The sequence below is a fragment of the Etheostoma cragini genome, chromosome 6 (assembly GCF_013103735.1).
Source record: "Etheostoma cragini isolate CJK2018 chromosome 6, CSU_Ecrag_1.0, whole genome shotgun sequence".
Lineage (NCBI taxonomy): Eukaryota > Metazoa > Chordata > Actinopteri > Perciformes > Percidae > Etheostoma > Etheostoma cragini.
Genome location: NC_048412.1, coordinates 21,577,774 through 21,648,655, shown reverse-complemented (window position 1 = coordinate 21,648,655; position 70,882 = coordinate 21,577,774). Strand labels below are relative to the sequence as shown.

General features: G+C 39.4%; 4 protein-coding genes across 6 annotated transcripts; 3 read left to right on the top strand and 1 right to left on the bottom strand.

Annotated features, from left to right (window-relative positions):
- Positions 1–29,317: 29,317 nt before the first annotated feature.
- gnl2 (guanine nucleotide binding protein-like 2 (nucleolar)) lies at positions 29,318–39,915 on the top strand. Of its 2 annotated transcripts, none has more exons than XM_034873910.1 (16): positions 29,318–29,553; positions 29,981–30,065; positions 30,173–30,267; positions 30,708–30,847; positions 33,794–33,978; positions 34,106–34,172; positions 34,271–34,429; positions 34,554–34,667; positions 35,665–35,793; positions 36,707–36,811; positions 37,229–37,387; positions 37,854–37,961; positions 38,079–38,569; positions 38,915–39,000; positions 39,270–39,346; positions 39,486–39,915. In XM_034873910.1, exons 1-16 carry the CDS (start codon positions 29,490–29,492, stop codon positions 39,627–39,629), a joined length of 2,208 nt encoding a protein of 735 aa, XP_034729801.1. In that variant the 5' UTR covers positions 29,318–29,489; the 3' UTR covers positions 39,630–39,915. The 2 variants fall into 2 exon arrangements, with proteins under 2 accessions (XP_034729801.1, XP_034729800.1); XM_034873909.1 differs by having other exon boundaries at positions 38,070–38,569.
- dnali1 (dynein, axonemal, light intermediate chain 1) lies at positions 39,763–42,490 on the bottom strand. The gene is made up of 6 exons (XM_034873924.1): positions 42,230–42,490; positions 41,211–41,347; positions 40,962–41,131; positions 40,535–40,713; positions 40,120–40,284; positions 39,763–40,009 (listed from the first exon to the last, which is right to left on the bottom strand). The coding sequence occupies exons 1-6, from the start codon at positions 42,308–42,310 to the stop codon at positions 39,974–39,976; spliced, it is 768 nt and encodes a 255-aa protein (XP_034729815.1). The 5' UTR covers positions 42,311–42,490; the 3' UTR covers positions 39,763–39,973.
- Positions 42,491–42,819: 329 nt separating this feature from the next.
- snip1 (Smad nuclear interacting protein) lies at positions 42,820–45,755 on the top strand. The gene is made up of 4 exons (XM_034873919.1): positions 42,820–43,140; positions 43,372–43,504; positions 44,470–45,011; positions 45,164–45,755. The coding sequence occupies exons 1-4, from the start codon at positions 42,980–42,982 to the stop codon at positions 45,423–45,425; spliced, it is 1,098 nt and encodes a 365-aa protein (XP_034729810.1). The 5' UTR covers positions 42,820–42,979; the 3' UTR covers positions 45,426–45,755.
- Positions 45,756–46,604: 849 nt separating this feature from the next.
- Positions 46,605–64,964, top strand: si:ch211-1i11.3 (mitogen-activated protein kinase kinase kinase 5). 2 transcript variants are annotated; one of them, XR_004656960.1, is made up of 28 exons: positions 46,605–47,075; positions 47,181–47,320; positions 48,334–48,521; positions 48,707–48,875; positions 49,665–49,771; positions 50,327–50,497; positions 51,067–51,179; positions 51,570–51,729; positions 51,839–51,989; positions 52,215–52,319; positions 52,647–52,696; positions 53,301–53,396; positions 54,156–54,240; positions 54,605–54,738; positions 55,243–55,370; positions 56,326–56,462; positions 56,577–56,682; positions 56,812–56,969; positions 57,966–58,164; positions 58,370–58,538; positions 58,803–58,968; positions 59,754–59,939; positions 60,035–60,140; positions 60,245–60,491; positions 60,782–60,894; positions 63,080–63,157; positions 63,269–63,345; positions 63,545–63,650. XR_004656960.1 is itself a non-coding variant. In XM_034873894.1 (28 exons), the coding sequence occupies exons 1-28, from the start codon at positions 46,739–46,741 to the stop codon at positions 63,639–63,641; spliced, it is 3,993 nt and encodes a 1,330-aa protein (XP_034729785.1). In that variant the 5' UTR covers positions 46,605–46,738; the 3' UTR covers positions 63,642–64,964. The 2 variants fall into 2 exon arrangements, 1 of the variants encoding a protein (XP_034729785.1); XM_034873894.1 differs by having other exon boundaries at positions 63,060–63,157; positions 63,545–64,964.
- Positions 64,965–70,882: the final 5,918 nt, after the last annotated feature.

The following is a 70,882-nucleotide window of genomic DNA, read 5'->3' as shown; positions in this document are numbered from 1 at the left end:
GTATTATTATTATGATGCAAGCAGATCATAACGACCAACAATTATGTTTCTCATTAGGCTGCAGTACTTTCGTGGCTGTAGTAATTATCTGAAGAGCAAACGAGGAAGTGAGCTGACCAAATCGCGCGTAAGGGATGGAAGGGTCAAACAAACACAGGATTTTGACTAAAAGGACCAGGGTTTGTGTCCCATGTGGAAACAAAAAATTAGCTGAAGCGTTAGTAGTAGTTTTACGCGGCCCATTTTAAGCCAATCCTTGATGTTTTTCTAACATTAACTAAGTATTTTTTTTCCTAAACCTATCTAGTTTGCGCCTGTTATGTTAGGTAGAAAGGTCACATGTTCATGGTCACAGGTTTGAACCACCACCGTGCTGTAATACTGTAAATAGAACAGTCACACATGTTGTCTTTGGAAATTGATCTATAATGTTGTCTAGGTATGAGGATGTGTTGGAAAATTAGCACAGAGATTGATATGTGTACAATGCATGTATGTACTATGACAAATTAGTTTATTTGTAAGGGACAGTTGCAGAAGCATTGTCCAATACACTGTACACCAGATTGAAACCCTTAGGGACTTCTAGGACCTAAGAGAGAGTCCACATAGCAGCATTTTAAATGTTATATTTACCATATGTCACTTAAAGATAATTCTCTCTTTTAATTCTAATGTTAGCTTTTTCTATCAAATTAGTCTCCTAAAACCTCAAAAATAGAGTTATCCAATCAGATTTAGTAGTTGTTGTCTTCAAGCGGAAAAATGGTTACAGCTCAGTCACTCATTGGTTAGGACTGGTTGGGACAGAAGTCCGCAGTGTGTGTGTTAGTTTAGTAGAAGACAGGTGAATCGGCCAATTTTGCTATTGTTGTAGTCGGTATAAAAAAAACCATTTCCCTACATCTTACAGAAGTAGAACATTTTCAATGAGAGGCAAGCGTATTCCTATGTGATCATCGCAGAGTACAAATCATTACCTACACTTGCTCTCTGAAAAAACAGGACATAAACAGTGGGGATTTTCCTTGTCAGAGACTATAGGCACAATACTGGATGTATCGGTAACACTTTGTAACATTATTGAATTATGATTGTGCTAAGTTTTGCTATCAACAACAACAGTCTATGGTTTGAAAGACTTGGATTGCCACTATTTTTTTTAAATCGACATGCATATGATGCCACTTGTCCTAGAAGGAATATAGGTGTGTGTGTGTGTGTGTGTGTGTGCCTGCCCATGGTGTTGAAGGGCCAGTATAAGACCTCATGGTTTGCTACTGCTGTACACGTGTAGGCTATAGCTCAAGCTAATTTACAACACCAGTCCCCTTGATAATTCAGTAAGCATAGGTGTTATTTCTGGTTTTCTTAAGAACTCAAAGACATACCTACAAAAACTATCTACATAAAGCTATTTAATACCCAGTCTTTTTTATTTTACATAGACATGGCGTTCTATCCCAAATGGTCAGTCATTACTGGGAATTGTAGACAATACACATGTAAATACAGCATCAATATGGCATTAAAAGTCCAGGATTTGTTGCATAACCCATTACTTACATTATTGCTGTGCAATAATTAATGCTTTTGGGCATTTGTGGACAAGTGCATGAGCCTCCTGATGATTGCCCCTTCTTAAGAATGCAGAAATAGCCTCTGTCCTGCATTATCTATTGGAGAAATCGTTTTACTTACTTTTGAGAAATTTTAATGTAATTTCTTTCTCATACAATTTGACACCGCAGAGAAAGAGATGAAAACATCTAACTCATCAATGCAAAATCAATATTCACATACAAACAATTTTTCTCAGACATCATGGCTCACGGTTATGTTAAGGAGGAAAAAGATTAAAATAAATATACAAAAAAACTCCTAATGCAACTTCTAGTATTTTCAGAATTGGTGTGAGTGGTTATGGAGAAGTGGGGGTGTGGGGGCGTAATTGTTGTAAATTGTGATTGGCTCGATGGATGAAGGCATCATTTGTTTGGAGACAAAATGTTTAATCACTGTATCTTTAAACTAATGACTGCCCCAGTCAAACGTATAAATTACTGCGTAGTATTTGTTAATCGGAGTATTTTGTATATGGTTGGGGCTTTTGTTTCAAAAATAAAATTAAACTTCAATCATAACTGTAACTGTGCTAGTTCTGAAACCCAGCACACAGCCATGTTTACCAAAGAAGGGAACTCTTTCCTTTTTGGACCTGAAAGAAGCTCACAGCCATCTGAGTAGTCATAAACATCATGCACACTGCAATTTATCAAACCAATGTATTCAACATCAACATTATGATGGAGAATACTTAAATATATGCCATCCTGTCAAGTGTATAAAAGATGTATGTGTAGCTCAAGTGTTATGGGAAGCGTTTTCTTTGAAACTCGTCCCACTACTTGAAAATAAAGATTGATCACATTTGAAACAACGTGCCCAGAAAGTTAGCTGCTGCCAACATGTGTTTGCCATATTGGTGCTCAAATGAAAAACCGGAATATCACTTTATTTTTTATGCAGGGCATGTGGTTCCTTTTGTGTGGATGTGCAATGCCAATCACTCCATGCTCTTTACAAGATAGGCCACATAGTGCACATACCTAAATCAATCTTAAATGATGAAATTATCTCATCATCATTTGATTACCATTATCTCAGGGAAGAAATGTCACATTCATAGGGTGCAGTTCTAAATAGGAAGGATTTAGTTTCTATTACAGCTCTAAAATGTGTTAAAATTTAAACATACAGTAGAGTGGGCAGACGCGATGTTAGCATGCAAAGTGCAATAGATGCTTTTTTATTTAGGAAAGAAATTAGGAACAGCCCCTTTGATTTAGAAGAGAATAATTCATTTATTTTAAATTAGCTTTTGGACGTCTTCTTGAATAACACAAATGTTTAATATGTTATTCTCAGACAATTTGAACCAGGTGAGCTGCATGCTCTAAGATTTCAACTGAGAAAAAAAGTCCAAAACTAAACTAATTTAATTTACTCACTACAAAGGATTCTAAATAATCTGCGATTTGATCTTGGTCCGTATGATTTGTATTACGGTTAGGATAAGTTTTTATTTTCAGGGTATCTGCCAATGTTAACTCAGGTGAAAGAGTCTCATGTCATGAAGATTTGAGACATAACATCATTGGGCCAGAGAGCCAAAGAGGCCTGCGAGTGTACAAGGCAAATAGCTCGACTGCAACAGATGTTTGAACAATCCAGATGTGAAACTTAGAAATATTGTAGATACTCTCTTGAATTTTCAAACTTCAGAAATCTGGGATTGGAAACCCATAGGCACTAAGCTGTAAAATATTTTCATGATAACTGGCCTTATTTTGATCAGTAGCCAAATTCTTTATCTGCTTTTCTTTTCTTTTTTTATTGTTACTGGCGTAGTTTTTCCTGTTACGTCTTCCTTTTTAAAACAATGTGATGCGATGAATCCTCTCCGCCCACAATGTGAGTGGGTGCACTGTAAACAGAAATTCATCTTATGTGAAATTTTTGACAGAGTAGCTACGTAAAGAGTAACATCAGGCTGAAAAGCAATGTTTTACTGCCCTTTTTGAAAGTTCAAGTATCTTTCACCTCTGATGACATCATCATCACTAATGGAAATGGTTAAGTTTTGGTTTGAGGAGTACATGAACACATCAAACCGTGATTTCACAATGTACTGTACTGTGTACTGGTGAGGGAGGTTGAGGTACATACTGTTTGGTTTTAGTTTTGGAATGTTTTACATTGTATGTGTGTTAAGGAATAGGGGGGCTGAAAACAAGGAAAGAAAGAAAGGGCTGAATCTGTGAAGTGTAATGTTGTTAATCTTGTGTCTTTCTCAATAAAAAAAATCAATAACAATAGCTGTATTAACAAATAATCAAATGAGTAATGGAGATGTGTAAAGGGCTGCTCGTAGTGACAAACACAGTCATTATCTGCCGTTTCCCTCAGCTCTAGGAAGCTTTATAGCATCTTTCAGCTTTTTGTCTAGGTTTTATGGCCCACAACCTAGCAACTAATCGGTGAACAAGCACATTTGTTACCTAAGGAGCTAGATATTTGTCTCAGGAGTTGGTGTGAAGAGCAAAATAGAGCTAATAGAAAAATGTCAGGTGGTGAGGTGTACACCAAGCACGACTCTGCGTGCTGATATTGCTCTATGTCTGCTGCAATTGTAAATTGGAAAGTGTTTGCTAATACATTCAGCCAAAGCCATACGCTTTATAAGTTGATAATATGTCAGTGTTGTGTTTTGGCTTTCTTACCTCTAGTCCAATTTGCTGTATTTGACCTTTTTGCATTATCCACCCAGTAATATCTGCCTTGACGCAATCCTTTGCTCAAAAGAATTAACCAGTCATCTACTTGCATTTATATCAGAGGAGTAACAGAGTGAGGTAGTGTGAGAAAGAACTCCCGGGCTCCACTTAATTTAGAAACATCCAAAGCAATGGGAAAGGTATTTTAAGGTGAGCATGGTCATGGAGGTCAATGCCATAAACCTGCAGTTGGGCTCTGGCAGGTGCACAACACAATGATGTATATTAGCCAGTGGAACATAAAACAACAGCCCTCTTGGATATTATGCAAAATTGATGAAGGCACAGGAATTATACACATGTGATTAGGTTCTAAAAATAGTAGCATCAGTTTTAGCTGATGGTAAATTTGATACAGTCAAAATACATTTTGGGACAGCCTAAAATGGAAACAGTTGCCAACGTTTGGTCAAATTTAACAGTGCAATCCTACTTAACCATGAGCCTTTAATTGCCTGATTGGATGGGATTTTAATACAGGTGAAGTGTCAACAAGTGCTCTTGCAATCTCCTTCCATGTTTAGTTGTTGTGGATTTTTACAGAGGATCAAACTGTGAATTCTAACATCTGTTAGGTATGTCAGAAGAAAGTCTGATTTGATCCAATAATCTTAGATGTTGTTTCAATTTGTTTGCAGACAGGTCCAGAAATTGGTTTTCCCTTTTCAGTGCAATTTAAAAATAAATAAATTAATAAATAAATGTAAAAAAATTGCTACAGTTTATTATAAATATTAATGAAGGATCAAACTAGGGTGTAAATTCCAGTTGTCTGTATTGGATCTTACTTTAATGTTTTTTTGGAATCGGAGCAGTGAATGCAAAAAATAATCAGACAAGTATCATAGCTTCTGTCAGTGGTGATTGTGTTTTCCTAAGCCTCGAGAGCACTGTTCTTTAGTTAAATAGTTGTCTACATCAGTTTGCATGAGTTTTGCAAGTATATCTTTGAAGAACTGAAAATGTGCATAATAAATATGATCTGCCTAACCACAGTTTGTGGTTCTCCATTGTTATGACAAACTACCATACAGTATGTCGTTTCACATTTGATAATAATTCCTTGCGATGATGACACTTAAGCAGCACTGTGAATTATTACAATTAAAAACCTAACTAATACGCATGTCTCTAACTATACACTAAAACAACTGTAAACTATTGGAAACCGCCCACGTGATCTCAAGGTAATTATACCTGAACATCTTCCAGAATGGAGCTAAATATAGCAAAATGTAGCAAATAATTACATCAACATACACAACAGTTCAAACTAAATCATTTATTAGGTAATTTTACCTCAAATCATGATTATTTGTATGAATAACTAATCTCTAAAACTCACTAAATAAGAACTGTAATTTTTTTTCTTATAGAAAATGCTACAAATTATGTCTCTGCCAAGACACATTGGCATATCCAATAAGAATTGTTGGATACAGGTCGTGCCAAATACAGTGCACTTGGCTCAGCATTGCTGAATCTTTGAAATCCATGCGTTGTTCTTGTGATATAGCCTTCTTGCTTCTGTCTGTGTGTGTGTTTCTGGGTGTGTGTGTTTGGTCCCTTTTGTCGCATGCCGGTCTCTCTGTTAATGCCTCTTGTTTGTTTGTGTGTTTGTCTGTGTCTATTTCTGTGTCTTGTTTGTGAGCTGCAGACATCTTTCTTGCTGTTGTGTCTTCCTTCTTCCTGTATTCCCTCTCTTTGTTTTTGGTGTGGAAACATTTGATGGAAAGGATTGTGGAGAAGGTGCACTCTGCCTTCTTTGGTATGTGTAGTATACTTTTCTGTAAATTGCCATCTAGACCAGTGTCTTGCACTTTTGCTTAAATAAAAAAAAATTAAGTGCCATTGAGGTGGACTTTAGGAGATAACAAAATTATAAATCTCAGTTTTTTCAAAACCTCTATTCAATTTTTCTGCTTCTGCTCCTTCACTCTGCTGTTCTCTCTCAGCCCCTTTCCCTGTATGGTGCATGGATTACACATCCAGTCATGCTTCTTCTCTCTGACCGATGTTGTTTATGTTTCACTCAACCATGATTTGCCTCCCACAGATGTTCTGGAACTGTCCAGGGTGTTAATCACAAGTGACATCCTCCATGGTGTAAAGGAGCCTGGCGTCATTTCAACCTTCCCCAAACGTCTCTATCAGTGTGTTTTTCTCATCCAGAGGCTAATGAGTTCATTAACACTTCAAACTGAAAGGGGCCCTCTTAAAGTGTCTAAACTCAGCAGACAAAATACTTTCAGTACTGGGATCATTCACGACTGAATAACAAACATTTTTTTCTGAAAAATTTTAAGTGTAAAAAAGAAAAGACTTGCCAGTACGCCTGGTATTTCTATTCACACTTTAAAATTTGTAAAACGCGTTACTTTATTAGTTCCTGTGTTTTGTCTCTCTTTGCCATTACTGAAATTAGGTGACATTAATAGATAATATTATGGTTGTATGATATCGGTTTAGGATTCATTTATCAATGCCACAATCTTAAACATTGTCACAAACCAAGCCATTGCCTAATAGAAATAAACCCTAAAAAAAATTCAATTTTAAATTTGATCAAAAAGCAATTTACTAGTATTAAATGGATCATGTGAGTCTGTATTATTTACCATGAGTTGTCTCTTTGACTTACTGCAGGTGAGTGATAAGTTAAAGTAAAACGTATGCATTAACTATAGAAACTCTGATGTGGCAATTGGTCCTCTTCTCTTAAAACATGAAGTAAATTGAGAAAAGAACAATTCTTCATGGCTTACAAGGACACATTTTTAACAGTAATGAATTTTCAGATTTTCTGGGCCGTGTAAGCACCAACCCCGACTACAATTCCCATGAACACAACCTCTCCAAAAAACATGTCATCGTCATGCCGTATCATAGTTGCGCCCTTCATCAAAAACCACATTTGACCTGTAGTTTTGACATTTAATAACAAACATCCAAATAAATAATCTTGGCTTCAATGTTTGGAGTTCAGTAATTGGCTTAGAGTTATTCCGTTGAAAGACACGAGCAGCTGCTGATCTGCAGCTTCACAATACTGCTTAACTAGCAACAGACAAGAAAGCAACCACACCGGAGCAAAGGTTTTTTTATTTGATATCCCTAATGACATGGCCTGATGATGTCAACACAAAAACATTGCATTGCCTTGCGTGACTTTACAAAATTGACGTCAGTTATGTAACCTCCACCCCTCTGTTAGCTTGAATGACAACCAGAAGCCTCAGGTCTGGTGCTAACCCTGGTTCTGTGAGCCATGGCTGGAAAGCTGTTCTTATTTGGGTTGAATTATGATTTGGGGAAAATTAAGGACAGACATCATGGCTGGTAGAAATATGATAAGACACCTATGCACTATGCGGGCACCAGAAGTCCAAACTAATCTGCAGAGGCACCTTTTTTTCTTCTTGTTCTTTCCAACAGTTAGTTCACTAGATAGTTCATGATACGTTTATTTGAAAGTGAGTGATACGTGAAAGTAAAGTGGACGACTTAGATATAGAAACTCTCTTCTCCTGAAAATTGAAATAAATTAAAATATGTTTCAGAGCAAAGGCTGTTTTATGCTTCTGCGTCAACTCTACGCCACAGCTCCTACGGCGTTGTGACCCTTTCAGAAAAGGGACAACATTTTGAAGGAATCAGGGTACATTACAGCTATGATTATACTTGATTCAAGACCAAATAAAGCATTTAACCACATGTGGACACTGATCTTTAAATGATACCAAACAATGCACTACCAGCTGCGGAAAATAACACACAGGCATGTTTTATCTTTTTAATACATTTGCTAGGTGTTAACTAATCAGAGTCTAGACATGCTCAGGTCTTATACAACACTTTGGCTCTAAGTAATGAAAAATAAATTGTGCTATTTCACAGCTGCTGTTTATTTCCCATAAGATAAATCATAGCACCACACATCTGTTTGAAGCCAGCTGTGGTGCGTGCACATTTCAGCCCATCATCAAATTGTAAAAAAACGTTGCCACTCAACAACTCTTTTATAGAAGAGCATCCAGATGTAACAAATGCATCTGCAACTATTTAGAGGCTTCAACATGTCACATCTTTATTGTGATCAAATACACCCAACAGCACCTGTGGAGAGAACGTGCAAGTGGCCTTAAAATGGATTTATGGTTTTCAGTATCTACTACTGACTTACTCAGTGGAATTATGTAGATCCCATTCACTCGGCTGTGCCCTCTGTTTCCAGAATAACCCTGTTTGTAGACATACAGGGTTAATTTAGGTCCTCCTACATATTGTTTTAACCCCTCACAGAATAAGGAACTGGACAGGGAGCAGCGTCATAATCACTTGTGTTAGCGGCCTTGAGCTTGTTTAAGCTTTGGCAGGGGACGATGTTGGAGTACCCCACTGTGGAGGTATAACTAACTTTGTACTAGAAATATTTCATCCTAGTGTTCTCTCTTCAGTGCCAGTTATTGGGATGATCTAGATCTTTTAAAATGTGCAACTGTGTCTAGGTATGAATTGTTAATTTCTTTTTTAGATTATTGTACCAAAGCCTGCCTAAAGCAATCTCAAAGGCCACACATTAAAAACAGCACAATATGTTTCGGGTATGAAAATGGGTAACATCATCTTTTAAGTTGTTTAGTAAAGCTGACATGAGATGATTAGTGACTGTGGAGTTTTTGCCAGAGCCAAATGTGTTCCATCGTCATCCGGTATTAAACAACTCTCAGTTAAACAACTCTTTTTTTGTTTGAAACATAAACTGTTATTTTACTCGTTATTTCTAAAGTGTACAGAATGATGTACTGTGGAAAATGTATTATTTATTATGTATTGTTATAGAGCCTGGTTCTAAGGATGTTGGTAAGTCGGTCCACCGCTTTGTTTGAGACGGGAATATTTTAACAAATTTTTGATGGATTACCATTAACCCTCTATACAGCTACTCAGGATCCCTGAAAGAACAATCCTAGCGACTTTGATGATCCACTGACTTTTTATTTAGCTTTATTTTAGGCAAGGTTTGCACTTCCAGCAAAACATCATAATTTACTACAAGATAGGCGCCAACTTGTGTACAGACATTTGTGATTCCCAGTAATCTTCTGACTTTGGGGGTCCCCCCTAAACGTTTTCTCTTGTGCCACCATTGACATTTTGGTTTTAAAGCTTTAGTACATTCATCTTTTGAATGAATGATGGTTTATTACATTCTAGCCAAATTAGTTGATATAAAGCTAATTAGGACTATCAGCTCCACACAACTCTCTGTATTTCTCAGCATGGCTGTGTTTAGAAAATGGTGTTGTCTGGCTACTTTCACGCGCGGAAACTCAAGTGATGAGAATGACCTTTTCTGATAAGTCCACCGTGTTTGTTTTTTTTATTCTTAGTGACCTCTTTGGTTACAAACAATTGCATGGAAGATGGGGGTGGGGGTGGTGCTTGATCACAGAAGGCTTGTATCATGTGGCTGCAACGACAAGTTGTTGTCATTACTTAGAATTCCTCTTGGGGCTGACAAAAACTACGCATTATAGCGTTAAGGGAAATATCTCAACAACTATGCCATGTAACAAGTGACATTCCCATCAGCCTCAGCTGTACTTGGTGTTTAGTGTCTATTTTAAAATGTTAGCATGCTAACATGCTAAACTGAGTTTGTGATAATGGTAAATATTATACCTGCTAAACTTCTAATATTATACATATTTTATTTTGATATGTACAGTATATGTGTATATACATGTATATAGTGTGTATATCCTTGCAACTTGATGCTGTAACAGAGTAATTTCCCAGTTTGGGATTAATAAAGTCCATCTGCCTGCCTGCCTACCTACTTACTATTCAGCATATTCTGTGATGTTAGCATTGAGCTTAAAGCATCCCTATGTCTAAATACAGCCGCAGAGAGGTTAGCGTGGCTGTAGAATCAAAGGCCAATTCACAGTTGCCACAATGTTCTGAAGTCAGTATGCACTCCACTCACACAAGCTGTCTATGCACTATAAAGGGAAAGTGGATGCCTGTTTTATGTACTGTATATATGTACTTTATTCTCCATTCCTTGGTCCTATTTGTGTTAAGCAGTCACTGTACCTTTTTTCTTTTTACGACTTTTTCTTGTTTAGCCAAATACAAAAAAGAAAAGGCCCCCCTATTTTTGCTCTTGTAAGCTTGCCATCTCGATCTGTTGTGCACATGTTTTGAACGTGTACACAGACCCCCAATAGCGCGTCCACGTCTGCTGTCCACATGCAAGTCTGTCAGTGTCCGAATTGAAAATTTGGTTAGAGCTTTGTTCTTTTTTCAGAATGACGTAGAGACATTGCCTCCAACTTCCCTTATTTCCTCACTTAGAAAATATTAATTTCATCATTTTTCATCTGACTGATAAAGCATGTGCATGAAAGAAATGCAACCTTTATGATGTCCTTGTACTGTATGTCCAGGTTTCTTCATTTCTGAACTGAACTGTTAATCATAGGAAACACTTCCCATAGTCACGCATTGTTGATAATGTAGTGATAAGGAATAAATAATAGTCATGTAGAAATGACCCTGCTAATGGAGCAAAGCTCTTTGCACTTGTGGAAAGCTGTGACTCTCCCTGATTCTTTTCTCAGATACAGTACAGGTTATAAACCTAAATGTGAGTAAAATTGCTCCTCCTTTGTGGGGTAATGTCTATTCCTTTGTTTTTTATGCCCACTGATCATCATGATATCATTCTGATATGTTCAAACATGGAAAATAAATAGCATGTGCCATTCCAGCACAGTTCAGTTTCAGATGTTTTGAGTGGGTTTAAGATCAGTAGCATTTTGCAGTCCTGTTTTGTTGAGCCAAACTTCAAAACTCTTTCTCAAAATTACCCACAAATGTCTGTGAAAGCAGCACAGCACTCTTATTACACCATAGATTATTGCAAATATAATCCCCCATTCCCCGCCCTATGCATTTTCTATGAACATATTGTAGTAAGTATACTGTCACTCAGTGTTAGCATGTTTTCTTCCTGTGGTGAGACTACACATTTTAGGACCTCTAATATGCAATAAAATGTCTTTTAAAGTACTTTTATCTCAGTTTGCAATCAGAGTGAAAATGTGTTTCTCATTCAATGCCTGAGATGGCGATCACATTTTTGAGCATGTCTGAAGCCGGACTATGCAATTTACCTGCTCGTAGCATATACTTGACAACTTGTTAGGATTGGAAAGGCCATTAAAAACACACTCCAAAATAAACACATTTTTGTAAGTTAAGTCTTTTTTTTTGGTTGAGCCAGGAACAGATGTCCAATCTGGCTGATGAATCGGAACCATCTGAAACAACTCTTTTAGTCTTATTTCAATAAATATACCTTTCAACACATCCACAGGAGAAACATTTAGAGTCGCAATACAGGCTTTGCTTTTGTGGTAGTCTATACCTGCAACCTGTTATTATGGAGTACATTTTCCAGTTAGTAAAAGTGGTGTATATCATCTTTTTAAAATGTTTACCAAGCTCTATAGATACTGTTTATCTGTTCATAATAGTAAAAAACACATTTCTGAAGATCTAAAATGACACCATTACAGAAAACATGTTTGTAATAACCCGTTTACAGGATATTCTCGCCAACTGTTTAACAAGAACAGAACAGATTCCCAAGAGTGGTAGTAGTGTCTCCTCCTGCAATCGAAGGAGAAGAGTGTTCTTTTCTGTTTTTTATTTTACATGGCTCTCCCTCTTTAGAGCTGTTGACTTGTGCCTTCTTTTTATTGAACAGGTGTCAGACAAGTCAAACAGACATTTGTGTTCACAGTGTATATTCTGCATCTGTTGTGTAAAGTCTTTTGAGAGCCAGCTCCTTCCGACCAGACACTTAACATCCACAGCTTCTCTGTGCATTATTAAAAAGAAGCTAGTTTGAGCTTAAGTAATGACTGAGTAAGGTTATTTCAATTTTGAATACCAGTATATAAGAAGACAATCATTATAAAGCAGACGGCTACAGTGCTTCAGATGACAGCATGATTTATTTTGTTTTAAAAGCAACTACATTTCAAAGTGTTTGTGTGTGTGTGTGTGTGTGTGTGTGTGTGTGTGTGTGCATGCGTGCGTGTGTTTTGGGAAAAAATAAATCATCCATATGATGCAGACTCATTCTTTGAACATGCATGTGTGTCTCCCACTCAAAAGATGTTTGGTAGCCGAAGACAGTAATGGGACTTGTTTCCCAGCTGTATTAGTAAAACATAAGAGGAGCTGCGTGTTGGAAATCTGAATGTGCAAGTGATTTAGTGTGTCATTCTGCAGTAAACACCATGATTCAAAACCCAATATGACCTCCTACTGCTAAGAAATCGGGACTGATCACAGATCTACTGCCGACATGTGCACCCCCAATGGCCCAAATAAACACGCCACATTTGTCCTAACAACTCCTAATTGACCTGCAAAGAATGACTTTGATTTGATTTGTATGTGAGTTTGAGTACGATGAAGGAAGAGAAAAGAGGCAAACATCGGACAGGAGAGTCAGTTAAACTGTCTACAAATTGCTCGCAGCCCAATAATTGAGCTCAAATGCTGCAGTAGGCGATAGACCCTATGGCTGATCAAATAACTGATTACTTAGGAAAACAAAGTCAGGGTGCCAGTAAAGATGGCGGACGGACTGAAAATTCCTTAAATCAAATCTTGTTTGTTTGAGATGAAAGTTTGGGAGAGGTACGCAGGAAGGATGCCATCGCTGTGGCTGCAAATTCAGGTGCACAAACTTCTGTTGAATGCTTTAGAGTACAGATTGGTTTTTGCTTCCTTAGACAAATACCTTATTATCATCTTTTGCTCAAACTTCTCATTATATCTGATGGGAATTAAAGCCATTGCAAACCACCAGAGAGATGGTCATGACTACATGCAACCCTGCATGACAACCTCAGAATATTTTCCACAGATTGAACATGCTGTACAGATTATATATAGGTTGTGGTTACAGTATGCAACAATTTTATATCAAATTGGACAAAAGGTATTTCTGAAAAAGCAACAAGCACAGATTTATTTTGGTGAGAAGTAAGAATAAGGAAGTAAGAAATAAGAATTCTCCAGCGAGCACTTTTTGTTTTGCTGATTGCAGATGACTGGATAGATACAATCAATACAGAGACTGAGCAAAACCCAAAGAGACTGGAACAACAATTGATCCCCAGGTTAAAAAAAATAGGATCTCGGTTTCTTCAAAATTCATCCCAGCTGTCTCAAATGAAACCCCTATTTTGTTGCTAAAGACAACATTCAATATCCTGAATCGTGAGCTTGATAGACTGCAAAAGCATCTTACATGTCACATGTGTAGACCTTTGACCCTGTGCTTCTTTTAGCATACATTGTGCACTGATGTTATCTGTTGGGTGGTCAGGATTATGGTTTGGAAAGCTGTTAAGTTTCAGTTTCATTTTTAAATAGTTGTGAATTTATGAGTTTCAATGTGGGGAAAAAACAACCTTGAAATGGCTGTGCTTGGTTGGAGAATTAAGGAATGAGGTGGAATGGACTTTTTTTTCCCTCTTTACCTCAAATCTAATCTTTGTCATAATCAGGATCCCCAATCAGGATACAAAGGAGCACCAAAGGATAGCATGAGTGTGATTTTTACATTGGTCAGCTTGCCATATTTATATTTTTCATGTTATGACTCTATAATATAATACGAAATTCAGTGTAAAGGAAAAACAACAAATTTCCCCTGATTAAATCCAACGATTTCTTTGAAGAATTGTGAAAAAAAGGCCCTTGTTTTTTTGTTTTTTGTCGCTACTATATCTTGTGGAAAATTAGCTTATTACACAAATAAACCTAAAGGATTTAAATATTGGGTCGTACTGGCATGTCCATCCAAAAATCTGTATTTATATTCCATTGGACAGGATTTCAACATAAACTTGACACTTCACATATGGAAACAAGGAAGGCTGGGGTAAAAGGTATTCATCATTTTATGACCCTTTTAAAAAAGATATAACATCGTAACTGCGTATTAGAACAAAACCATAAAGGAGCACAAGGAGTGGAGAGAGAGGAAACGAGGGATTCATGTTCCACAGATTCTCCAGTTTCACATTCCTGCAGTGCAAGGAGGTGTAGTTCACACATCCTATCTGCTCGCTCAATTTAAATATTTTGCTCTGTTTTAAGTGCTTCTTAATTTTTCACGGTCTCCAGCCCTTCCAGCTGATCCCTTCCAGATGTGGTTAAAGTGGGAAGGGGAGTGAGGAAGCAGGGGCAAAGACACTCCTCCCTTTACACACATATAAACACACACACACACTTTGAAACTCATCCTTTTTTAAAGCTCAAAAAACAGCTTCACCCCTTTATTTATCTCTCCATTTCATATCAGCTGTATTAAACACACAAAAGAACACACATGCAAAGGCAAAGTCATAGGAGGGGAGTCATGAGGGGAAAGGATCCCTACAGCAATCTACTAACCACTAACTCGGCCGCATTAGCCAACCACTGTCACAATGAATGCAGACATGCCATATCTTGATCAATTACAGAAACCATCCAGGCTTATTCAATGCAGGGCTAAAAAACGTTCTGTTTCAAAAGGTCTGGGGAACAAACCAATGGTGGAATGATAAAAAAAGTTGCAGAGCAGCTATTGGTCACAAACATGAGGGAATGTCCTCACTCACAAGAAAATGTTTTTCTTAGGATTGACAATCATAACCAGTTTGTTCTGATATTAATAAGGCTTAATATATGTTTGTGAGTTCTTCTACAAGATAAAAATGTGATTAGCTGTCATACTTTGATAAATTCAGGTATTATTTTTGATACTTTTTTTTTGAGAAAGGCAAAATATTAACAACAATACACATCACAGATTTAGTCCTTTCTTTTTTTCCCAGGGCCCCCAGCCCCCCGGCAAAGGGATAGCGGGGCTGGAACCAAAACCAAACAGTGTATACCTCAACAGAAACTAAAGTGACAAATCACAATGTTCTCTGTGATTTATTACAGATATTGAATGTCTTTTCACATTGTACTGACTGTACTGAATTAAAACCAGAGCCTGAAAGAAAGTTTTTTTGGCTTTTTAGTATTAGGTGTTCGTCATTTGTTTGCATGGGCTTAAATAAACCAACAATATGATCATTTAATCCCCTTAGGTGCTGTAATCATAATTCTAAAACCCCAACGTTTGTGCTTTAAAAACATAATTTAACCTGTAAGCAACTGCATAATGTTAACATCATGACTTCTGTCTTTGAGTTTTAGTATTTCCTCAGGTGAAATGATGGTAAGACTTTGGGCAATCTGTTATATCCTAAATTGCATGAGAAAGCCTGACAAATAGTTTGGCACCTTCAGGGTTTGACGCAGCACATCAGGAATTAGTATGAATTTGTCAGTGTAACGTATTTTAGGTTTTAAAGCCTCTTCTAAAGCTGGTGTACTATTATGGGCAGATGTGGAAAATTTGTATGACTAAAAAGCCTTACAATCTTCTACTTCTCCATTTCAGTCGGGATAAACCTTTTTTAAATATATATTTTTAGATACAAACAATTACAAACAATACACTGAAGCATTAGAACATGTCCCAGATTCCCTGGGAGGGATGGTGACTAAACAACCTTCTATTTTTTAAAAGGCCATCATCTTTGTCCTGGTTTTCACCCAGTCTTGCTTTGCCAGACCCTCTTCCGAAGCGCTCTGAAGGAGGTTCTGGATACTCAACATAGCATTCGGGGATGGAAGGAAAACGTGCTCTGGTTCAATGGCGTTTCTTTTAACCAATCAGAATCATCATGGGCGGTGCTAAACTCTGCAAAACAGTTGTGCGCGAGAAAACTCAGATTAGACAGACTCTAGCAAGTTTTTCATGTCCTATTTACCAAGCAGAGATCTAAGGAGCAGTCAACAATAGCTCTCAAAAATCGACCAGATTTAAGATTCCAACACAAAGAAAGCGTAAGGAAACAAAAAATACATGCATAAGGCGGAATTTCATGCAGCACAGATGCAATCCTGGATGTGGAACGTGATGGATATAGACTAGTATTCATAATATGTAAACGCAGTAGATGGACAGCTTAATTGACCAAATAGGATACGTTTTTGTTGGTCTTATGTTCTGTACATACTGTATGACCACAAAGAAGAAATGAAGTCACAAATGTGTCAAAATTGCATCCAAGATTTGGAGACTGGAAAGAGTGATCTAAGGAATCTTACATCCATCTACACCAAACTTAATGATGCACAAATGATGGAATGTTTTTAAAAGTAGGTGAGGCATGAAAATGGCCCATAAATAGGCTACCAGGCCCAGGATTTGGGAGAGGTTCAATACAACATTACCCCAGTGCAAAACAACACAGGAGCGAGCTTAGTGTCTTCATCTCTCTTCATCCTCCAACCAGACAGAGTGAGGGAAAAGGCAGATCAACCTCAGTAAAACCAAAACTTAACACAAAATTTATGGGACCCTGCACAGCGAGACAGTCACTGTGATGCCAAATACACCGTTTTTGCCTGCCCAGTTAGAAAATACCATTAGACTCTTCAGTCAATTCATCAAAAAAACGGGATTTGGGGGAGCTTGTCTAATTTACAGGTCCTCAGGCCCACCGTGGAGAGAGTGTTGTGGTTGGCCGGGAATCCCTCAGTGCCAAAACTGCAGCCAATGGCAAATTGTTCTTTTCTCTTTAGGTTCAGGAAGGGCAAGGCAGTAAAAGAACTTAGGTCAAAAGTGTTCTTGAGAAACATGGCACTAACAAGAATCTGCAGGCCAACGTCATGGAAACAGGTTTTTTTTTTTTTAAACATCCTACCGACACATCAAACCAACACAAGCTGAGTCATGTAGTTAGTGGACATGAATCTTTTAAGAGCAAAACCTAATTTTCTCAGCTCAATGGACCCGGGGTGTAGAGTCATACACAAAGACGAGTGCTGAAAAGGAAAAGGGGGGTTACAGGGCATAAGGACTACATGGGAACTAATAATCCCCTCACAATAGTCTGCACTTCTGGGTTCTGATCTGCACCACAGAAACTCTCTATGGTCTGGAACATTCCTTCAGACTCAGGTTTAGTTCCTCCTGGAGACAGACACAGGTTGGCTCTTTATTCAAACTCTCCTGTCGAAGCCAATATTTCAGATCTCATATAGCTCGAGGCAGGGGGCTGGCGGTCTAATTGCTTATCATTTGCAGAACAATTTTAGACCCCTGTTATAAGGAGTTCAATATGGTGACTAAATCAGTTCATTTAAATTCAACTGAAGATTTTTCGCCATATGTAAGGCCTTCACTTAAAAGACTGTCTTGCTAATCTGTCTGGGTTGCCAAATATTCTTTCTGGCCTCAGGTATGGAGGCCTTGGCTGCATAAATCATTGTTTTTGCATATTTGTGGACAATACTCCAAGTTTCAGCCAAGCATGCAAAAATGGGACGTCTAAAAACAAGATTAAAAACATTAAATCTGAGGGGAAAGGTACTCAAAACAAGTACAATGATCTGTCCATGCAGAAAGATAATTTCACTTGACAAGCTTGCTTGATTTAAGATTATAGTGTAAAGTTGAACACTTGTGGAAAAGTTAGCTTAATACACAAATAATCAGGGTCCCCAATCAGGATACAAAGAAGCACCAAAGGATAGCATGTGTGTGATTTTGACATTGGTCAGCTTGCCATATTTATATTTTCCATGTTATGACTTAAAACAACATCAATTATCTAACACTTCTAAATCTAAGTTTTTTTATCTTGGTAAAAAACAAATGTTTCTGATGTTTCAGATTGAATGTCATACTTGACTTATTCTGTGAAATTCTGGTCTCTGAAGTCTGGACAGGAAAATAGTCTCAAGCAAGCCCTTTTGACTCCATTCAGTCCTGGTCGACATTCAGAATGCAGTGCAGTCAGTTATCTCTCTACTCAGAAAGCTTGGTCAGCATGTCTTTACACAGCATGCAACGCCATGAATTGTCAATTGTTCCAAACGGCAAACTTATTTGTCTTTTTCTTTGGAACAACTTTACCGTATTCATAGAAGACACTGCTTATTTACAGGCCTTGTGGTCTTTGTATCTTTTAGACTTTTTATTCAGTCTAAATTTGGTCTTCTATTTGTAATCCAACCTCCCATGAAGTGGTACCTGCTCAGCGGACATCTGGCCAAGTAGACCAAGAGGAGGTCAAAGAGCACTCAGTACTTCTGGGGTGCTGGAGGAGAAATATATTGCTCTCTTCCCAATTAATCTGTATTTATTTGATCAGCCGAAAGAAGAGCCACTAGACAGAGGGTTTCCTCTGTAAAATCACAGAAAAAAGAAGAGGCACTTCTTTTTCTTAAGATTATTTTGGGGGCTTTTCCCTTTATTTGATAGTGACAGTGGATAGACAGAAAAGGGGGAGAGAAAAAGGGGTTGACACGCAACAAGGGGCCGCGGGTCAGATTTGAACCCAAGCCGCTGCAGAGGACTCAGCCTACATGGGGCGCACACGCATACTGGGTTGAGCTAGAGGACGCCCCAAGAAGAGGCACTTCTAACAAACATGGTGCAGGTGGAGTGGATTAGCTTTTGTTTATTATGATCACATTTGAAGCCAGAACAACAGCATCATGGTTAGAAAGACCAAGACAGCTCTTTGGTTAACATGTCTGAGAGCTATGCAAAAGGGGGCAAATAATGATGCTCATTCTAAGTTGCTGTGTCCTTTTAAAGGTAACACTTGAACCATAGGAACACTGTCTTGTTTGCCATGGATAAATGGTTGGAAAACAAGCCTATCTAGTATTAACGTGGGGACACAGATAAAACCTTAGCTGGTGGAAACAAACACCCCTCTGTTTCCATTCGTAACTCGTGAAGATTTTAAGCATTTACTTCCACTGTTCCACTCTTCAGTTACACATATTTTCTACCACAGAATCGTTAATGAACGCAATGGAAACAGAAACAAACAAAACCATTAGGTCTGAAAAATCTCACTTTTAGAGTTTGTGTGGACAAGTAACATTTATATTATTGAAGTTGCCACTACTATTTTATTGTCTTTGCTCAGAAAATGCTGAGCACAATTGTACTGCATGTCATGCATAGCAACAGACCGAGAAACCATCCAATCAAATTATGCAATCAATGTATTGTTTAACAGTTTGGTATGGCCTTAATAAAGCACCCAAAATGGATTTTGTATGGTCAAGTAAAGACTATGTATACCTCTGCCATATGTCCTAAATATTGCCTGTATGCGTGCAGAATCAATTTGCTTGTAGACATAGTTTCAGACTACAAGGAACACGTTTTCTATCCACCCTGCGATTCAGCACTAAATGTATCCTGCTTTTTCTCTTGCATTGAGTACACATTTGGGTATGTTTGTCATAGAGTAGAATTAGGGGTAACGTGTTCGCCAAACCACACTACTGGCCCATAGATAGGAATTTAGGAGCTAAAAGGTCCAATATTTTACTTACTCTTGTTACGTCCCTCTGTGACTTGCAGTATTTTTCCACATTTCTTCACTTAAACAGCTTTTAATGCACTAAGATGAAATTACTTTTACTGTTGAGTGCAGAGATATTGAACTCATTCTTTCCTAATTCAATTGTGTGTGAATTTAAAAGGATTTTTTAAGGATTATGTACTAAATGTGTTGCTTATTGTGGGAAATTTAAAAAGAAAGGAAATATGAGTATAAAGCGTGAAATATAGTTTTGTAATATTATTATGAATATTACATTAGACATTAGACAACATTGTTTTGATATGTGGGTGCAGATTCCCTGTCTTTCTTTTGCCATTTCTGGGCCTGGTCCTAACTCATTTATCTAGCTTTCATGGGGGTCCAGGAAGACCTACCAGGATGTTAAGGCCACAGAGACCAACTGTTGGCGACCCACCACCTTTTAGTCCTACTCTACTTGGATTGTACCAAAGTAAAGCCAAGGATATATTACATTTGAATGTGACACTAAACGCTCAGGAAGAAAATCACATTGGAAGCAAAGGAGGTTCCTCAGTCAAAGAGCCTGTGTTCTCACGAAGATCAGGATGGGAACGAAGCACAGAGCTTCTGCGCCTTTTCCCATAGCCTCTCATCCCTCTACAGACCAAGTCTACTGCCAAGAGACGTTCCAGGTGGTCTCCGGGCTGCCTTTGATCTTCATCAACCAGGGTCTCTTGGACAGATCAGTCAGTGTAATCACTTGTGTTTTAGAGTGCTCAGGGGAAACAGTACTGCTCCATTTTCCTTTCATGGCATGACCTCAGCAGTGGCAACCATAGCTTTGAGGTGACACAGACCTCTGTCCAAATAGGCTTCTCTGTTGTCCCTATCTAATTGAAAGGGCAGTAGATAAACATTAGAGACAAGCTGCCTTGGTGGGGCACAGAAAAACAAGCAGAGAGGGGTGGTGGTGCCCACCTCCGGTGAACACTATTTCAATTCAAGTTAAGAAGATTGTTGGCGAGAAGCACTATGGCACACAGCCCACCTGAAACTTGCTATGCAACACTTATTTTTAGCTGACCCTTCAAGTTGGCCAAACCACAGTCTAGTTACTGACACTTAAAAGTGTAGTAGAGGTCCAAACAGTGGTTGCACGAACACCCTGCCTTGGCGAGGTGAAGCTGGTGCTACGGACCAGATGCAGAGTTAAAGAGGGGCCGGAGCAAGTGCTCGAGCTGCAACCACACAGGTTAGGTATACGTTAAGACTCGGGGGAGCATTTTTGGATTTCACTTAAGATTAGTATTACGTTTTTGAGAAATGCTTGACACACATATTTCTTATCAGAGGATAATTGTTTGATTGTTCCATCGAACACAATGGGATTACTTGTATTCTTGCCCTTCTTAGTGCAATTCATTTGACATTTCAGGCAACAAGATTGTTTTAACGTCAATGGTCTGTCTTTAAACACAAGGGAGACCTCTTCGTTGATGCTCTGTTGCTAACGAAACTGTAAGACACAAGCTTGTCTCTGGTTAGTCAGTCATAGAGGCCCTTAACGTTGTTCCATTAAAACCCCTTCAAATCGTGGTTATTTATACCAGGCCTATTTCCCTGTAATAGTTTCCACATGTTTCTCAAGAGATATAAATCTTATCAGGCAAAATACTAACCAAAAGTTAAAAAATTGTTTCAGATAACCAAACAACTTCTTGTAAAACCCCATATTTACATAAACCACAGTAAGTTATTACCTTCACCTGGAGGCCTGGCAGTTTATGTTTTCACTAACATCAAAGGTGGCTCACAGTTGCATTTCAATGATTATGAAGTCATTATGAATAGATTTCCACCAGAAACGTTATAAAAATGTAAATGTATTCTGACTTTTTTCTATGTTGAGTTTCCAAGTGAAATTAGTAAATATTTGCGCTTTACATTGATATTGCAACTCTGAATCTCTGAACGGAAGGTCACTGATTATACAAGTGTATAACATACCTGTTAGCCAAGTTCAGTGAGTGTGCAGCCTGCACCAAACACACATTAAAATACATTTTCACCTTATTGTGGCTTATCTCCACCAAAATAGGTGGTTTACATGCTACAGATTAGTACTCATAAACACCATTCTTTAGAGGTCTCGGAGAACGCCTCCCAAAGGTCCTTGCCAACAGATTATACTATGATTTATGTGGTGTGAAATTTGTGGCCAGGACAAGCCGTGAACTAAATAAGTGGAAGGTTAAGGTTTAGTGAAAATAAACACAGTGGATATTGTGCCTTTGTGAAACATATTTTGTTGAAAAACAACATATTCAATCACTTCGTCTCCAGCTGGGTTTTTCCAGGAATGGTTTTCATTTGTTTCATCATTCGTGGTTCTTACTTCTCATCATTCGATCTTTTGCCTCTATGTAATTTAAATCTGTCTAATCCCTTCTTGAAACTGGAAATAGTATCTCTATTATACAAACTATAAATGAGGTGTGGGTGCTATCTGAAGACAGGAGCTCCTGGCAAGAGTGTGTTGCTCTCTCCAGTGCTTTGAGATGGGAGAATGTGGCATTACACATGCAGTAAGTAATGTACTAAACAAGGTTACAATGACCTTAGTAAAGTCTTCCAAAAGTCTTCAGAGCTTACATTTAGAGACTTGCACGTTTTAATCTGGGATACCTTGACTATTACAAGATACTGTTTACCATGATTTCAGTTTTAACCTCTAAAAGTCAGTCCACCACTTCGGTCCAAACTGAAATATCTAAACAATGCAATGGCTTGCCCTGAAAAAAATCTTCCTCTGTGGATGAATCCTGACTTTGATGATTCCCTGACTTTTCTTGTATTGCCACACTGAGGTAGACATTTTTTGGTTAGGCCTCTAGCGAGATGTCTTGATGACCACTGGATGGACTGCCACTATATTTTGTACAGACATTACGCCTTGTGTTGTGTTTTTACAGTAGAAGGTTTACAAGTTAATATATTAATTAGTTAGCTCACTGAAAATATATCTTTACACAGCATCCTGCTGTTTCTTCTTATTAAGAGTGATCCAACCACCACATATCCAACTCTCACGTTACTAATTGTAATCACTTATATGAAAGATGTAAGGGGGGATCCCTTACATCTTTCATCTAGTACCGTCATCAGATCAATATGTTATCTTGTCCAATGCTTTGGTTTGTGACTTTGTTAACATGCTAATACGCAAAACTAAAACGGTGAACTTTGTAAACATTATACTTACTTAACAGCTGCGTGTCAGCACTATTGTACTGAGAATGTTAGCCTGCGGCTGCATTTACTTTAAATCACTGCTGTGCCTATTGACTGAGCCGCTAGAATGGACTTTTAGGCAGAAAGAAGACTGCCTAAAAAGGCCTTGACATAACAACCCGATAATTGGCCATTGAACAGTCTGTCAAGGCCGGTGACTCAAGTCTGTTTGGTGTGTTCCGTGCAGTCGTCCGTCGGAGGGGCCGTTGGCCTTCATTTTGGCCGACCTGACTTGCTGGGCTGGAGGGCGGGCAGTCGGACTCAATGAAAAATGTGATTGGTGAAGCGCTAGCCATTGACTAGCAGATCAGTGACTTCTGTTACAATACTTACCGGAAACGACAGGTGGGATGGGCCTGACAAACGCATCTCAAAATCTGATGAAAATCTTTCAACCTGACCATTGTCAATCATAACAACAGACAAAGTCAGCAACTGTTTGGCCTAGTTCTTGCTTTTAATGTTTTCAGAAACAGGTTTCTAGGTACTATTTTTGTATATTCCGAGATCATATTCCAAACGACTGCCATTATTGTTTGGGTTTGAAAGCCAGGAGCAGACGGACCCACGTGAAGCATTCCCCATTTCCGGTTTTCAGTTTTTGGGCGACAATATAGATTCGCGCCGCCTGCAGTTATGAAGACGTATCATGTCGCGCACGCGCAGAACTTACAATCAAGTCTGTGTTGCTTTGGTGTGTTCTGAGCCACTTTTTGGACCTTGGGGAGCCGACTGATCAGTCTGACTGCCTTTTCCGGTTGGCCGTTGGGTTGGTTTGTCACAGCCTTAATGTGTTTCTGCATTATCAAACCTTTGTTGCAACAGTGACCCCTGTCTAACTACAGAAGAACTTGTTGAAATAGCTCATCACACAACAGTGACCATCAGCCTTCAGCACTTCAGTAGCCCATCAGTGAAGCCATGAGGTACTCTCAGCAGAAATGTAAGCTTTCTATTGCAAACCCTCTCCACATTGGGGCACAAGGAGGAGGAACCTTCAGGCCTTTGTCAATTTTTCTCTTTTTGTTTAGTCAGGCTGGCTGCGGTCCGTCATCTAGCTGGTGTTCCAGTTTTGATTCAAAGCAGAGACTCGGCAAATGAGCCAGGCTGAAATATTATGCTCACACACACACACATGTGCACGTTCACATGAATGGTTAGGGGGCGCTTCAACACACTGCCACTAACTTGTGAAGATACAGCTGTCACTATGACCCCATTTAACTCTGTATTGTGTAAAAAAAAAACTTGTGTACCTTTAGCCACTGAAATCCTTTGTATCTGGTATTTCTCAGCATGGTAGATGTGGGGGTGGGCAAAGGTTTTTTAAAGCAAATGTTTGTAATTCCTCCCAAAGATTATTATAGCCTTGCTGAGCAACAGTGAGGAAGTGTCTTAATTGTATTGTTTATGATGAAACAGTGTACCTTTTGTGTGCTGTTGTTTTACAACACACAATAAATGTGTTGCTGTTGTAATCTTGTTAGATTGTTGCTGTTAACACAGTTAATGTGTTTTTCCCCACATTCTTATGCAAGATTTGTATTAGAGTAATTTTTCAGTAGTAATAATAACTTGAGTAATAATTCAATAAATCTAAAGTTTTTCTGTTAAGAAGAGTTTATTTCCTATTTTAAAATTAAAACATCTTTCCTTTTGCTGCTTTTTATAGTACCCTATTAATTACTTTGAAAGAATGCCAGTCAGTTTTAAAAACAGTGGACACGTCATCAGTTATTTTATTTTTGAATGAACCTCTATAGCTAAACATATAAAGTCTGTAAGACACATAGGACTTAAGTATTAATTTTTCCTGCTTCTGTGATAACCTCATCAAACCCAGGCGCTCTAGTGCTAACTGTTGACGCCCCACTCCTTTCAACGCCTGAGCTGTTTGTCCCCCCACAAACGGTGATGGATTAGCTGAATAAATATTTGCCTGAAAGATTTTGTGACTTCAAATTTTGGTTCTCTGTACAGTTAGACAGAAATAAAACAAGAGCTACCTGCAATGCGTCAGGGATAGGGCCAAAGAGAAAAGGCAATGGCGGAAAATTTCACATAATCTGTCAAGTGTTCTATCTCCATCACACTGATGGGAGGCTAAGGAACATGGCGCTCCTCTGTTTTCAACGTTTTCTCTCTTACATTGAATATTGATCTATAACAGAACTGTGTGTTGTGATACTAAACTTTTCCTTAAATATGCTGTTTATTGCAGTGGCTCTAAATTAGAGCTGCTTATTACTTTTAACCTGTTGAAACTCCAACTCACAATTGCAATTTATCCAGAACTCAGCAGCCGCATTATTAACTAAGTCTTGGAGGTTAGAGTATATTCTAAAATGTTATTAATTACATAAAGGCCACCCATGGTCTGGCTCCAGATTACATGAAAGAGCTTCTAACCCCTTATAGCCCAGCCAGGCCCCTACGATCAGCTTAAAAAACGTTGAGCCATTCGACCAACCAGAGTAAAAACTAAGGGTGAGGTGTGTGCGTTTTTGATTATGGTTATTTTTCCAAGATGGCCTACTGTGTCTTCTCTTATAGTCTTGCAACACTGCATATTTCCTGTTATTGCTTTTTTGTGGTTTTATTTGAATTTTACTGTCATTACGTATTTATAATTATACACGATATGTATTATCCTTTTACTGCTTTTAGTTGCATGTATCTGTTATAAGACTTTCTATGTTGCACTTTTCACTGTTTCATGAATATTGAAGTGCTGCTTGTACAAATGTTTGTGTGTCATGGGGGGTGGAGGTTTTTACATGGGTTTCTGATTCCAATTTCACATCCTGTAAATCTTTTAATCTGAAATGCACTTTGTGCTTAATGCTTGAAAAGTAGTTAATACAATTATTTACTTTTTTTTATGTCTATGAGAAAGGAACAAAAAAGATGACTGCTGATCCATCCATCTTTAGCCGCAGATCCGGTGTCGGGTCGTGACTGCTGATGCACTATGGAAAAAAAATTGGTCTTTTTGTTTGAGCAAAACATGTACCCTGTCATAAATTGTATTGATTTAAAATTGCTTTAGGCTGGTGTTTTGGCTACAGCTGAGGGCATAAATCATAAATGGTGGTCCATCTTGTCATAGATGGTAGCTGAACGATCCACCCTTGTCATGTTTCATTCCTGCATGCAAATTTGGATCAATGCTTGTCCAAATAATTTGTTTTCTTGGTGGTGGTAGCACATTGTGTAAGTACACACTTTCATGCACATCAAGGTCACATAAAGTTCAGCCAACCTGTTGGTTCAGCAGCTGTAAAATGCATAACCACTGAATACAGATGTGAGGACAGACAAAACATACATTACATTCATTCTGATGACAGAATGACTGAGACTACATTCTGTAAACTGTCTTTAGTCCTTCTTCTAATTGAAGAGGTAAACTGGCGCTGGGAGTTAATGAGGGGAAACTACATTTCCTTAAGGCAACGAAAACACCATGCCAATTTCAGTCTTTTTATCTAAATGATAAAACCAGTGCAAACAAGCTCTCAAAACGATGTGTTGGATTTGAAGGCACCATGTGTAAGGATGTGGAAGAGTTTGTTGAGTGCTAAAGGCATTCAACAGGGTGCATCAGGTTCAGTAAGACACAGAAAGGCATACAAGCAGACATGGTTGTTCATTTAAATACAACACTCCTCAAGGCAGAGCAAGGGAACCCGCCACTTAAATGCTGGGAATGGTTTACCAAACAGAAAGTTGTGTTTAGGAACAAGATTAAGAATGGTTACATTTTTTAAGTTTGACAGTTGAAAAACTCACATACATACTTAAGAAGAAAGCTTCTGAGTCTGTGACATGTTTTTGGGAATTTGTTAAAAGTGGCGATATTAAAGATGAATTAGAAATGTGAAGTTACTGTGAAAATGACTCTATTGTCATCTATTGTAATAAATGTGTGTTGTACTATGTTCAATGTGTATTATTCTTATTTTAATAATTTATTTACTTAATTGTATTGTTCATTGTAGATCTATGTCTTTTTAATTTTATGTTTAGCTATTTATTCATTGTTAAGTTTTTGTACATATATACAGTATATATATGGTTATTATATTATTCTTGTTCTTTTTCTTATTATTATACTGCCCTGTTTTTAATTTGGGGAAAGGTTCAGTTAGGTACGTAACAATGTGTTAATTGTATGAAATCAATAAATGTCTGTTTACAAAGATTACATAAAACAGGTAAAGATGCTAAGGAATTGGAAGGGTACACAACACAAGAAATTACAGTTTATATCTGTGGTCCACAATGTCTAGCCACAACTACGGTCGTAACATTTGAGAATAAAGGAATTTGAATATAATAAAAAGGACTTGGCAGTAGCCTATTTCTCTCTCTCTCTTTCTTTGTTTGATGGACTTTTCTATTGTAAATGTAGATTTTAAAATGGAATCAATGTTTAGATTGATTGTTTTGCATTGCTTTAGCTTAAATAGGGTTAAAAAAATACTTTCTGATTTAAAAAATCATTTACTGCAGTGGATTGCTGATGTAGTCTGTTCCAATTTCATCTATGAAAATGAACAGAGAACATTCCTTGGTCTCCCTGCTGTATAAACTGAATACTGGATGGCGCCTCTCCAGACCAGAGTCTTTACGAACTTGCCTAGCTTGGCTCGGAGCCACACTTGTGTAACATACCGTACACACTGTGAAGGCAGCAGCATCCCAAGCAGACAAAACTTGGCCTTTTGTACATGCTGGTGTCGAATAGGCCTGCATCACTTCTGTGGTAATTAAAAATGGTAGTGTCCTGGGAGCATTTCTTCTAATCACCTCCCAGCCAGGGTAAATATTTCAGTTCCTTTAAAATTAACATGGAGAAATCACATTAAACAATTTGTACCTGTTATATTAAAAATCGGCAATGTGTAATTGCATCTTTGATTTGCGTATTTTTGCATTTCATAAGCAGGGTAGTACCCTTTATTGGACACTGAGGTGTTGTCATTGTTACTTTTAGGACAACAAAAGATACAAAGATTTAGTATTTTCCCATTAGAGTGTAAAACCTGCATATTCATGTTAAGAAGAAATACATAAAACATATAATTAAACAAATACTATATGAGGAATCCTGTTTTGGTGGACAGGAGAAATGTGGACTCACATGACCTCAGTACATCTAAAATCCCTGCCACAGCCCTGATCATGAATTATTTTTTCTTGCCTTATTTTAGCCAAAACACATTTATTTAACCACCAGGCCTCTTTAATGCAAAACATATTTTTCTTTCAAGTCTTATGCCTCACATGACCCTTATTATTTATATCAAATTGCAGAACTAGGCCACTCAGGTAGACAGCACTGCAGACCATAGATATTCAGAAGGGCATGTTGGCGTGTAACAATACCTGAAAATAGACTATATTGCACCCTCTTCTGGAATAAAAATAGCAGACAAGAATAGCAGTAACTAAGCTCTAGATTCTGTTGCGTTATTTCATTTCCCTCAAAGAGAGACAACATGACAGCTGCTCTATTTAATGCCTTTTCTATAAAAAAATCAGTTTTATCAAAAATAAACAGTAGAAACAGTTATGTCAGAATACATCTTAATATTGCTTAAAGTTTAGATGAAGTTATTTCACACACATTGCTCTTAAGAATTTTAGAGAAGGTAAAGAAAAGAAGGTATTTTATACAAAAAGTTTTGTATCCAATGAATACATTTTTAACCCCAATGTTTATTTACAAAACAAAATTAAAATATACATTTTAGACATGTATTCAACATAAGGATACAGAACAAAATTGGGTTTAAATAACTACTTAAAATGATTAGAAACAAAACATAAAATAGGGATAAATTAACTTGTGTTTAGACGTTTATTTATTCTTTATTCTCTTTAAGTACATATACAAAAGCACTGACATTATGGAGTAACTTTTGATATTTTGCATTTCTGTAGGCCTAAGTAAAATTGACCAAATATAACCAAATACGTTTGGATTCAATGCTATGTTTCTCATGTTCAAAATAACAAATTCGATTTTTACACTCAATTCATGTCATTTAAATCCAAAAAGAAATTGAACGTATGCAATGATCAAATACATTTTTAACAGATTTTGGTTCTTCATTGTAAAAAAAAACCATTTGTTTCTAAGAATTTAGAGAAATATGAGCCTGGGATGATGATCCACGGATTTGTGTTTCTATCGCTGTCTATGGATTTGTCCTGTCGCTCTTTTGATGACGTCCTTCCGGTTTCACCGTAACAACACGTGTACGGTGTACAGTTTCGAGCTGAAGGGACTAACATCAAGTAAACCTTAACTTTCAGACACCTTCGTGTCCTCTCTTCATTTTTTCTCTCCGGCGAAGGCTCTGCCGACTAAGTGGTCAAAATGGTGAAGCCTTTGTTCAAAGGGAAAAGTTCGATAAACACCTCGACTTCCAGCAGCAACCCCGGTGAGCTAATATATGTCTATGGTTTGTTTACAGCTAATGCTATTGCTATGCTAATTGTTGCCAGCATGGTAATATTATGCTCTGCTATACATTATGGGGTAATTTACCTTTGTTAAAGTAAACTAGTCAGTGACATTAAGTTTGCAGTGTGTCAACACAAAACTATTAACTTGGAAAAACTTAACTAAAACCTTAGCTAACTAACGCTACTGCTAGTAACGTTAGGCCTTTTAAATTGACACTGAAATAAGGTTATTCAACTTTGAGGGAAGGGTTTAGTTTAAGTGGAAGTGTTTGGACTAAATGTTCTTAAAGTCTGGAAACAGTTGTTAATATTAATTGGCTATAGGATGTCTACTGAAGTAACCAATGTTCCTTGAAAAGCAACGTTTCTTGAGCAAATTGTTAAATTGACTGTATTTCACAGATCGAGCCAAGGGTGCTGGTGGGAACAACATGAGGGACAGAGCCACTATCAAGCGTCTGAATATGTACAGACAAAAGAAGAGATGGTAATTAATTATACAGATTTGCATTACCCTAATGAGATGCTGATTGGTAGATTTGTAGCAGAGGAAAAGAACAAGAAGTGCTATGTTCACTGATCTTCTGTTTCCAGTAATAACCGTGGTCAGGTCATCAGACCTCTACAGTTCCAGTCCACGGTGGCTCCGGGGACTGTAGCCAGAGTGGAACCAAACATCAAATGGTTTGGTAAGTGCTCTTCCTTACCTTTGGATATGCAGGGTATGTAACAGCACTGATCGGTTGGTTATACGTGCAGTTTAGTGTCCCAAATTCCCCGTAACGTAACCCCATTTGATCATGTCCTATCCCCCTGACCAATCGACTATCCCCACCTTAACCACTCTAAGTCAAATGCCTAACCCCAACCTATCGGCGGGACTGGGCTTGGAAAAGGGGAATTTGGGACACTAAACTGCACGCAAGACATTAACTCTTGACATTCCCTTGATTGTATTAGTCGTTCATTGCCTTGATGGCAGATTTGAAAAGCCTTTTAAATGTGGACTTTCTATTAACATGTTTCAGTACCCATTATATAACTGATTAGTAAGTGTAAGAAAATATTGGATAACAATTAAATTGAACTAAATAGGTTGTACTTTGCAATTTCCTATTCTGTATTTCAGCAAATACCCGTGTGATTAAGCAGTCGTCCCTGCAGAAGTTCCAAGAAGAGATGGGAGCAATACAGAAGGATCCATATCGTGTGGTGATGAAACAAAGCAAACTCCCCATGTCTCTCTTGCATGATAGAGTCAAAGCCCATGTAAGTTTAAAGTGCAGAAATCTCTTTTTTAATATAAATGAAATTCATTTTTTCAGTTTCTTTTTGACCTGTGTTTCCTGTTTAATTGGCCGTGTGTCCAAGGAAGACTCTAAAGCAGGGATGTGCTTTGGTTGTGTGAATTTACACCTTTTAATGAATTTTATTATGCGTATACTGGCATTTAAAGCTATTAGCGTTTTTTAATTGGCTCGTTTTACTTGGTGCAGAAGAGAATCGTGCCTCTGTTTTCCTTAGTTGCTTGTTTGTTAGGATTTTATGGGGTGAGAGGAACAGGCCTTACTTTAATCCTCATTCAATTCTCACCCACTGTGAGCCCGAGGCTACATTTATATTGCTATGTTTTGGATTTTAAAATAGGTAAAGTTTATTTGTATAGCACCTTTCACAAATAAAAATCACAAAGTGCTTCACAATAAAATGTCATACAATACATTCAAATTCAAGAAACTTTACAAATAGAAAACATAACTTGAACAGTAAAGTCTTTAATTTCTTTTTAAGTGGAGTTTTGAGCCGAAAGCAAACTCTGAGCACACAAGTGTTTTTAGCGCCAGTAGAATAACTAATTTCTTGTTGCTGTTAGTTGCCATGGTAACGGATCCTATGGTAGTTAGTAGTCTCAGAGAACGAGACGCCATGACCGATAAGACCCAATAGACGGTGAAACGTTGGCGTCGGTGTGGCCAAAGTTCTCCATTTACGGCAACTGAAACTGCAACACAACCGTGCAGATTCCAAACCAAAACGGGGTCAGAAGTCTTTTCAAATTTCTCCGTCTCCGAAAGATTTTGTTTTTTTAAATATTATTTTTTGGGGGGTTTTCCCTTTTATTTCAAATTGACAGTGGATAGACAGGAAAGGTGGTAAAGAGATGGGGGATGACACACAACAAAGGGCTGCAGGTCGATTTAAACCCGGAAAGCTGCAAAGGCCTCAGTCTACGCTCATACTGGGTGAGCTAGAAGTCGCCCTGATAAACCATTTGGCCTGTTTTTTTGTTTTTTTCTTCTATGTACTATAGTCTCTTATAAAATGGAGACCTTTCTCAAGAGTAAGAAAAAAATCACCCCAAGCAAAGTTTTCTATAAAAAATGAAAAGAAAACAAGTTTTCATAGCGACACACTGGAACGATATGTCTGTGATAGGCCAATGTCGGCCAACCGATCGGTCTAGCTCTACTAGTGATTGGTTGACAAATTGCCATAGAGAGCCGGATTCACGTATTTTTACTTATCTTACAAAAAAATATGAACAGTAGTGAACAGGGAGAGGAAAATTATGTTTTGATGCCATTTTTAATGTGAATGGGAGGGACTTTGCCTCTCTATAAAACCACCACTTATATTGCAATCACCGCGTAATCATTCATTACATGCAATTATGTTCTTTTTTTCCATTAAAATTCTAAATATATGTAGCTGAGCATTATTTTCATTCTCTCAGTGAAGACATCCTCTTTTGCCAACGGGCAGGACTTTCAGGGCAAATTCATGACCTGATTTTAAGAAAATTTTATAATTTCAGTAGAACTAATGTTTTTTGTTAATCATGTTTTAGCTGACTAAAAGTCTGGTAATTTAAGTCTATTTTACTCAAAAGAGAACTTTGGTATCCTAGTCAAGTTATGGTCTTTTTTTAAATAAAATTATTTCTGAGATTAGTTCATTAGTAGTCATCTCAAATACTGGTTAAATGTCATAATACCTGAAAAAATACACTTAATGATTTTTGAGACATGGATTTTTGTTGAATGCAACTTTTGCTAAATCCATATTGTATGGTTTTATATCAAGCCTCTTCCTTCATACAAATACAATTGTACACAGACAAACGTTAGATAAGCGCTAGGGCTCCCGGCCTCTACAGCACGTTGTCTAGGTGCCAGCAGCTGCATACATTTCTCTAGCTGCTCTGGAAGCTGTTAAAGAGCAGCTTTGACAGCACTCCTTTCCTTGAAAACAGTGGCAGGCTGAACCGGGCTTCCTCTTTCCCCCGCCCGGTCCACATTGCTACCTGGATGTGTGACGGCTAGATGAAATAAAGGGGACATTCCAAATCTCTAGATGAGATGAGCACTCTCCACAACGGGCACTGCACTACTTCTATCTCATGATGAAAAAGTAGAAACGATTGTAGACGGAAATGAAGAGAGATTTTATCTTCGTTTTTATTTTATGCAAAACATTTTAGTCTAGTCTTTTTTGTCAACAACAATGCAAGTTAATTTAGTCTTAGTCAGCGTTTTTGGACATTGGTGCAGACTGGTCATCGTCTCGTCTTCATCATGGAGAAAAAGGTTGTTCACGAACATATTTAGTCTCGTCCGACAAAATTAACACGAAGTAGAACAAAGCAGAGCTCTTTGATTTGGATGTTGGATTTTATTCCAAAAGTCAGATAATCCAGAGTTTGTGGTTCAGTAGGGAAATGCTTATTCTAAGAAACCGAGAGTCCTGCAGAAGATCTTGGCAGATCGTCAGGCAACCTGAAGCCCTAAACATCATTGTTTCTAACAGACCCTCTAAACGGTTTGTCCCCCATCCCTCATGGCAGTGTTGCAATAGAGGTATGACTTGTGATTAAAATCATTGGAACACTTAATCAGTCCTGGCACAGCCTTTGTGGTTTTATTGGCAAAGTTGTTGCATATTTGGGTGTTCTGTGTACTGTATGCATTTGTTTTGTGATTCTGTCTGAAACCCCTAGAAGGAGCATACCACTTGGACTGTATACAAATCAATGTAACACCGACAAAAACCTTTCCTCCTGTTGCATATTGTTGGTCTCAGTACAACATTACTCTATTGTCTCATCGGTTTACAGAATAAAACAATTTGGACTGGTGTTCTCTCGTGGTTTGCTGGTAATTTAACAAAAAGTCTGACCTGCAAGTCTAATCTTTTTTCTTTTCTTTTTCTACACAGAACTCCAAGGTGCACATTCTAGACACAGAGGGGTTTGAGACCACGTTTGGGCCTAAGGCTCAGAGGAAGAGGCCCAGTCTCATGGTGGGGGATGTGAAGGACCTTGTAGAAAAGGCAGAGGCCTCAGTCCTGACCTACAGTGCAGACAAGGACAAAGACCTAGTGACTGAGGACACAGGTGTCCGGTAAGACCCTGAGAAGATATTATAATCAATCCACTAATGGCTACTCTTAAATGACCCCGCAGCATGGTGGCTGAATTTTCCTATTTAAAGGTAAAGATGCTCATTCTTAATTCCCATTTTGCAACAGGGAGGAAGTACGGGATGAAATCTTCAAAAAGGGCCAGTCCAAGAGGATCTGGGGAGAACTTTACAAGGTATTCTTTCCATCCTCCCGTCAGCACTGTGCATTGTGTTATGGTAATGGTGGTACGCTGACGTGTTCTACATTCCTGACTTGTGTTTCTGGTAATAGGTCATCGACTCATCTGATGTCGTCATCCAAGTGCTGGATGCCCGTGATCCCATGGGAACACGCTCCAGTAGCATTGAGACGTATATGAAGAAGGAGAAATCCTGGAAACATCTTATCTTTGTTCTAAACAAGTGTGACCTTGTCCCCACCTGGGTCACAGTAAGACATTTGACTTGTTAAACCAGTTTATCTTTGGTTCCCATTTAATTGAGAGTGATTGTCTATTTTTTCATAATATTAAATTGTGTGGGTGTCTCTTTGTCTAAACTCAATTTTGAACTAGAAACGCTGGGTTGCCATTTTATCCCAAGAGTACCCCACTCTGGCTTTCCACGCCAGCCTCACCAACTCGTTTGGTAAGGGCTCCCTCATCCAGCTGCTCAGGCAGTTTGGCAAGGTAAGCAACATAAGATTACCTTTACTATGATGAAAGGCTTTTTCTGGATCATAATGTGACGGTGTGCTGTGGAAAGCAAAGTGTTCGTGAAAACATTTATAAGATCCAAAAAGTAAAAAAAATCTAAAAGGGGTTCCATTCTTGTTGAATTCAAAGGGGCGCTATGCAGTTTTGGCTATTTCTTAGCTGATTTCTCGTTTCTTTGCTCCCCCTACAGCTTTGGAATAGATATTTGACAGCTGCTATATTAACTTGCGTATGACTCCTCGCTCAGTCAGTCCGCCGTTTCCTCGGTCTCTGTTCCTCCAACAATGCTTTCCTGATTTTCTGCTTCTTTTTGGCCGGCTCAGCCACTACAATAGTGTGAAGAACTCAATCACTGTCTTGTTAGCCGGTGGTTGTGATATCACGCAATACTTGTTGAGGCCAGCGGCCTATCGGCTAAAGTTTCAAGGGTGTTTTTTTCCGCTCACAGGCGCTAGGGAGAGCGAGACGACTACCATTTAACCCGAAAAAAGTCATATAACCATTCCAATCCAAAGCTGTTCAGTTAAGGTAAATTTAGCACAAAAAAGGGCATAGTTCCCCTTTAATAATGGGGCTTAAAGAGGTTGTTATGAGAAAGACACAGAAAAAACTTCTATGATATATTTCGTTTGTGTAAAAGATTTTCTCTGTTGGACCACATTCAGTAAAATTTGAGATAAAAACAAAACAGCCTTCACAGTTTTCCTCCAGGGACAAAAATAGAAGATAGCAATCTCTCCTGTTTTAAAAGGTTTTGTGATTGTCTTTTTTTTACATAAAAACAATCTTTTTAAGATATACTTTGGTATGTGTTTTGAACGAACAACATTGTGAGTGATGACAAGTTCACTTGGTTTATTGCTAAAGAGCTCCAGAGCCCCATCTAAAATTACCTCTGAGAACCGAGGACAGGCTAAGGTTGTTGTTTCTTAAAACACAGCATTTTAACTTAATTTTCTGCTTCCCACAGCTCCATACAGACAAGAAACAGATAAGTGTGGGTTTCATTGGCTACCCTAATGTGGGAAAGAGCTCCGTCATCAACACACTTCGCTCTAAGAAGGTCTGCAATGTGGCACCCCTTGCCGGAGAAACAAAGGTAGGATTGGAGTGTCCTCTCAGCCCTGCAAACTAAATTTAAACCTGTAATATGCAAAAGAGCAAAGTGAAAGATGGAACATCTGTCTGACAAGCACTGCCGTGGACGGTCCTATAAAAAGGTCTACATGAAACGACAATTTTGGATTATTTTAAAAGAAAATTCTGAATCTAAATTGTGATGGTTTACACTGACAACAGTGTAAAGGGCCGCAATATCAAAAATAAAAATAAAATATCTGATAAGAAGTACATACACGCTACTACTAAAATAAGGCAAGTAGCAGCTAAGGAAATGGTATTTTTGTATAGAGTGAGAAGTAGATTTGATTCCTTTGGGAGGTGATGTGAGGCGAAAAGAGGCATGTTCCTTTTCTTAACTTGGTAGTTGTTGTTGTTAGCTGCAATAACAGAAGTAGTTGGCTCTGAGTTCTTACCCATATAACTGAAAATCTAAGTGGAGTCCAGAGAAAGAACAAAAACCATTTGTATCCTTAATTTCCTCTTTCAGGGGCTGCTTATCCTGTTTGGATACGAACAAGGGTCTGAAAACCCCAATGTCCACAGCATAGTCAAGGGGAAAGAAAATGAAAATATCTTTATTTCTACATGCTTGGCAACGTTGTAAACTTTGGACCACAAGAGAGGGGAGAATTATTTTTTCACACCCAGCCAATGAATCTGATGGGCCTATGGCCAGCACTCCTTTATTTCTCACCTTGTCTTTGATTCTCACCACATACTCGATGCTATGTAATGGGCTCATAATCCACAGCACGGCTTTTACGCTTGTATCTCCTTTTGTTAGAATGGTTAGGTGTTTACGTTTTGTGAGAAGAGAAAGAGTTACCATCTCACATGTAACAGAAACAATTTGATCATACTCCGCATTAATCTCCTTTTCCTTTTTTTAGGTTTGGCAGTACATCACTTTGATGAGGCGCATCTTCCTCATTGACTGTCCTGGGGTTGTCTATCCTTCAGAAGACAGTGAATCTGATATTGTCTTGAAAGGAGTAGTAAGTCTCTTTTTCATTATTGTCTTTTGTCTACCAAGGTTTTGTGATATGTGCCTCGCATTCTTCTGCTACCGTTCGATATAATCAAGGTGAATTTCAGTTTTGCTTCTCTTAGCACCAAAATACAGTAGCACCTGAAAAACAGACACACAGTGTCCAAGTAACTGATAATGTAGCATATTCAAAAGCTTGAGTACCTGGAGTGTGAAGGAAAGGATAGTAGGAAGGAAAGTAAAGAACTGGAAGCGAATTTTTTATTGCTAATGCCCAGCTGTTTAAAATAAAAAGCCTTAATCCGCTCCGATTCTAATCCTCCAGATCCTAGGTTTAACATCTAGGCCATCCAGTCCCCGTAACGGAAAGGTTGCAGGTTCATATCTTAAATTGCATGTATTTTTTGCTCTCGTCCTCACAAAGGTTCAAGTGGAGAAGATCAGGAACCCAGAGGAGCACATTGCAGCAGTACTGGAACGGGCCAAGCCAGAATACATTCAGAAGACCTACCGCATCCCCACTTGGAGCTCTGCTGAAGACTTCCTTGAGAAAATGGCATTTCGCACTGGGAAACTTCTGAAGGTCTGAAGGTTCCTCTTTCATTTTTCTTGCTTGCTGTACAGATAGATACAGATATCTATATATTTATCTCCGAAGGGCAATTCAGTTTCTACAGTCCTCTAAAACATATTCATTCATACTGAGGGGCATTCTTGACAGAGGCAACACAATAAAAAGGCATTTGGGAAAGTTCTAATGGGATCTTGCCCATTAGTATGCAAGAAGACAAATAATAAATACTGCTTTCCCTTCAAGTTTTTGTTCTATTTATTTATTTCATAAAAATGTAACATTGAGGATGACAAGCGGAGAATATTGTTACCAAACAATACCATATCATTCAGTTTTGAAATAATTTCAGTTAATTTTAGTGCAACAGCAAATTCTTATGTAATATATCTCTTCTATTTTAAGTTAAATAGCAAAGTGTATGTGAACCATTAGTTTTCAATCCTAAGCTTGTGCAACATGTTCTTGCATTGTGCAGGGTGGGGAGCCAGATCTCTCCACAGTCTCCAAAATGGTGCTGAATGATTGGCAGAGAGGACGTATCCCCTTCTTTGTGAAACCCCCTGGGCCTGAGAGGGATCTAGACGTAAGAGTTTACTAATTTTTACACCTGTCGTTTTCAGTAAATTCGTTTTTTTTCTCCCACAACAACCTGTGTTCTGTGTTGTCAACCTGTGTTTTTTTGTTTCTGCAATTCTTGAAGGACAAGCCATTGCCAGTTGAGGGTCCCTCAGAGGAGGTGAAGAATGTGCAGGAGGAACAGCCGGACAATCCAGATGCCGTCTCGGAGGAACATGAGGAACAGCAGAAGCGGCTTCAGAGAAAGAAGGAGCAGGTCCAGAAGATTCTGTCTAATGTGCGACAGAACTTTGGCAAGATCAACGTGGCACCTGAGTTCACTGAGGAAGACTTGGTTCCTGTGGAGATGCCTGACTTGGAACTCTCTGACTTCTCTGGCTCTGATGGCGAGGAAGACAGTGAAGAAGAGGAGGGTGGAGAGGAAGACGGGACCAATGCTGAACCAGCCGCTGGAGCGCCTGAGGCCTCCGAGCCCTCCGAGCCCACAACCGCTCAGACTGGCAAAGCCACCAGCAACAAGAGTTCACGCGAGGTGATTCGAGAGCTGGATGAGAAGATCTCGAAGTACAAGCATTTCCTGGACCGGGCCAAATCCAAACGCTTCTCTGCAATCCGGTTCGTCTTCTCTCACCCAAACATTACATATTTCCTTTGTTTTTTTGAAGTGCCCTAATATTTTTTATTAAGTAAAGTCAACATGAGGTTGTCTGGCAGAGAGATGCCATGCATTTTAGGAGGTCCGTGCTTACCAGCTTTTAAGCCCTTGAGGACTAGCAGTCTTCAGTTTTACTCTCTACTTTTGCATGTCTTTGTGTCCTTAATCTTCTGTCCACACACTGAAGATAAGTCATATAACAGTTGTATAGATAATGTGAGCCTGATTTAATCACTGCTTATTTCAACTGAGCCAAACAGGAGAACATTGTTTGATTTACTTTTTTTTTCTTCTTCTTTGGACAGGATACCTAAGGCACTTTCTGACAAAGCGTTCGCAGACATCAAGACTAAACAAGTGGCGGCGGCGGCAAAGCAAGCACAGCAGAAAGGTAGTCAGTCAACATGTTTGTCATGACTTTGTATGGTGCCGAATGTAGATATGTTGGAAGGTTAGGGTCCAAAAGAGCTTTCACATTTCCTCAGAACAAAATAAAAGGCACACAAGCATGCCATCTTACTGGTGTAATGATGTATTTTCCCATGTTTGACACAACAATGCATAAGTACTGGTTTGTATAGTATTTGCCTGTAGCTATACAAATTGGGTTGGTAACATTGAGATCCAGCCAGGCACTAACATCACATTTGTCAATCTCAGATGCAAACCAGAGGAGCAATAAGAGGAAAGCTGAGGACGAGGAGTCCACCCAAGCGGACAGACTGACGTCTAAACAGGTATACGGTGTTTGTTCTTTCTGACGTTAAACAGATCTCTGGGTCGACGCGTTAAGTGAATGCCCATTCCTCATAATGATGTTAAAGGCATGGCAATGAAAGCAAATTTTTTCTTTGTTCTTTTTATCCATCTGTACAGAGAAGAGCAATGGACCGTGCCAAGAAAGTGAAGAAAATCGGTGTGCGCTATTACGAAACACACAATGTGAAAAACAAGAACAAGAACAGAAAGGTCCCAGCATCAGCCACAGAAGGCAGAAAGGCCAAAAGATCAAAGCACTAAACTGGAGTCATGATAAAGTTTGTAATAAATCTTTATTTAAACTATCCAAAAAGGACAGACATTTATCAAAAATGCCGAGGTGATAAAAGGTGGAATGCTTACTCAGTGTTAAATGGTCTTAATCATGTGGCCACTTGGCCCTGACTGTCCCTCCACCCAGGACTGTTTTTGAATGACATTTCATTCATCAGTTAAAGGTGTAATGCTCTCATACTGTTAAAGAGAAATGTATGGTTGAATGAACTGTACTTGTCATGCCATGCTGTAATAAAAATATTTGCTTATTCCACTCAGTTATGTTTACATTCATTAATATAATTTAATAAATTTCTTGGATGGCGAAGTTACTTCTTTGGTGTAATGATCCTTTCCAGTTGGGTCTAAGTAGGAAGACAAATCATAATATATTACGACATGATACACACAGAACACAGATTCTGTTGGTGCTAAATCTATAAAAAATGTCTGCTTTGTAATCATGAAGCCTCACCTTGAGCTGCTGGTTAGTTCTCTTCAAGAACTGAATCTCTTCAGTGTGCTTCTTGTCCTCCAGCTGTCTCCTTTCATTTTCTCTCTTTTCAATGGCATCACATTTAGCTTTCAGTTCATTTAATTGCTTCATCAGGTCTTGTTTCTCATCCTCCTGATCAGAGATCTAGGTATGTAAGAAGACAAATTTGCTGGATATCCTACTGAACTACAGCCTATAACTATTTCTACGGCTTTAGATGAGTGGAAAATTGAGCAATTCTATGAAATGTACAAATTTCAGATTTTTGGGTCTTTGTGCCAAGGATGCCATTGTTTTGTTTCTTGTGATCAATTTTTTTTTTTCAAACATAGGTAACAAATAAACAGTGATGCCATTGGTTGTGATAAGTCAACATGGAACTAAATGTCCTTACTCGTTTCATCATGTCAGCCTTGCCCTGCTCAGCCTGCAGTGCTTTCCTCATTCCAAAAGCCACGCTGCTTTCGTACAGTGTCTGGTAGGCAGCGATAGTCATTTGTATCTCATCTCTGACCCTCAACAGCAGCAGACCCCTTTCAGCACAGTTGATGGTCACCTGTCTGATCAGCTCGTCTCAAAGAAATAGAAAATTAGGAATAGGTAAGTTATTATTGATGTGGGTGGAAAACATGCCTTTATTGGATTATAGGAACATGGTCATCAGAAGAAAAGCCAAATAAAGATAGATAACCATTTATATTGATCACACAACTAGTTATAATCCATGTCGTTTAACTTGTCTGTGTATAAGGCAGTGTGTTAAGTCTTCATTGTAACCTTAGTGACTTCAGTGATCACCAGCGTGTCAGCCTCCTCCTTACCAAAGCACTGGGAATAGAGCTCCCTGCGAACCGGGCAGATCCCTGTTTCTCTGGCCTGTCTTTGCTGCAACTTTATGTCCAGCTGTTCCTCTAAATGAATAACATCTGTTCTTGTACAAGGTGCGCTGGACACTTGCTGCACCCACAGTTGGTTTCCCTCCATCCATTCCCTGCAATGGTAGAAGTTGAGATAAATGAGTGTGGTTGGAACTTGTTTTAACAATATACTGTTGATAGGAAGAGCTGTACCTGGGTGGAAGGATGGCGTTCAGGATCTCCTCATTTTCCTGCTTGGTGGCATCAGTGGTGGCTGATTTTGGTTTAGGAGGGGGTGGAACAGGGGGAGAGTTGGCCGGCTGCTGAGGGCTCACTCTTAAAGGACGTCCCTGTAGTGACAAATCTTTTGTTACATATGAAATATTACATCAACTTAACATTAACAGTTTTGATTAAATCACGTTTTTTTTTTTTTTAAATGGCTATCATCTTTTATATACTAATTTGTAATTCACTCGTACAGTAACAGACCTGTTCCACACCCAAGCTGTGTCAAACAAGAAAGAACGGTAATAACAGTAGTCCAGTCTCGCAGGTGTTGTCATGCTGACGTTGGTACAAAGAGACAACAAAAGTAGCTACTGCAATGTCAATGCTTGCACAATTTGCAGTGAATGAGGGCCACGGCATAGGGTTTTTATCTCCCTTTTTATGGCTGCCATTATTGTCTTTAAGTCTTAGCATTGCCTTTAAATACAGACGATAAAGGCTGACACATTAAATTTAATAAACATCAATGACTGAGGTTTAACATGTTTTTTTCCCAGGCACTTGTTATTCAGACAAGAAGCTACGTGTTAACTTACATGTAGGGTACAGACACTTGTTGAGAAATAAATTAACAGAGCATACTGTAGACATGCATCATGTGTTTCAATTACACACTTTTTGGATGAGGTGAAATGATGTGAATTCAACTAACAGAAAATAGGGTGCAGAAAACTCTTTGGAATCTTAAAATCAAATACATATTTTTAAAAACACACAAAAAGCACCTATGGGCTAAATAAGGAAGGGAAGATCTTTCTTTACATAGTTGGCTGTGGCACACATCATGTCTAGCTAAATACACCCGTTTGTAAATATTATATTTCATTCTCTATTGATGTCCTGTATTTATCTTTCCTGACTGGCACCAGATCCATCCAACTACTTTAGCCAGGTAACCTTAACTGAACTCGCGTGGCGCTAGCTACTTACTAAAAACTCACCTTTGGGGATTTTCTGTCTGTGCTTTTGCTGACCAAAACTGGATTTTCGTATTTCAGGAGAGACTCGGCTGGTGGAATCATTTTGTTTGCTTCTTGGTTAGGGCTTCACTTACAGAAATATCGATGTTGTTGCTGACAGAAAGTTCGTTCTTTTTGTTTGCGTTGTCATGGCTACAGCGTCCCGGGGTTGCTTTTTTGGAGGCACCAGCGGTCTGATTAATAAATGTCGGCTGTTGTCAAAGATTATTAAATATATATATATATATATTTTTTTTTATCCCTGTGGTTGTTGTACTGTTTCACACATTTTTGTTTACCGTTTTTAATAAATCAGCGCAACAAAAGACTGCTGAAGCGCTGCTGGATTTTAACTTAGTGTTATTTTAAACGTTACGTCACTTTTTATGCCTTACAATGCAAGTACTTGTTGTAAAAAAAAATAAAAAATCCCGTCAATTTAAACAACACTTCATTCGAGGTACCGAACTTTCTTTCACTGTCTGTGTCATAGACGTAATGTCTACGGTCCATGGTACCGAGACGCATGCGGAACTAATGTGTAAAATTGGGACTGTCATGCCGCAACAGCGGCATAAATTCTCAGCGTACCACAGGAAGCGGAAGTGTGTTGTTACAGCATAACAGTCGAAGTTTTTAATCGCTACATTTTTGTGTTTTCTTTTGGTTTGTATATGCTTTTGGGCGGACTTTGATGTTACATAACGGTTCGATTAGAATATATACATTAGAATGACCAAAGAAAAGCGACACAAGAGAAGGGAATCTCCGGAACGGGAGCCCAAAGTTAAGATAAAGCAGGAGCAAGTGAGCCCTGTTAGGCCACAGAGATCACGCCGCTCGAGGTCCAGATCCAGCGGCAACTCAAGTCCACAGAGGAGAAGAACGAGCAGGTATTTCTAGAAATTCATCATGCCACTTCGCTTTTTCGATGTGTTTTTAGTTTTTTACCATGACAGACACAACTTACGCGTTGGCCAGTGAGTCCTTAAGAGCTGGAACATGTTTTGTCCGCTAGCCCAAACGCAGCTACATCTCATATTAGCTGCCTCTAAACGGCAATCATTTGGCATTTTGCAAAAGTCTTAAAGTCGTTAATGGCCAATTTTGTGTTCTTCTTGTAGGTCACCTGCCAGGACAAGGGACCGTTCACCAGCTAAAAGAGAGACATCTCCAGCCAGACGAGGCAGCAGATCCCCCAGAAACAGGAGAAGTCGTACTCCTCCCCATCGTGGTGCTGATGTCAAAATAAAGCGGGTGATTCTGTTTTAATTTATTGAATATTGAATTGAATAGAGGCCATAGGGGTAATTCTATATTACGGGCACTGGACAGCTTTTAACATAGAGCATCCAGAGAGCAACTTGGGGTTCTGTGTCTTGCTCAGGGACACATTGACATTTGTCATTGGGATTGAACTGCCGATCTTGTTGTTAGGGGGGCGACCACTCCACCTCCGAGCTACAATCCACCATATGTTGCCTCAAAATGGAGGCATCAGATGCCGCTTCCCACCAACACACTGATTCTCACAGGCATTTTGGCTCTATTCTTTTATATATATATATAAAATGTGCATCTTACACCCCGTTGCTGCTGGACTGGTATAGTACTTTTGTATGTCACCTGAGTTCCTGTGACAGATAGCACATGTCACTGTCTCACACCCATTTGGATACAGGCGTTACAATGGATGCATGTTGTGCATTAAAAAAGTTGCGGTATCATAACATCATACCATTTGACATATCATAACATTCCAATTACGAAACAATGTATGAATGAATACACATAAAATACGTTTTAACAACTTAATGGTTTTGTTGTTTGAACTTGGTCTGAGGGTGATCGGCTCTGCTTGCTTTGTGTAGAGCCATTATTTTTGCTAGATACCATAGCAACAGTACCACAAAGGTATTGGTACATGACAACTGCCTACAAGAAGTAAGTATCTGTCTAAGTGTCTTAATGATTACCAGTTTTAAACAGTGTGTTTCCACGGAATGTTGTAGCTATTATTGTAACTACAATAACTTACCATGGATGCCAGTAGAATGATACCAGCATAGTCATCAGTGTCATATGCAACAGTGGCATAACAAGGCCACTTTTCAACATTGTCATTATAAATTCTTTAATGGAAATTTCTGTATAAAGATAATTTCACAAGTTTGTCCTGGACTAATCTTTCTTTAACTGTCTTCTTACCAAACAACACACAGGAACGGGAGGAGCATAGGGCTAATGCTGATGAGCGCAGGAGAAGGAACGACCAGCCAGAGGAGAGGCGGAGCAGGTGGGAATCAGACAGACCGCGGGAGAGGGACCGTGGCAGAGACAGACACAGAGAGCAAGGCGCACTTGCCTCCCAACAAGCGGAGAGACAGCAGCACGATGAGCGGCGCAGAGAAAATCGCCAACGGCGTGAAGAAAACCAAGAACAGGACTTTGGCCAGGCTGAAGGAGGGGTTGACGATCCAAATGACCCACCTGCTGGGAAGGAGAAGCCCAACTTTGGGCTGTCGGGGGCTCTAACAGAAGATACAAACACATTCCGGGGAGTGGTGATCAAGTACAACGAGCCACCCGAGGCACGCATTCCTAAGCGCAGATGGCGACTGTACCCCTTCAAGAATGATGAACCCCTTCCAGTCATGTACATTCACAGACAGAGTGCCTATTTGTTGGGGAGGCAGAGAAAAATTGCTGATATCCCGATTGACCATCCATCCTGCTCCAAGCAACATGCAGTGTTTCAGTACAGGTAAGAATTATGATCATTAGCTAAGGTGCATGATTAGAAGTCTTCAACTTCTGTATCATTTAGACAAAGTCCACCCCCTGTTGCATTACACTTGGATGATTTTGCTACTGTTTGAGTGACACATGTCTACCTTTCTGCCCGTATATCTGTAGACTGATGGAGTTTACACGTGCAGACGGCACCAGTGGCCGCAGGGTAAGGCCTTACATCATTGACTTGGGTTCCGGCAACGGGACCTACCTAAACAACCAGCGCATTGAAGCCCAGCGCTATTACGAGCTCAAAGAAAAAGACGTTATCAAGTTTGGCTTCAGCAGCCGCGAGTATGTCCTCTTGCACGAGTTCTCAGACACAAGCGAGGTGGACGCCAAGGTGGAGGAGGAGGAGGAAGATGACGAGGGCCTCGATGAATAAATTGTTCCCGCAAAGTGTATTGCCCAAGTTCATTCGGTTTGAATAACCTCATCAATATTCATGGAGCAATGAACTGAACTGGTAAATCTGGGATGTTATTACAATAATGGAACAAGGCTGGTTTGTATATTCTGTAATTACCAAACTTTTGCTTAAATCTGCCACAACTGTCTCAAAGAAGACTTCCTATTCTCAGGTCGTTTGTGAAATGTCTGTGTGATGCATGATTGATCTCACATCTGACTGTTCACAATACAAAGTGCTCAGTGCCAGATAGATATCTTGCTAAACGCAATAGTTCATTATATATTTTTGGAGTACAAAGTTTAGCAAAAGACTAATCTCTCTCTTGTTTTGTCTGAATCCAGGCTGGATATGTCGATGTACGATACATGGAATGTGGAATCTAGGTTTGTGTTTTAAAAAGCAGCTCTTATTGTCAGAGTAAAATATTACAGACATACAACTTGTAATGACATTGCCTTTTTTGCTTTTTAGTGCAGGGAAAAATAGTTGATGCTTTTTTTTCTTGGCACAAATGCTGTATATTTAGACTTTTTTTGTCTGTTCTGAAACCAACAGCATTACATTTTCCAAAAAAAGTTAATTAAGTTTTCATTTATGTACTGTAAATAAAGACAGTGATAATTTGGATTGTCTCCAAAGGTTTAATGTTGCACATGTTATCAGAGCTGTGTAGAGAAAAAACAAACATAAAATGATCTTATCAGACGTTTAGATTAGGAAGCATTTGGTCATTGGAAGTTATCATTCACCAGATAGGTGTTTATAAATCCTATTTTCTGTTTGTGTAGTTGCTGATTCATCTCGCTCACACCCCAGTCTGTCAACCTGTCTGTCTGCAGCTCTGACTTGAGTTCCTTTTGGAGAAACGGATACAAATACTAAGGCTTATTTATTAAGCTATGTTAAAAGACAGATTAGAAATAAATTAGAATTAACAGATTGGTAATGAGGTTGGGACACAAACGTCAACCGCTCCGTCCGTTTTCAGAAATGTAATTTAGATGAATAATAGTTTTGTCCACAGCAGAGGTCATGCGAGAGTCGAGGATGTGTGGCACACAGTTGCAGTCTCAAAATGTCAGCGGGCGGGGCGGAGAGAAGGGGAGGGCGGGTCGAAGGGAGAGGAGTACCGGGAATGAACGGGGATATACGTGCTGTGAGCGGGGGCGGCGACAGCGACACACCTGGGGAATTACAGAAACAAGCAACCGTACGGTTGCGTTTTTAATGTAAGTTGTCACTACGAAGGACATGCATTAGGTTTCAGCTGCGGAATAAGACAGAAAATGTACACTTCGGAGCGCAGGCGAATGAGCCTGCGCGAGCATAAGAGGAAAGATCCAGTTTGGGTGTCAGCTGGAAGTTTGTGGCAGGACTCTTCGGCTATGGAGCTGAGCGCCAGTTGCTCGGGTAAACAGGTCGTTTCTCCACGAAGTCGGACCAGACCTGTATCCGTGGCATACATTGTTAACAAGGACGCAACAGTACCGCAAACTGAGGAGAACTTATCCCTGAAATGTCTGAAGGAAGCCTGCGCGGACGCACACGCCGTTTTCAAAACAATTTCATTCGAGAGAATATCCCTAGGCACCACGGACATTCTGGATAGTTTCTACAATGCAGGCAAGTGAAGACATGCTGACTGTAGTAGGGAAATTTGGACGACACATTTACGCAGAGCTACGCCAATTACGCAAACTAACCCGCCCTACTAATTTTCCCACACAGATGTAGCAGTGGTCGAGATGAGTGAGTCTTTCTGCCAGCCTTCGCTCTTCTACCACCTTGGAGTGAGAGAAAGTTTCAGCATGACCAATAACATAATTCTTTACTGTTACAAGCAAGATAATGATCTACAGGCTGTCAAGGTAACTTAAGATCCACACATACCACTTTTTATTATAATAATTTTATGCATAATTTAGGGCTGCAGCCATTGATTATAATCTGCCCCAGGACAGATAATTGGAAAAATAAAAAAGGTGCAGGATATGCACCACTTAAATTGGATCAGAAGTGACATAAAGACGAACATCGTGCATTATTAAAAATCTGGGGGCTTTTTTGGATCACATATGATTTATTTATTAAAAGAGCCAAACAAAAGTGCAAATCAATGGTCCAGATGACAACATACAGAAAAGTACACTACACACACCAAAGAAAGAACAGTGCACCTTTTCCACAATCCTTCCTTGAGATCAAATGTCTCACTCTAATACAAAGAGAGGAAATACAGGAAGGAGGGAGACACAAAAAAAGACATACAGACAAACACACAAACAAGACGCATTGATAGGGAGACAAGAGAAAAGGGATCAAACACACACACACACACACACACACAGACAGAAGCGAGAAGGCCAAAGCACAAATCTACAGAATGGACTTGAAGGGCTTTTTAAAGAGGGGGCAACATTTAGTTTAGGGACATTCATTATTTTACAGCAAACCTTGGACTCAATTATTCCAGAATATAGTTGCTGGTTGTTCTCCGTGGCTCTATGCAAAATAACATTAAGATGCTCCGTGTAGATGTATACTCCACTGTGTGTGCCATAGTCAATGGGAGTAAGATGATGGAGTCAATAGGGGTCCACAATTGATTTTTGCCCCAGGCCCCCCCAGCATGTTAATCTGGCCAGGGCCGCAACTAATGAGTGTATTCATGATCGATAAATCTTCTGATTATTTTCTTGACTATTAGATGAATGGTTTAAAAATAAGCAGCAAATTAGACAGTTTAACTGAAATTAAACATTTAGCATTAAAAGCAAAAATACAGAAAACTGCCAAATGATGCCTCAGCTCTCTGTGGATGTGCAACGTCTCCCAATTTGTACTCTATCTGTTGTATGATGCATGTATTGTCCTCCTCCAGGAGCAGTGTGGAAGTTACACGTTCATCCCTTACGTGGTGTCACCTCAGGGCAAAGTGTTTGCCTGTGATGCGACAATCATGACTGCTATCAACGAATTGATGCAGCCTAGTTTCCAGCTGGAGCCTCTGCTGACCCCGCTGGTGGAGACACTGGTGCATTTGCTGAACAATGTACAAATTCAGTCCAGGTCAGGCATCTGCAACTGCATGGCTTTCACCACCATTGTGTGCTTTGCCCAAAACATTAGCATCTCAGATTACGTACACATGCATTTGTTTATGCTGTAACTCACAGCTTCCTCCATGGTGGCGGATTTATGTAAGATTGTAAAAGTGTGAAATGTTATGACTTTTCTGCTCTTTGTGCTTACAGTGAGTACTTCCGAGAGTCAATCCGGCATGAGATTCGTATGGCACGGGAGAGGTTCAGCGGCCAGGCCCTGAGTGAGGAATTGAGCAATATCCAGAAACGCCTGGACAGCGTGGAGCTGCTCACACCTGACATAGTCATGAACCTGCTGTTGTCCTACAGGGACATTCAGGTGTGTGTTTACGTGTGCATGTGTTTAAATGCCCAGACATAGGGCTGGGCGATATAACGAAAATCCAATATCACGATATTTTGGACCAATTTATGAATGGTGATATTGTAGAGTTGACTATTTGTGTTTTTACAAAATAATTACACAACAAAAGTTTTGATAAATAATCATCAATAATGTAGAGACAATGACTAAGTGGGTAAACGGAAACAATATACAGCTAGTTAGTCTGATAAATGCAGAAAATTACATTTACTGTAGTGTAGCCTTAAAACCAGGAAGACAACATTTGGTATATTAAGATAAGATTCAAGACAATATCTAGCCCTATATATTGATGTTGACATATAATATCAATATATTGCCCCGCCCTATCTAGACATGGAGCGTCTAAAAGGTCATGGTCTACTACCAATGGTTATTTGTGTATTTATCTTTCTTCTTATTCTTTTTCAAATTAAAAAATTGGTTGCAGGGCAGTCATTTTGTCATTGCTTATATCGTTGAGCAAAGTAATACATGTACTTGTTACATGAAAAAACATTTTCTTTCATTATGAAAGTATTTCTGTTGACAACATTAAACAAACAGATGTTGGAGCCTGCAAGAGTCACAATGAACCAAAACCCAAGATGAGATGGCATATCAAGTTATTCATATGTATGTAGATAGTAATAAAAACAACCACTAAGGTTTAAATCAATACTAGTTAAACATGCTATAATGATATAAATTATTAAAGCAAGCATGGTAAATAATACATTGTAATTCTGCATCCTCTTTTCTCAGGACTACGATGCCATAATCAAACTGGTGGAAACTCTGAGCGAGCTGCCCATGTGCCTGGTAGCAAAACATCAGAATATCAAGTTTAACTACATATTTGCCCTAAACAGGTACCCAAATAGCTCCTACTGAATTAATGTGTTAATTTACAAGTGAACACAATTGAAACTTTAGTGCGTGACCTTTTGATATTAATTGAATGTCTGTTACATTCAAGCCATTACCAAGTTGCTACAACTCTATTTAAGACTATCAGCTCCACACAACTCTCTCTCTGTATTTCTCAGTATGGCTATGTTCAGAAGATTGTGTCGTCCGGCGAGTTTCGCGTCCAGAAACTCGAATGAAGAGAATAACCATGTTTTTTTATATATATAATCCTCCATGTCCTCTTTGTCTACTAGCAACTGTGTGGAGGAGGGGTGGGGGCGTATGGGTGATCACGGAGGGCTTGTATCATGTGGACGTGCTGACAGTTTTGTTGCCATTACTTAGAATTTCTCATAGGGCGACAGAAACTCCGCACTTTAGCTTGAAACTATTGTTCTCTTCTCTGGTTTCAGCTTAGTGTTTTTGTGCCTGTGGCGTTCATTGGCCTTGCATGTATACAAGATATAATGGGTTTGTTAAAGCTCATAACTGCTGAAATGATCTTCTCATACCAGGAGGAATCACCCTGGAGATCGCGCTAAGGCTTTGGATGCAATTCTGCCTATTGTGGAGTCGGGGGACAAAGTGGCGTCAGACGTCTACTGCCTGTGTGGACGGATCTACAAAGACATGTTCATGAGCTCTGGGTTCACTGATCAGCGCAGCAGAGAACAGTCTTGCTACTGGTACAACCATTTTGTGTTTTTGGGTCTAGTCTTACACACTGGTTAACACCTAATGAGAACAATGGCATTTGTCTGCCCTTTGTACTTAGACTACAGTTTATCACTGCAGAAATAATCTATGTCCACAATGTTCCACTTCCGGGATTGCTCCGGTGCCGCCGGAAATTCCACTGGCTGTCTTTTATTTCAGCAGGATGTCCACTACCTTCTGCTCTCTTTGTGTTGCCATTTTGTGCTCTGGTGGAGCAGTTAACCACAGTCCTCAGAACTCTGCAGGGTAAAGCCAGACAGCTAGCTATCTGTCCAATCTGAGTTTATTTTGTTGCAAATACTAAAACAACCTTTGAACGTACACATGTTCCACCAAAACAAGTTATTTCCCAAGTCTTTTTTGCTGAGGCTCTGTTGTTTTTTCCAACCCACCTCCACAGCGCTATGGATTTTTTAAATTGTTGCCACTCGTTTGTGTTTGCAGTTTATGTTGCATTATTGTTCTGATGTTACTGATGTCCGTTATCTGTCAGTGTTCTAGTATAATCCCTCAGTGCTCTTTTCATATTATCCGTCAGGTATGGAAAAGCTTTTGAGCAGGAGCCAACTCTTCACTCGGGCATCAACAACGTGGTTCTTTTGATGGCAGCTGGCCATGAATTTGACACTTCTATTGAGCTGCGCAAAATAGGTGCTTAATGCTTTCTGCTTTCTATTACAGAGAGAATCAATGACAAATTTCTTTCATGGTTTACATATTCATTGTGTCATAACTTATGCACTACACTTTTGTTGTTGGGGTATAAACCTTAGGCTTTGCTATGATACAACCCCTCATTTAAATTTGTTAGGCCACAATTCTGGATGCATTTGAAAAAAATTTAAGACACAATGCACTATCCAGAAAACCAATTAAAGTTTTCTGTCATGACTTTAAATAAACTCCCCCCTGGGGGAGGACTGAGCTTATAGTTTTGCCCAGGGCCATTGTCTGCGGATGCACATATGAGCCTGTTAGTTTGGAAATATATAACATTTGTTAATTCATTGTTTTGCATTCTGTTATCATGTTGATGTTCAGGTGTGACTATTAGCACCCTGCTCGGTAGAAAGGGCAGTTTGGAGAAGATGAAGGACTACTGGGATGTTGGCTTTTACCTCGGAGCAAACATCCTTGCAAACGAACATAGGAAAGTCATCATGGCCTCTGATAAACTCTACAAGCTAAAGGCCCCTATCTGGTGAGACTTAGAAGTTCTTGATTAGTAGAATCAGAATAGCGTATTAGATTAGTTAAAATAATTAGAAATCTCACTTAATGTAGATTGATGAGTTTAATGTTTCTTTCAGGTATGTGGCATCCATTATGGAGACGTACATCCTGTACCGTCAATTTGCCAAGCTACCTGAGGTGAAATCTCCTACACAGGACACCGTGGACTTCTGGATGGAACTGCTTTTGCAGACCTGTAGACCCAGTGACTCCACAGGCCGTTGCCCAGTAAGACGGCACTAATAATCTTTGAACAGTACAGTACAGTAACCATAACTATAAACTCCGCAACCCAGCTTTTTCCATTTTAATCTTAAGGCTAACACACACTGCTGTAATACAGAGGGATATGGGCACGAAATAATGGAGATAGCGTGGCGGTTTTGACCCCCCCTATTACAGATAAATTAAATTCATGTAGCTGTCATATAATTTGAATTATCTGCCTTTCAGGTGCTCATTGTGGAGCCCAGCAAAGTCCTCCAACCAGCTATTGTGTGTGTGAGCGAGGAGGATGAAAGTTGCACTGTCCAGTTGGAACACGTCGCACCCTTAAAGGTATGTACACTCTGTGTGTGTGTGTGTGTGTGTGTGTGTGTTCCCCCCCACACTCCCTCACCCACACTCCCAGCCTCACCTTCTTACCTGAACACGGTTACTAAAAAATGACATAATGAAAGGAAGAACCAACTTTTCTCACACTGATTTATGGTTCAGTGAATGTTTAATCAGATGTGTGTGGGTGTGTGCATTTAGCGTCACTGTGTGTAAGACTTACTACATACCTCAGGACTGTTTCCCTGCTGCTATGGCATGTGTAAAGTACCATGTATCAGTATCTAAACTGTCATTATCCCATGTTTTAACTTGATCCTGATTCTACAGAAAGGCTTACACCAGTGGACTTTCCCGGCCTCTGAAATTCGGGGAGTGAGGTAAAGTGGAGTACAGCATGTGGTAACATCTCTCAAATATCTGAGTTCTGGTTGTGTTTAAGCCAGAGGACCCAAAACATACTGGTCGTCTGGGAAACCTTGGCTGTTGATCGTATTTTTGTCCTGTCAATGTTGTTTCAGGCTTTTTTTTCTTTGTAGGCTTTTTGTTGATTTCTCTCTGCATACTGATCTGTGTGTACTTTAGCCTTGTCTTGTTTTCCACTTTGTAACTTGGGGGCAATTTTCAGCAAATATCCAAAACGAAAAGAACAGTAAACAAACAACTTTATCGCATTGTAATATGTTTGGTAGAAAAGAAAGCAAAAATACCCTTTTTCTTCTCTGTTGGAGGGCCTTTCTCATCTGAATTAGCTAATTTTCCTCCTGTTTGTTTACTTTAAGCTGATACCCTTTGCAATGCAAACATTAGCCGTTGGTTCCCCAGAACAGAAAAGGACTCATTAGTTTCAATCTGTTTTAAACCTTTGTTCAGCAGAAATGTCTTTGCCCACAGTTGTTGACACTACCATGCATTTTCAAACAAAGAAATAAAGGATTATGACATTTTGAATAGTTATTGATTTTCTTTTTTTTCCCTCTGAAGTGCTTCAAAGATTGATGAGCGGAGCTGCTTTCTGTATGTCCACTACAATTCAGATGACTTCCAGCTCTGCTTCCCCTCTGAGCTCCACTGTAAAGGGTGAGTGATTAATAAACTGGAATGGACACAGCGGGGCAGAGTTTGTGTGTGTGTGTGTGAAACAGTGTAAATGACTTTCTCATTAACCGGCCTGACTGGCTAGTGAGAAACAAACAAACCATCCTAACAGGGTGCAGAAAGATATTCAGAGGACCGTAAACTAGGCGAACTAGGTGCGCAGACTTAGTCTAGTAGGTGCGCTGAATAAATGATTGTAATGTAACTACACTGGAGTTCTCTTTATTGTCCTCTAGGACATATTTTTTTACTCTGACTTAAGTGGCTCACTGGACCCAAACCACAAAAAGATTATATTTCCTTCTAACATCTTGCAGTCTCTGTCACTGCAGATATGTTCAGTTTTGAGAGACCCACTGCTGAAACGTCTGATGCCACCTTAAAATAATAATAAAGGTGGAAAATATTGTTGGAAATGCTTTGGGTCACGGGTTCCAAAAAGCTATGTTTTAATTCAGTGTTTCACACCAATACGCATTGTGTGTATCCTTGATGTCTAAGCATTTCACTCCCCGGAAAACCATGGTCAAAAGCTCCACAATGAACTTAATTGTATTTGCAAAGGTGACGTCACATACTGCTTGTTTGCCTTTTTATGGGCACATTATTTGGCAAGCCTGCCTGATGTTGTTGGTATTCTCCCTACTTTAATGGAAAGTCACAAAAGAAAAAAATTAAACCAAATGCTCTATTAAGAGCATATTCTCATTACATTGTCTCCTCTCTGTGTTCTCTCTCTAGTTTCTGCGAGCTGGTAAACTCTCTGCTTCAGGAGTCTGAACACCCCTCTCAGGACTTGAACCCTGAAGCTGAGGGAGTACTAGAGGTCAGTCACAGTCCTCCATTCCTCTGACGCAGAGTGTGCTCTATTTTAGGTCTTCAACAAGTAGAAAACAACTGCAGTTGCTGGGTGAAAATCAAATTTTCAACCACAGAAACATTATAAACAGTAATATTTCCCTGTAATTTGGCAAGGTATGTGTTGGCATCTGTTTGTACAAAGCAATAAATACATTCATATTCCCTTTTTATATTTTTTCTTAGAATTCCTCACTTTGTTGACTCTGTTATCATGTCAGAAGTGCTTTCAAAGTTCACACTTCTCTCTGTGAAATTCCTCACAATTTTTCTAATGCTCCTGCATTCAGTCACTGCATTCTGATTTATGCTGTCTTCGTTTCGTCCTACAGTACATCTGTGAGACCAATGAGAATGGCGACAAAGTGATTTTGGGTAAAGGGACGTACGGTGTGGTGTACGCTGGGAGGGACCTGAGCAACCAAGTTCGCATCGCCATCAAGGAAATCCCTGAGAGGGACAGCATGTATGAGAAACTAGCACTGTTTTTCCTTCAGAGTCATCCCTTACTGGGAGACACTAAACTGCACAGTTTCTCATTAAAATGTTTTTCCCGCCCATAATACCCTAAATGGGAAGGGATTTGAGAGAGATAACACACACTGGCATGCTCTGGATCCCCAGTGCTCTCTGGGAATCTAGGAGATGATTGATGAGTGTTTAGACTTTAATTTCTTGTTTGCTATTCTATAATTTGCACGAAGAGTTTAGGCCCACACTGCAGAGTTATGTGGAAATTAAGGATTCTCTCAAAAATTCCCTTTTAATTTATTTAAATTATTTTTTAAGCATTAGTCAAACGTTATTGTGTCCAAGACACGTTACAGTGTTTATCTCTTTTATAAAGCTGACGGTTTCCAAATATTTTAAAACAACAAACTATCATATTTATCATATGTATTGCATTGTTGACATTGTGAAATTACGAAAACTTTGCAGTCACACTTTTGGTCCTCTGTCTGTCTCCCAGGTACTCCCAGCCCCTCCATGAGGAGATAGCTCTGCACAAGAGGCTAAAACACAGAAATATTGTCCAGTACTTGGGCTCAGTCAGTGAGAACGGTTTCATCAAGATCTTCATGGAGGAAGTACCTGGAGGTAGGATTCCTAAAACTGGAACTTCTAATACTTTTAGCTTCAAAGAGCAGTAGAGGGTAACTGTCAATACACACATGACACCCTTATAACATATAATAAGGTATTAAAAACTCTGTTTTTCACAGATCAAAAACCTGAAAATCAAAATCCCCATGGAGAATAAAACTTAAAAACTTGAAAACATGAAATTGCCTGAGGATGTCAAAAATTAGTTGTTGCATACATTCAATCATAAAACAAAAATACAGTGTGATACTTTTCTTCAGTTCTGATTTATTTATGCATTCACATCTGCTCATACAATTGCTGATGCCTGTTCACTTTGATTTCACGCAGAGATTTTGGCTAATACATCATTGTTGCACTCATTGGAATCTACAAACAAAAATAGTTATGCATTGGCACAATAGTGTTAACAGATGTTTCTGAAACTTTCACTGGAATGAACATAGACTTACGAAGAAGTGAGGCAATGGGTCCTTGGTAGTGCCAATATAAGGAAGGCATGCTCCTGCTTTCAACTCTGCATTTTTCTAGTTACTGTGTGATGCCTTTATTAAGTATCAAGGAAGTGAGAGTCTGTCTTGTGTTCAGATTTCACAGTGGAAGTGTGGTTGTGTAACATACTGGAGGCCAGTTTTACAGTTTCAAGAAAGTGGGTGGTTCCAACATCCTGCTCATCGAAAAAAAATCTCTGTGGACAATGGCATTGTTGTTGGAAAAACATCTGAAGCTATGGGAACAATTCCACTTCATAGCTTGGTTTAATAGAAGAAATACCGAAAATTGTATTTTCCAATGTGACACAAACAGTAGAAATTATGTTTTCTTCTCATCTCTGCCTTCATGGAAATGTGAGAAATAAGATTTTCACAGCAGGATTCTGACCTTAAAAATGAGAATTTGAAGTGAAAAATAAAATCTGCTCATATCATTTGACATCCACTGCTTGCAGGAAGTTTATCATCTCTCCTGCGCTCCAAATGGGGTCCCCTGAAAGACAACGAAGCCACCATCATCTTCTACACCAAGCAGATCCTCGAGGGGCTCAACTACCTTCATGACAATCAGATAGTCCACAGAGACATTAAGGTGAGCGGAGCACCCTGGGATTCCGTCGGCAAATGGCAAATAATGATCAAGCTTTCTAGGGTAATTTGTTGTTTTGTAAAACATCTCACTGTGGATCATGTACCTTTACTGCAGGGTGACAATGTATTGGTCAACACCTACAGTGGAGTGTTGAAGATCTCTGACTTTGGAACCTCCAAACGATTGGCAGGAATCAACCCCTGCACTGAGACCTTCACTGGTAAGATGCTGTGTATTTTCCAACCTTTAATGACTGTCTCATTTCACACACTTTGATACATTTACAGATTTAACTCAATTCTAATGAAACCTTGTTAACGGATTTTACTCTTATAATTATTTTCGATAGGAACTCTTCAGTACATGGCCCCAGAGATTATCGACCAAGGGCCCCGGGGTTATGGGAAACCGGCTGATATCTGGTCCCTTGGGTGCACTATTATAGAAATGGCAACTGGCAAACCACCATTCCATGAGCTGGGAAGTCCTCAGGCAGCCATGTTTAAGGTAAATAAGGGGTTTAGTTGTATTTTAGGTCGATGTTAATACGTGCAAATTGTGGAGTTCTTGTTTAAAAAATAAAAATAAAGGGTTAGTTCTACGTTATAGTTTGGCTTTGAGTAAAAATCATAAAAGTCTCTCTTCATGGGTTTGGACTGAAATATCTTAAAGAGGCCGTACTTGGCAGCGAGGGAGAGCCAGAGAGGCAACTTTTCGTCTATTGCAATCTAGTCCAAATTTGAAATGTTCAAAAATTTTGAAAGCATCACCATGACCTGTGTCACAAGCATTACTGTAGTAGCCTTGAAATCCAGAGTTCTCGCGAGAGCACAGTTTGAATTTACTCTGGCCTCAGGTAATGCTGCTCGTTAACTGTACCCTTGTAGCCGAGCTGCACCAATCACATCGGTGTATCTAATATAGGTGGGCCAGAGGAGAGCTAAACAGATGACGACAGTTCAATCTACCAGTTAGCTCCGCTGGTATGGGGTCACCCCGTGTGTTGTTGTGATTGGTCGTAGTGTTATCCAAGTGGGTGCAGTGAGATTTTCAAATGCACGCTTGGTTCCGCCCCTCCAGATGGGCAACTTTCATTTCTCAATAGGGTCTGGATTTCCAGGCTACTACAGTAGTGCTTTGAATTAAAAGCCTAAAATCAGGTCTCTGTCATACAAAAATGGATGGTAGCGATGAGAACGTTCCGTAATTCAGGTGTGATTATGGTTGCCGGTCTTTCTCTCATTTAATATCCAACACACATTGGTTTGGTTTTTAGGCACTTCCATGTTATCCAGTGCCAAGAAGGCCATATTAGCGCTTTCGTTAACATCTGAGTTTCCAAAAACATAACTACAATTGAATGTTGATGAGAGCGCTATAAAAAAGTCGGAAACAAATATATGAACAAATATAAGCAACTTTCATCTTTTCTCTTAACACACAATCTCAAAGTAAAGTTGTTTTAATGAACTAAACAATTTCCTTTTCAACAATCCCATCAAGGTGGGCATGTTTAAGATCCACCCCAAGGTTCCAGAGTGCATGTCCAACAAGGCAAAGGGCTTCATCATGAACTGTTTTGTGCCGGACCCCGATGACAGAGCCACAGCCACAGAGCTGCTAAAGGCAAGCTTCCTCATGTCGTCCCCCAAGAAGAAGGCCAGGCCTCCGCAAGAATCCAAACCTAAGGACACGTCTTCTGGTACAGCTTCATAACACTTCTAATCACATACTGCTCTTCTTTCTCATAGCACGTTTCTGTTTTTCTTGTAGTCTTTCTTTTTTAGAACTGTTGTTATTGCACATGCTATATATGACGTGTGTATGGTAAGTGTTATGAAACCTTGTAATGTCAGAGATTTTGAACGCTCACTCATATCTAACAACAATGTTGCCAGGTTTTGCAGCTGACTACCAACGCAGCCTGTCTGTACCCATCTCCATCCTTGTGGAGGACACTGATTCATACCCGGTTTCAATCGACCTGTCCTGTTCCTTGGACTTCCGGCAGCGAAAATCCACCCTCATAGCAGATGAAATCTCTGAGAGCCCACCCAGCACCAGCAGCCTTTTGTCGTGAGTTAGATTATTACTCAACAGAAGATTAAAATCTTAACAATGTCTGCATCAGCCAGGGTTGTACAGGATGGCAAACCACATTGAGGTTTCAGTCAGATTGTCTTGTCAGGCGACATCCTGTGTTGTTAAAAAGGTTAAATGCCACTGTATCAAATGTCACAGTTTACAGTTAACTATGTATTACTATACACTATAACTATAAATTATTGATGTCCGTACCACCCTTTCTTATTATTTTTTTTATTTCCACCTACTGTTCAGAATTCCAGAGGACTTTTCATCAGACATGAGCAGTCCAGCCTCAACAGATGAGAACGTTGGTCTTTTTATGCTGAGAAAGGACAGTGAAAGGAGAGCCACACTGCACCGAGTCCTTACTGACTACATCAGCCATGTCGTCTCTAATATACAGGAATCTGTGCCTCAGGTGGGTGAAGAACAGTCACAATAACACAGGTCAAAACATGAAATATATGTATCCCCTGCATGGCTTCCTACATTTACACCACATACAATTTTTCTCTGAAGTGTAGGACATCTAACTAAAGCTATTTTGCAGCCCCTGTGTCTTGCTAGGCTTTTGAATTTAGGTAAAAACATTTTAAATAAACAAACTCCAGTGACAGATTCATAATACAAATAGCAGAACAATTCTTGATTTAGACAGACTATTGGTCCACTAAATGGTTATTATATTTCACAGATGAGGTTTATCAGTATCTGTAAAGTCTAAACTAATAGGCAAAGACATTATTTTAAAATAACAATTTACACCCTTGTAGTTTGGTATTACACAAAATGTCCAAGTGTTGTTGCATTGTAGACACTGCCAACACTTCCAAATATGAACCTCTGTATGATACAACAGCCTCATTGCATTTGTGTCTGCTGTGAGTGTTAAGTTAATATTAAAGCTGGCTCATGTGTTAATAATCTTGAGCCTAAGGGCATTTCTGCCATATTATTTTACACTGGGTTTGGCATTTGTTCTCCACTTAAAAGCTGTTATGTCTAATGCATAGAAGCATTTTCCCCCGGACCAAAAAAATTATAGTCAGTGTCTGTGGAAGTGTGGGGCCTTGTTGGGGAGGCGTTAGGTTTTGATCTAAATGGACCGCAGCCTTGTGCCGTAGCGGTGGGCTTCAAACAGTTTTTGTCCATGGTGAGATTGAAGTCCTGTATCCTCCTTTTATCGAGCTTCTCTTTTTAAAGCATGGCGAGGGATCATCCATAACTGCCGACCACATCACCATGCTCATTAGCTGCCTGCGAGACAACATCCGCTCCCCAGACAGAAGGCAGCTGACAAGGAGCTTGAAGGAACTTCGAACCTCACTGCTCGCTGACGCAGTTTCACTGAACAGCCTGCAGGTGGTGCTGTTTAGCTTCCAAGATGCAGTAGGTTACTTCAGAGTCAACACACACTGTTTCAGCTAAAAGGCTTGGTAAGATTTCAATCATGAATCATGCCTAACTATATGCTCTGTCTGTAGGTAAAGAAGGTGTTGAGGCAACAGCAAGTGAAACCTCACTGGATGTTTGCTTTGGACAATCTGCTGAGACAGGCAGTGCAGGACGCCATCACTGTGCTCTTACCAGGTAGCGCCTCATCTTATACGGTATAAGTATATGTTTAATGTTGTTTTATATTTTGTAAATTTTCCATGTTTCTTCCGTTCCTGCCAACCACTCCCTCTCCTCAGCACTGAAACTCCAGCTGCAGTCCTCATTTGAGACTGAGGACAACACTCCTGATGAGCAGTGTGATGACCCAGACACTCCTGTAGTTATTGTCCCTGACCAGGTGTTTGCGCCAGCAGACACGGCGCAGTCGGCATCCTTATGCAAGACCCTGCCAACAGCAAGCCCCAACTCCCCTACAGAGCTCTTCCTCAACAGCAACTGCCCCCTCAGTGAGCAACTGAGAGACCTACGAGGAAACACCAGAAGGTAGCATTTAGTTTAATTCTTTATCATGAAGCTTTTCTGTTCAAGACGCATGCTAAAGATTGTCATGTTTGTAAAGTGTTCACTTTTCAAGGCTACCTAAACATTTGGATTGTAAATTAAATGTTTTTGCTGTGGAAAAAAATACAAACGCCTGGCATCTTTTATTAGGCCATACACAGTGATTAATACCATATGTATATATATATATATATATATATATATATATATATATATTTTTTTTGGAGTTGCACTGCTTTCTGCTGATTGATGATGGCTGTTTGTGTTTTAAGACTGCTGAGTCAGCTAGTTGAGAAGGAACGAGAGTATCAGGTGCTACTGATGAACTCTGTCCAGAAGAAACAGGAAGAGATTGATGCATTGAGGAAAGCAGCAGTCACTGAAGGTAATTTATTTTATTTTTAAAACACACAGTTTGCTACGTTCTTGAAGAATTTGCTACTTCCCTGTAGATCTGGTATTGCTGCCAATTAAATTTGATTGTAAGTGTTAGAATGTTTAGTTTTTTGGAGCACAATTCAGATACTTTAGTTTTTAGATACATTTTATTAAATAAAAAGATGCCAGTTTAATCATTACAATACTCGCATGTCATGTGAATGTTGAGAGAGTAATAGATCAAGGAGAGGCGGTAGTTCATTGTCCTTTCGGTGTTAAAACATGTTCTTAAGTTTAGCCAACGCTAAGCTGAGGCATGAACAGTCTGAATTAGCCAAATCAAGTCATCACCTTCATTTTGTGTTTTGCTGGTGTTTTCGGGACGTATTCTTTTTCTCCACTTTAGTTCAGCAAGGAAAGGCTGGACAGTGAACAGAAATAGGGAATTGTGTACTAAAGAAAGACTGCAATTTTCTAATACACCTACTCAATATCATAAATTGCATCAAAATCAGCATACTGGCCAAGTTATCTGTACACATATAATGAATTTGACTTTTAATTTCCTCACACAGTTACAACAATTTTCAGGAAGTTAGACACACATGCAGCTAAACACAGCACAACATACAATTTAGACGATATGAAAATTATGCTGATGATATGTACATTGTGTGTTTAAACCATAAAACATATCATTTACAATGTATATAATGGGTATTAAAATAGGCTTAAAAATCTGATAGATTTGCCTGCCAATTGGAAGGTTGGGGGTTTGATTCTTGGCCCTGCAGTCCCATGGTAAAGTGTCCTTGGGTAAGACCCTGAACCCCCAGTTGCATTGTAAATGTGTGTGAATGTTTATCTGATGAGCCGAGGGCAGCCGAACGTCAGCCTTGGCCACAGTGTGTGAATGATAAATGGTCCTCTACTATGTTAAAGCACTTTGAGTAGTAGTTAAGACTAGAAAAGCGCTATATGAATTAAGTCCATTTCCATTTCAAAGGTTGTCAATTAGTCTTCTCAAGTATTCTTTTTGCCAGTTGCTTTGAATTTAGTTATTCAAAACCTACCCATCCAGTTCTCCAAGCAGCTTAAAACAAACAGTCAAGAATATTTGCATATTCTCTTTGATCTGGGTCATGCATCTTTATCAAACCTTGAAATGTAGGTAAAGCAAGTCTGTATGTTGTGTTTCCCCCTAATTGTAATATTTGGTCAAAGCTGTAGTGCGTAGTTTCTGTCTCCCCGATGAGGAATTCAAAGTTATGACAACAAAACTGTCTGCGCACACCGTCCCCTTACTCTCCACGCAGTTGCTAGTAGCCAAGGAGAACACAAAGGATTAAATAAACATGCAGAAGAGGTAGGCTAATTATCTTCACTCGAGTTTCTGCGCAGAAAAGTTACCGGATACCAAAATCTTGTGAACATTGTCATACTAAGAAATATAGAGCGTTGTGTGGAGCTGATAGTCCTAATTAGCCTTGTAGCAACTCATTTGGCAATAGCTTGAATGTAACAGACATTCATTAATATCAAAAAGTTACATACTAAAGCTTTAAAGCGGTAGTGCGCAGTTTCTGTCTCCCCAATGAGGAGTTCTATGTAATGACAACAACACTGTCGGCGCACTGAGAAATCCAGAGAGTTTTGGGGAGCTGATAGTCTTAATTAGCTTTGTATTACTCATTTGGCAGTGGCTTGAATGTAACTGACGTTAAAATAAAAAACTTGCGCACCAAAGCACAAAGAAAATATACCAAATTACAATTGAGGATTTTCAATACAGGTTGATAAGTTATTATCTAGGAGTTGGTAAGAGCTCAGGCTATTAGTCCGATGATTAACAGCACAAGCTGCAGCTCGACTAGTATTGCATCAAGAGACCAAGCCCATTTTGCACGCAGTGATTCCTGTTACAGTTTTTTAATACCTGTCAATCCCCACCACGCCTTAACTTCAGGCTCTGCATTTCTGCCTGACTGGTTCCTGTCTGAGGCGTAGACCCTCAAATCATCCACTTTTGTGCACAAACTTGACTGTGCAGCATGGATAATGATTATACAGTCTGCATGAAACATGATACATGTTTTTCTTGTGTGATCTTTAACAATGCGAGATACAGTATGTGTGCAATGTCTGAATGGTTGTAATCTCTGTACATTATAGTTAGAGGAGTGACTCCACAGAAAGGCTCTAATCCAGATGTGAAGGCTTTGGTGTGCTGGCTCGAGTCTGTCCCTGTTGACCAAGACACTATCAATAAGGTAAACTCAACTTAAGCTCTGCCTTTTTCTTTGTTTTTTTTACTCTTGAAACCGCCTGGTATTACTCATATATCCACTGTTAATCCAAACCTGTGTGATCCTGTTTTCTAGCTGCTCTCTCATGCTTTCACCTTGGACTGTCTCTTCTACATGGCCTCCAGAGATGACTTGATGTACTGTGGAATAAGGTGAGCTGCCTCCGCACATCATCCTCCCACCATCCGTCCATGCAGAAATGTGAAAAATGGGAATCGCCGTCAGAGACGGTGGTGTCGAAAAGATGCACATTACCTCGTTAGTTTGGGTTTCATCAAAAAAGCCCCAGTGGCGTTTGAGATGGCTCGGTTGTAACACTGTATTTTAATCAGTGAAAAATTGCCGTTTCAGAGGTGGAATGCTGTGTCGAATCTGGGCAGCCATCGCAGCTCGCAGGAAGACCCAGCTCAGCACACACAATGAGTACAGTGAGGACACTCTTCTTTAATGGCTGCTGATGTTGTACATCAAAGGACTGATTTATTGGCGGGCTGGTCCTGTGTCATCTGGAGGAAGTGAGGCAGTGGTGAACATAACAGAACTGATGTATCAGGATATATATTTGGTTACCGTGTTGTACTGTGAATGTATTTTCTTTAAAATATACTTATCACTTCTTCCAGTTATAGTGCATGTAAAGTAGAATGCAAAAATCTTCCCTTAGAAGTCAGATCTTGCCAGCATTTTTTTTTAAATGCTCATGTTATGATCATTTTCAGGTTCATAATTGTATTTAGAGGTTATATCAGAATAGGTTTACCTGGTTTAACTTTCAGAAAACACCATATTTTTTGTTGTACAGCATATTGCTGCAGCTCCTCTTTTCCCCCTGTGTGTTGAGCTCTCCGTTTTAGCTAGAGTGAGGAATCTCACATCTATTCCATCTTTGTTTGGAGACTCACATGCGCAGTACCTAGGTCAGCCCGACAAGCCAGTCAGAAGCAGAGTATGACGGCGTGCCACACTAGCAGCTAGGCGAGCATTATAACGTGGGTAACAAAGTTACCATCGTTCTGTCGGACATGGTAAGTGCTTTTGGGATGGACTTCGGGACCGGTAACGTGGACAAAAGAAGATATATATAACACAATAAAGGAAAGGGGGGAAAACCAAAAAGCTAAATATGAGCATTTTAAAACATTATGTCAGGACTTTGGCAAGTGGGACTACAATTATGCGTTCATTAAAAAATACTGCTTAGTAGAGCATTAAGGTGCCTGCAAACAAGCATGATAACTATATTTTAATAGAGCCATCCGATGACTCTGTTTTATTGTGTTTTACAGAAAACTTATCTTACTTATATAAGTTATTAAAAGCCTATTGTATTTAAGATGAATGTCTTTGCATTCTTTGTAAATACACAGATCACTTGTACTGTATATCCTGTTAAAACTCATTCAAATAATAAACAGGAACCTTAAATCTTTTAGAATGGCTTGTTATCTGCAAGCAGCAAAGCCGTTTCTTTTCTAGGGAGAGACGTAGGCTGGAACAAGTGACAAGGTGGTGAACAGCGTTAAAATTCTGCACATGTTCCCTCATTTGTTTTGTTGACGTCTCCTTAGGAACAGGGACACAGGCTTTGCTTGAATGTCTGTCTGTGTCTATGGTATGCGTGTGTTCTATTGCTAGCCGTGCTTCTGTGTAGGTTTGCTGTTTGAGTTTTAGACTTTTTACTCTGATAAATCATTGTCTCATCCTCACTTTTTCATGGTACAAGATAACTGTTTAGACTTTATAAGTTGGACCGGAGTAATATTAGAATGAAGGTGTGGGAAGGCCAGGATCAGAACGTTAGGTGAAAGAGCTGTTGGCGGAAACATGTCACACACAGAAAGACGGGCACATATCTGATTTGTTTTTTCCAGTGTGTCATCGTTGCCTAATCTCAGTGGTCCTGTACGAGATCAGAGGATGTTCATTACTTTGATATGCTCAACAGAGGCTTGTGAAATAAGGGTGTGTGTGTGTGTGTGTGTGTGTGTGTGTGTGTGTGTGTGTGTGTGTGTGTGTGTGTGTGTGTGTGTGTGTGTGTGTGTGTGTGTGTGTGTGTGTGTGTGTGTGTGTGTGTGTGTGTGTGTGTGTGTGTGTGTGTGTGTGTGTGTGTGTGTCAGTGTGTGTCAGTGTGTGTCAGTGTGTGTCAGCTCCAGTGCTCTGTCAGGGATGTGAACTAATTGAGAGACTGGGCTTGGCTCCTGAAAGCCATGGCACCTACTAAATATATTACTAATGTCTTATTCATCATTTTGTTCTTAACAACTGGCTGTAAATTTAAAGGGTGTGTTTCGTATTTCTTTTGCTTTATGTGACCGAGTCTGTCTATGTGATTGATAATAAAAATTATTTTTATATATGTTCTACGTTCAATATTCCTACCCCTAAACACTGTCCGCGGCAGTGTGTTGCAGCCCGTATACAAAACAGAAACTCATACTTTAATTTAAAACTGGCATTTCTCTTACCTTTCTTTATAGATTATGACAATATGTATTCATTCAGCATGATAAGGTCCAAAAATAAACCCCTCTATTTTCCCTCAACCTTTCCCTTTTGGTTAAAATACTAATACAGGCACAGTAAAGGTGACAAGCTTTGACTTACCTGTGCAATAATCCAGAATGTTAGACAGATCAGAGGGCACAGGGTCAGTAAATCAGGCCGGGCATCTGTCTGCTTTGTCCTTGATGGTGTCAGAAAGGAAATGAATGCTTTCAACTAAATTGAATTTGGTACCATCCTGTCTCCTCATTCCACTCCCCTGCCTCCCTGTCTTTTGTGTAATAAATTAATCTTTTGATAAATACTAAAAAAGATAATGTCTTTACATCTGACATTTATTTTTTCCTTGCTATTACATGCTTATGATTGGCAAGGGTAAATGATGTATAATAGTGTGTGCAAATATTTATCCTGATTTTTGAAAGCCTCTGAATGGCGAACTAGAGGATTTAGTTTCCCCCAAAATGAATCTACAAAGGTGTGTTGTTTTCTGTCAAACCTACAGCAGATAAGGTTTCTGATTAAAACTGATATTTGCTTAAAAGTAAATATAACTGTTGTTCTTCAGCTGGAATTAAAAACACGTGACTCCTTTGGAGTTTTGACAGTTTATAGATGAGGCGGATTTATTCGATACAAACTGACATAAAGCAGCTGTTTAGATGCTAATGCTAATGTGCTACGTTAACTATGAATACCATTGCCTTACAGCTACAAATCGGGCTGTAGCTGTCACTTCAAACTCATTTCCTATTCCAGATAATTGAATGTAATGTGAGTTCAACTCCCTGAGTCCCTCTTATGTATTCTAATATGCTTTATACACACAGAATAGCATTAGGGTTGTCCGGCTATGGGATGCATAATGTTAGCTTTGATCAGACACAATGGTGCATCGAGTCAGTGTCAACTGGCTAAGGTAGGAAAATGTATCTGTTTACGCTAAACAGAGTACACAGTCGGGGTGTCATAGTGTCTCGTCATTGTTAAAACTTGATTTGATCCTCAAACTCGCTTTTATGATCTTGTCATCATTGTGGTAGATATTTCCTTTCTGGTCAAATTCTCTTGTTTCCAACATTTCAGAAGATTTGAGTTATAAGGATATTCTGTTTGTGTTAAGTGTTTCTCTGTTCTTCCTTCTCTACAGTTAATCCCTCTATCTGTTCTGTCTAGGGGTGAGGTTAAGCCACTGATAGGCAAATAATGCGGACTGCTGTCAAGGGGATTTTGGCATGGCCATGGGGGGATTGAGGACGCCACACTGGGAGGCCCAGAACCTCTGGGATTACTGAGCTCACCCTCTTCCTTGCCAGCTCCCATAGGACAGGTCTCCCCACTGTCCTGGACTCAACTTGTGCAAACATCCCTCAGGGGAAAGCTAAATTTGGCCATTTCTTACTTGGTTTGATTAAAAATGCAGCAGTGGGATTGCAGCATGAATCAGACTTTTACTTTTTTTCTGAAAAATAAATCGTGCCATCGGTCCTGCGAGCACCACCACTTTAAGAGCCTGTTAATTACCAGTTTAACAACAGACAACAAACTGGCTGCTGTGCTTCTATTACTGAGGTCTGTATAAAGTGTGCACTCTCATGCCTACATGCCTGCAGGTGACAGCATTAGTTTACTACGTTCACACACACACACACACACACACACACACACACACACACACACACACACACACACACACACACACACATCCAGTCAGGGCCATTTTCCGTATTACTTCCTAGGTAAATTGGTTCACCTCTTCACCCCACCATACAGTTGTTTTTTTACAGGTTTAGATTTTGGTTTAGATACAGTAAGTCATTTTTAGGAATTATTTTGCCACACTTGCATGAAACTGTTAATTGCTGTTGAAGTATTTGTCTCTCTCAGAAGGACGACGGAATCATTAAATCATAACAATCCTACAAGCAATCAACTGGAAGCCAATAGTGTCATGTTATCACTTCTGTTGCACTCAAGCTTGTTTTTGAAAGGAATAGCCTATAAGTAGCAGCTAGAATTAGAACAGGCCAAACCAGCACTGACACAATGGACAGTATTGATGGTTACAGCTAGACAGAAATATTCCCTCACCAGTGCCAAGGCATATAGAATTAATCCTGGCTTTAATCCAGGGAGATGAATTAAAACAACTAAACTAATCTTGTGTGTGTGTGTGTGTGTGTGTGTGTGTGTGCGTGAGAGACAAAGCTTCACTGTTGCTTGACCTCAAGACCTTTCACCCTGTGTTTATGTCAGTTGTGTTTGTGACAAATGACAGTGAATCAATGATTTCTATCACAGAGGACTGGTCTGCTTTGTATAACTTTATTTTCATTGGTTTGTCGTTTTCTCCTTAGCAGCTGTAAACTAGAATGGCAATGTTGATCAGTCGACAATTTGATCCAGATGGAAATATCTCAACAGCTATTGGATAGATTGCCATGAAGGTTTGTGCAAACATTCATGGTCCCCAGAGGATGAAATTTGCAGACTTTGATAAATCCTTATTTTTCCTCTACTGCCACCATGAGGTAGACATTTTTTTTAATGGATTTTCAAGATATTAGGGACAGATGATGACTCCTACTTGAGCACAACGAGCAGGTCAAACTTTTCCCTTCTCCAGTGAAATATCTGAACATACACTTAAGGGATTCGCTCAAAGTTTGATACAGACATTCATTGTTTTCAGATGATGTATTGTCCCCCTCAAGGTGAACTGGGATAACGATGGTGAGTACTATCATCAGGTGAACATTTTAATTTTTTCAGTGCTTCGGTTTATGAGAAAATAACTGCAAAATGAATGGCATCCCTTCAGCTTCGGCTGAATTTAGTTTTAGTGCTAATTATCAAGTGTTAGCATGCTACCATGTTAAACTAACACAGTATGTGTGAAAAGAGGGATTATACATGCTGATTACCAGCATGTTTGCAAATTTTTTTGCAGCATGTTGGCTCGCTGACATTAACATTTAGCTGCCTTAATGCACCTCACTCAGCTGCTAGCGTGGCGTTACACCTTGTCTTGAGGTTTTCTTTTTTGTCTCTTTTCTTTTCTCTGTTTATTTGATTCCTTCCGGAAAGCCCTTTGTAACTTCTATTTTGAAAAGCGTTCCAAAATTAAGTTAACTTGCTTGCTCAAGAGGCTCCTTGCATGTTGACTGAGCAGTACTGCTGCTCTCTTGATTGGCCAGTTTAACTTCACTGAAACTCAGGCTGTTGTAGTGTAAGTTTCCCTCCTTGGAAATGGAACTAGGGGGTCAAGGAAAGGCACTCACACCCACTCATTCAAGCTTTTTTTCTGTCTCTGCTATTTTCCTCCTTCTCTCTCTCTCTCTCTCTCTCTCCCCCCCTCTCTCTCTCTTTCTCTCTCTCCTCATTGTGGGTTGTCATGGAAATGAAAGGAGGGGGGACTTCTATTATTGAAGCAGTTGTGGGGTTGGTAGTGGGCTGGGAGTTGGGTATAGTGAAATGGAGCGATTCATGCACTCATAAACACAAAGTGCGGTGGAGCAGAAGGGGAGGTGGAGGGGCTGACGGTGAGGGAGAGAGAGACGAGGAAAAGGAGAATAGAGAGGGGCCCCCGGGGGGGAGCAGAGAGAAGAGCCAACTCCACGTGTTTTGGCCCTGCTTCCAACTGATAGCACGTTTTAGGCCATTACGTCATGGCCTGCCAGGCTCTCTGCTGTTTGAGACATACTGCTGCGGAATCACATTCCTCATGGAAGATGGCGAAATAAGCCCCTGGTAAAGCCACCTGTTGTTAGAGAGACCAGGAAAAACTGTTCAAGGAAGATCAGTGCAAAGGGCGTTTATGAGAAGTGGTGGGCTGTGTTAATTGCCTTCTTCATTGTATGCCATAAGGAGAAGAGTTTAAAGTTGTTTACCTAAAAGTAGACTTGACAAATCCACGAACAAAGACCTAGTTACATTATTCATTGGTTGACCTTGGACAAATGCAGTCTGCTTTTTAGTTGGCAGTTTTAGATTTGTGAGTTCCCTTAGATAGAAAATTGTATCTTGTGTAATTGATGCCAGAATTTTAGGGGGGGGGGGGGGAATCAAAGGGATTTAGACCATCAGAGAAAGATTTAAACAGTTTTTAACTGCGCTAATTAAAAAAAACACAAATGACACTGGTGTTTCTTTAAAGGGGAACTTTTTACACATAAGGGTCAGTGTACGTGTCACTGGTAGCATTATGAAGACAATTGTCTCTCCTTTGTTGATGCCATTATGGTTGCAGTATGGAAAACATAGGTTCCAGTGTTTTGGGGGGCTGGAGCATAATAAGGATTAAAAGTCAGGATACCCAAACAACTGCTGCTTCAGTTTTGACTACAATTTTTTAATCTGTCTCTGCATTAACCATTATTTTGGCAATGCAATACAAAACTGCTGGAGTGCCCCTTTTTGACTAAAGTCTTTTGATAGATCAAACAAGGAGAGCCAGAAGCGGCATGAGAGCTACTTTGTAAGACTCAAACCCAGGACATCAAATTGAATTCTAGCTTAGTTTGGCCTTAATACACTGAAGCTGCCAGTCTCAACATTCAGCGCTCTATCTACAATAGAACATGCAAATTACGAGGCTCTCAAATAAATCAAGACCTCCTAACTAAAATCAAATTTCCAGTCCACAATGAGAGGCAGCCTAAATTTGTATTAGTCAGACTAAACAGTGCTCTTTTTCCCAGCAGCCCAGAGAGAAAGACAAAGAAACAGGGAACACTCCTACACTATCGCTCCCTACCTTTCTGTCTGTGCTCACACACATTTTTTCAAGTATGACATGTGTCTGATTAAATCACGCTACAGGAAACAAAAGACAACATGACCATAAATTATTTGATTCTACAGCCCCTTGCAGGTGCAGGTGACCTTTGACTCTGCTGAGTCAAGACACTGGTCTGGTGCTTTCTGAAGCCTGACAGCAAAACTGAATCACTGACTGCAAATGTAACCAGCGACGTGATTGAAATGTTATGTGCAAACCTGTCTTTGCTAAATATCTTGGCTGGAAAAGATTAAGCAAGTGCAAACAAACATATTTCAGCAGTAAAGGCCTCATTGTTAGCCTAGTATCCACCCTTCCCTGATACTACACCACCCCTCCTGCTTCAGTGCTACCTTTTGCTAAAGGCAGAGATAGTGTATTCAGTAGTGTATGACATAGGCTGGGTC

What these genes read in the sequence shown, in the direction of transcription:
- gnl2 (XM_034873909.1), top strand. Translation starts at nt 29,490, where the DNA reads ATGGTGAAGCCTTTGTTCAAAGGGAAAAGTTCGATAAACACCTCGACT. An exon ending in ACCAAACATCAAATGGTTTG is followed by an intron (nt 30,268 to 30,707) that starts GTAAGTGCTCTT and finishes TCTGTATTTCAG; the next exon opens with CAAATACCCGTGTGATTAAG. An exon ending in TGCTCAGGCAGTTTGGCAAG is followed by an intron (nt 34,668 to 35,664) that starts GTAAGCAACATA and finishes TGCTTCCCACAG; the next exon opens with CTCCATACAGACAAGAAACA.
- dnali1 (XM_034873924.1), bottom strand. Translation starts at nt 42,310, where the DNA reads ATGATTCCACCAGCCGAGTCTCTCCTGAAATACGAAAATCCAGTTTTG. An exon ending in AGGCTGACATGATGAAACGA is followed by an intron (nt 40,285 to 40,534) that starts GTAAGGACATTT and finishes TTACATACCTAG; the next exon opens with ATCTCTGATCAGGAGGATGA. An exon ending in GAACTAACCAGCAGCTCAAG is followed by an intron (nt 40,010 to 40,119) that starts GTGAGGCTTCAT and finishes CTTCCTACTTAG; the next exon opens with ACCCAACTGGAAAGGATCAT.
- snip1 (XM_034873919.1), top strand. Translation starts at nt 42,980, where the DNA reads ATGACCAAAGAAAAGCGACACAAGAGAAGGGAATCTCCGGAACGGGAG. An exon ending in CAGAGGAGAAGAACGAGCAG is followed by an intron (nt 43,141 to 43,371) that starts GTATTTCTAGAA and finishes TTCTTCTTGTAG; the next exon opens with GTCACCTGCCAGGACAAGGG. An exon ending in CTGATGTCAAAATAAAGCGG is followed by an intron (nt 43,505 to 44,469) that starts GTGATTCTGTTT and finishes AACAACACACAG; the next exon opens with GAACGGGAGGAGCATAGGGC.
- si:ch211-1i11.3 (XM_034873894.1), top strand. Translation starts at nt 46,739, where the DNA reads ATGTACACTTCGGAGCGCAGGCGAATGAGCCTGCGCGAGCATAAGAGG. An exon ending in ATGATCTACAGGCTGTCAAG is followed by an intron (nt 47,321 to 48,333) that starts GTAACTTAAGAT and finishes GTCCTCCTCCAG; the next exon opens with GAGCAGTGTGGAAGTTACAC. An exon ending in CTACGAGGAAACACCAGAAG is followed by an intron (nt 60,492 to 60,781) that starts GTAGCATTTAGT and finishes TTGTGTTTTAAG; the next exon opens with ACTGCTGAGTCAGCTAGTTG.